This window comes from Phragmites australis, chromosome 10, assembly GCF_958298935.1.
Source record: "Phragmites australis chromosome 10, lpPhrAust1.1, whole genome shotgun sequence".
NCBI lineage: Eukaryota > Viridiplantae > Streptophyta > Magnoliopsida > Poales > Poaceae > Phragmites > Phragmites australis.
Window position 1 is genome coordinate 10,456,108 of NC_084930.1, and position 72,089 is coordinate 10,528,196.

Genomic DNA, 72,089 nt, shown 5'->3' on the forward strand with positions numbered 1-72,089 from the left:
CTTTGTCTCGGCTATCGTAGCTTGTTGATGTATTGCATCCATGAGACCTACTAACATATATTCTCGACAAACATGTTAGTTCCAATAACTATGTTGTCATTAATCACTAAAATCACAATCATATCCTAATAGGGCCATTTTCACTACAATCTCCCTCCTTCTGGTGATTGATGACAACACAACTAAAGCAAGTGGCAAATAATAAATGATACCAATCGTAAAGAGCAGAAAGCCTTACCACATTGCTTGGATGCATGCTCTTACCATTTAGCCTCCGTTTGTTGTGGCTTCCCCTTTCTCCATTGTCACTATCTCCCTTGATAGACCTATGCAAGAGCTTCTCCCTTTTGTTAACCTAGGTGCCTAATGTTGCTTCTTGTATCCTCTTCTTCTCCCCATTTATCAACTTTGGTATTTCTAGACATCTTGTATCTTGCTTCTTGCTTTGGTCATCAAACTTCTCTCCTTTTGTCAACAATCTCAAAAAGGGCTACAAAGATATGTTGAACTCGAGGAAGAGTGTTAGAGCACATAGGAGAGAGCTTGATAAATCATGATGCAATGAAATGATACCAATTGAAAAGATATACCAATTGTAAGGATATGAGGCATTAATATCAATTGAAAAAGACATACAAGGATCATAATTCATGAAACTCATATGATATAACCTAAACTCCCCCTTTATATGTGTAGACATATAATGAGACCCACTTGTGAATACCACTTGTAGGAATGTAGCAATATATGCACTTCTAGATAATAAGTAGAGGTAGGAAGTTTAAGTCATATCATACATGGAGGCAGCTTCAATGTAGAAATGAATTGATAATGATACCAACTGAAGCATTTAAGCATTGCATACCTCCGGGAACGTGTTGATTTCTCCATGCGACTATAAAAGATACATCTAGCAATACATGTTAGTCTCAAAATCACAATCCATAGGATATACTCCATCTAAATATGTACATACAAGTGTTGAATACTTGCGAGACATATGAACTTGTTATTAATAACAATGGGAAGGGTACCCTATAGATTGGTTCATGACACATAAAATATACCAATTGTGAAACTAGTGCCATGTAAGGGATCTACAACTAATAAACCATGTAGGTCGCTCATGGGTTAGAGATAAACACAAGCAACCTGTCATATGAAAACTAGGTATTGTAATAAATTTAAATATGCACATTCTATCCTAGACAAGGCAAATGCGCTAGATGCAAAAAGAAATGCATGAACAAAAGTCTAGCTACCATTACCTTTTTTACATTTGGATGGGGATTTGGGTATATGATGATCATGATCTTCATCAAAGTGCCCAATCTTATACACTTGACTTCTTTGCTTAAACTTTCACTTCATTTTGTGAGCCAAGTCTCTAAATCCCCATAGCTGCCTTGAGCTTCAAGTCTTCTTTGGAACCCAAACCAATTGGGGCACCTTCATCTTGGTGATGACTTCCTTGGGTAGCCAAATAGGTTGGTTGAATCCCCAATACTTTTTCCCAATCATATGTGTAACCACCTTGCTATTATTCTTTTTCTTGAGTTTGTAGTGGTTGCTCTTGGTCTTGATCTTGTAGTTAGGCATGGTGTAGAAGTTGGAGGTCTTGTTGGAAAGGTTCATTGCTTTTTTGTTCTCCTTGGTCTCCTTCTTTACTTGCTTGCATTGGAAGGACTTGTTCATTGCTTTTTTTTTCTCCTTGGTCTCCTTCTTTACTTGCTTGCATTGGAAGGACTTGTGGCCTTCTTGATGATATTTGAAGCATGTTACAGTGGACCCCTTAGCAAGATTTTTCACCATAGTTCCACGGTTATCTTGAGTAGGTTGGATATGGTTCTTGCCCTTTAATCTTGCCAAGTACTTCTTGAGTTTTTCAACTTCTTGCTTGAGCTCATTATTTTCTTGCGCAATGAGTTCATTAGATGGGTTCTAAAAGAACATTCTCAACACATATTTTATTGAAAAGGGGTGAGCATGATATATCAATTAAATTATCACAAGAAGTGCAATAATCTACCTTAGGATTAAAATTAAATAGAGAGGTAGATTGCTCCAAAGGGGTCTTAGATTGAGATTCAATGCACTCAAATTTTGCGTTAAGCTCATCATGCTCCTTGTTTAGCAAATTGAATTTTCTCAATAATTGTTCATAATCAGAAACAAAGGAAGCATGAATGTCATTGAGGGCATTGAATTTCTTAAGTTCTTTAGATTATTTCTTAAGGGTCCTTTGTTGCTTATTGATCAAATAAAGGAGTTCATCATAGGTGGGAGAATCCTCATCGGATTCTTCGTCATTTACATTGCTTTCCATACCTTTGGCCATAAGACACTTGTGTGATGATGGCTTGCACGATGACGACCTTGAGGAAGAGCTTCTGTTGGAGGAGTGGGTGGCGAAGCTCTCATCACTTGAGCTTGAATTTTCATCTTCATTCACCCATCTTCCCATGCTAGCAAATTCTTTGACTCTTCCCCTCGTCTCCCTCTTGCTCTTGATTTTCTTCTCCTTCTTGATGTGATCAATTTTTTTGACCAAGTCTTTCATGGAGATTCGGTGATCAATATTGGTATTGTTCTTCATGATGTTCTTCTCCACTTGAGAGATGAGCTTGACGACTTTGGGACCCATTTCTTCATCACTTTATGTGTTTTGCTCATCATTTTCATTGCTCTCTTCATCCTCATCTCATCTTCATCATCTTCGCTTGAGCTTGACCCTTGCTCTTGTCTCCTCATCTTCGCCTTCATGTTGAGAGATGAACTTGACGACTTCGGGACCCATTTCTTCATCACTTGATGTGTTTTGCTCATCATCTTCATTGCTCTCTTCATCCTCATCTCATCTTCATCATCTTTGCTTGAGTTTCACTCTTGCTCTTGTCTCCTCATCTTCGCCTTCATGTGTGGGCATGGTGCTTGATTGCTTGTGAAAGCAAGATTCTTGGTGTCGGATGAGGAAGAAGCTTCAACCCCTATGCTCATGGTCATCTCATGGGCGGTGATCTTACCGAGCACTTGACTTGGAGTCATCTTCTTGATGTCATTGTTGTTATAGATAATGGAGACTATCAACTTGTACTTTAAAAGAAGAGCTTGAAGTATTCTTCTCACCACTTGATTATCGTCAATTTGCGCCAAACCTAGCCCATTTATCTCATTAACAAGAATATTCAAACACGAGTATATGTCATTAGAATTTTCATGGGGTAGTTGTTTAATGCCATTGAGCTTAGTAACAAGCACATGGTATTTCTCATTGCGTACATCCTTTGTGCCTTCATATATTTCAATGAGACAATTCCAAATATCATATCCATTGGTGAGAGAATAAACATGACTAAATGCATCAACATTTAAAGATGATAAAAGAATACTCTTCGCCAATGCATCTAATTGCCTCTTCTTGTTGGTGATGTGGGGTCTCATCTCTTCCTCGATGACTCTTCAAACATCTAAACCATTGGCTTGCAAATAACAAGACATTAGAAATTTTCTATAGGGGAAATTTGTACCACAAAAAGTGGAGAACTATGGGTATCCATCCTAACCCTGGACGTTACAACTATAGGATGTTAAGCCTATCAAGAGCATGAGGCTCTGATACCAATTATGAGGAACAGTGACGTCCTAAGAGGTGGGGGGGATAAATTAGAAAACTTAGAAACCTAAAAAAATTGGCTCTAAAAACTTCACAAGATAAACCTATATCAATTTCTATCTAAATATGCTCTAGGTTTATCTAATGTGTCTACTCTACCACTCAAGAGGATTGCAACCTACTCTAACAAGGTAAATTGCAAGTATGTAAATTCGGAAACGTAAATAAGGTAGAGAGACAAACTCGACACAAGGGATTTTTATCCCGTGGTATTTATGGCATGAATGGTACCCCTAATCCACGTTGGAGATTTACAAAGTATATGCTCCCAGCCGCTAAGTCTCATCCAGTCACGGCTCTTGAGATACCAAGTCACCAAGATAAGGTTTCAAGCACGATAAGCCACCAAGCCACCAAGGCAAGGTTTCACCATTAGCCTCTCTTTTGGTCACTTGCCATTGTGATCACTTTGGAGCTTGAGCCACCAAGGCAAGGGTCTCCGCGTCCCCGTTCATGTGTCTTGCCACTGCTCCACACTAAGTCGGAGGGTCAACAAGCTTGAGCCACCAAGGCCCAAGATGCCGTTGAGTCACCAAGACTCCAAGGCACCAATATAACACTCGTACAAATTAGGATCACTCCTTGATCCCTTCTTCAAGCTACAACACCTAGCTACAACTTACTCTAGGTCTATAAGCACTAAGAACTCTCTAATCTTGTGCTTAATCGCTTTGGATGATCACTTTAAGTACTTTGGTGGCTTGGATGTCTTCTCAAGTGTGTATGAGCTTCCTCTAGACTCCAGTAGCATTCCACACGTCAAATGACTAAGTGGAGGGGTATTTATAGCCTCAAATCCGTCAACTAGCCATTTCCCAACGGTTCAGAAAAGCTGTTAACACCGGATGATCCGATGAGAACAGTAGTACTAACACTGAATCATCCGGTGAGTACAAACTCAGAAGCTAGCCATTGGAACTCCACTTACAGCCTCTGTGAACATCGAACAGTCTGGTGTGCCTTCAAATCCATCACCGGACCTTCCGGTGAGTTTTCTTGAGCCATCCGAGCCTTTCTAGCCTCTCTGTGTAAAATGCTCTGGTGCATTTATCCGGTGTTCATTCTATTCACACTAGATCATCTGGTGAGTTGAATATTCTCTTCTTTTCCCTAGAAATGCTTCGGTGCAACTATCTCTATGATCATCGGACTATCCAGTGAGTTAAACTTCATTCTTCAGCAATTACAGTCGCCTCTGCAAGAAATGTGCTGGTGCATTTATCCGGTGTTAATTCTATTCACACTGGATCATCTGGTGAGTTGAATATTCTCTTCTTTTCCCTAGAAATGCTTTGGTGCAACTATCTCTATGATCATCGGACTATCCAGTGAGTTAAACTTCATTCTTCAGCAATTATAGTCACCTCTGCAAGAAATGCTCTGGTGTCATACTCCGGTGTGCACAAACCAAGTACCAGACCTTCCGATGGGTTAATCTTTAGTTTTCTGCACTTGCATTCTTCTCTGCAAGAAATTCTTCGGTGTTATCCAGTGCAGATCACCGGACTATCTGATGAGGTCATCAGCCTACTCCCCCTTTGTTAGAAATACTCCAGTGAGTTCAACACACATATCATTGGACTATCCGGTGATTCTATTAGCCTCTGTGTATAATGCTCTGGTGAGTGTAAACTCCTCTGCACCGGACCTTTCAGTGAGTTTAATTCTCCTAGGACTTCTCCAATTCAATCAAACTTTATCCCGACTGTGGTGGCTTCTTGATGTATTGCATTCATGAGACTTAACATATATTCTTGACAAATATGTTAGTCTGAATGACTATGTTGCCATTAATCACCAAAATCACAATCATGATCTAATAGGGCCATTTTCACTACATGCGGATTTGCACCCGTCTTAAGTCAAAAGGTAAGACGTCTTAGACATTCCATACCTCGCCTTTTATGGCGAGGCTTCGGCCCGCATCTTCTCATTGATTGGTGTGCTTCCTTCTACTGAAGGCCTGTATCACTTCGACGATGAATTATGCATAGATTCTAGATGTACTAACTTTCTTGGGGTGACTACATATATATTAAACAGGGTTTACAAAGGTTGCTGTCTCATTAAAAACATCACACCCTGACGAAGGGTTTCTCATATGAGGAAAAGAGTACAATACCTGCACATTGTTTGGATTGAAATGTAGAATTTAAAATTACATAAATCTAAAACTTCCATAGGTGCTTCGCCCATTAATACGAAGGGACCCCTTTGATCTTCACTACACATAAAATTTGCGAAGGTTATCCGCATTCCAAGTGCACAGAAGCTCTTCCCCTTCGACAGTAGCTAGGTGATAGGACCTAGGCCTAACCAAACTTTTTACAAAGAAAGGTCCATCCCACTTGCTTTGCAACTTTCCCAAAGTTGAAGCATTTGGGAGCCTTCGCAGTGCCAGGTCTCCAGGAATGAACTCCTTTGGGGATATTTTCTTGTCCCTCCATCTTTTAGTTCCTTCTTGATATTTTGTCAAGCTTTTGACTGCCTGCATTCTAATCTCCTCTAGTGCATCCTTGTATATTAAGTCTTCACTATGAGCTGACTCAGCCGTGACTCTAAATGATTTAATTTACATTCTTTTGGGGTCATTGCCTCTTCTCTGAAGAGAAAACGAAATAGCGTGGACCCTGTTGGTCTCATTGCTATTGTCCTTACTGACCATAAGACCTTCAGTAATTCTTTGAACCATTTTCCTTTTAGCAGGCCTTGTAGATGCCTTGCAACACCAGTTAGGACGATGCCATTCACCCTCTCCACAGCTTCATTCGACTATGGGTGATACACTGACGCGAACTGGACTTTGATTCCCATGTCTTCACAGAATTGCTTGAACCCTTCGCTGTCAAATTGTGTGCCATTATCAACCGTCACTTCGCGAGGGACGCCGAAGTAGCAAATGATGTTTTTCCATAATAACTTCTGTACATTTCTTGATGTTATGTTCACCAACGGCATTGCCTCCATCCATTTGGAGAAGTACTCTACTGCGATGACAGCATAGCGCAAATTTCCTGGGGCAGTTGGTACCTGTCCAATGATGTCAATCCCCCATCGCATTAAGGGCTAGACCGATGGAATAAGTTGTGTCTCTGTCGAAGGCCAGTTCGAGCCCTTGGCCGAATATTGGCACTTCATGCAGCTTCGAACTATAGACTCCGCATCAGAGATGGCCTTCGGCCAAAATAACCCTTATCTGAATGCTTTCCCGACAAGTGCTCGAGTGCCGATATGTGAGCCACACAGTCCTTTGTGTATTTGTCTCAGCAATTCTTGCCCCCTGCTTGGGATATGCACCGAAGCATTGGTGCATAAACTCCCATCTTTTACAAATTAGGCCCCACAATTTTATAGTTTCTGGCTCTTTGCACCATACGCTTTGCCTCCACATGATCTTCTGGCTCGTAGTGACCCCGAAGGTAGGCCATTATAGGGGAGCACCAATCTTTGCTCTCAATAACAGTGACACTATGTGTTGCATGCGGTGGGGCCTCGGCAGTTGGCACCTTCAAGTTCTAATAAAATACATCCAGCGGGATTGATAGATGTTGCGTCATAGCCTTGGTGAGGTCGTAGGCCTCAAAGTTCTCATTTCTTGATATGCTTTTGATTGTGAACCCCAAGAAAGTTGTCATTTCTTGATATGATTCCCACTATTTCCATATACTTAACTAGCTCTGGCTCCTTCACCTAGAATGTCTTGTCAATCTGACTTGCAACCACCTTAGAATCTGCCTTGACCAGTACCCTTTGGGCCCTAAGCATCCTTGCCTTATGAAGCCCAAGGAGAACTGCTTTGTATTTTGCGACGTTGTTTGTTGATCAAAAATCAAGCCTGGCGGCGTATCATAGCTTCACGCCTGAGGGTGAAGATACAACTGTTACCGTGCCAGCACTCGAAGCCCCCTAGGCTCCGTCATAATACACTATCCATACTGGGTCTAAAGGGATTTCCTCTGGCCATTTGGCCTGCGACGTCCACTCTGCCAAAAACTCCAGTAAAGCCTGGGATTTTATCACCGTTCTTGTGACGAAGGACAATGTAAATGGTGCAATCTCTGTGGCCCATTTTCCAATTCTTCCTATGGCTTCGCGATTTTCAAACATGTCGTGAAGGGGTAAGGAGGTAGGTACTGTTATCTTGTGAGTTGTGAAATAATGGCAAAGCTTCTGCGATGCCATCACCATCGCATAAGCCATTTTCTCCATCTCAGAATAGAACCTCTTTGGGCCTACCAAGGCTTCTGAAACATAGTATATCAGAAATTGCTGCGACTTGTCATTTACTTGCATTCTTACACAAGTACAACACTTACTGCTGAAGGAGATACCGCTGTGTACAACAACAATCCAGCCCTCAGATCTGGGCTGGTTAGAGTTGTGAGCTTCATCAAGTATTTCTTTAACTCATCAAAGGCATCCTGCTGCTCCACACCCCACTTCAAAGGGTTAGAGCCCTTAATGTTTTTGAAGAAAGGGAGGCTTTGCTCGGTGGATCTGGCACTAAATCAGCTTAGAGCTGCTAATCTTTCAGCTAAGCGTTGCGCTTTTCTCTTACTCTGGAGAGGCCTCATGTCAAGTATTGCTTGTATTTTATAGGGATCTACTTCGGTGCCCCTTTTTGACACCAAGAAGCCCAGCAATCTTCCGGATCGCACACCAAATGCAGATTTTTCTAGGTTTAACTTTAGCCCTGCACTTTGCAGATTATCAAAGGTTTCCCGAAGGTCATCACGGTGTTTGTCTTCCCTAATGCTTTTGACTACTACGTCATCAACATACGCAAAGACATATCAGCCCAACTACGACTTCATCACTATTTGGGCAAGTCTAGCGAAGGTGGCACCAGTATTCCGAAGAACAAAGGCCATCCTTAAAAAACAATATATGCTGAAGGAGGTTTTGAAACTTGTTTTTTTCTCATCATCCTTCAACATCCAAACCTAATGGTACCTAGAATATGCATCAAGGAAGCTCAACATTTCACAGCCAGTAGCGAAGTCCGCTAACTGATCAATACGTGGCAAAGGGAAGTCATCCTTCGGACATGCTCTATTGAGGTCTATGAAATCTACACACATTCTCCATTTTCCATTACTTTCTTTACTTGCACCGGGTTGGCCAGCCACTTAGAATTCAACGCTTCACGTACTACACTGGTGTCAAGCAGCTTCTGCACCTCAACTTTCATTGTGTCTTCCCTCTCCTTTGAAAGCTATTGCTTCTTTGGCTTCGCATTTGGGTCCACATTTAGAGTATGCTAGATGATTTCTCTATTTATTCCTTCCAAATCCTTCGGCGACCAAGCGAAGACATCTTCATTGTTGCGAAGGAACTGTATCATCCTTTGCTCGGCCTCCTCTATCATCTTAGTTCCAATGACAACTGCTCTGTCTGGCCTGTCTTGATATAGCAACACCTTCTTGGTCTGGCCTTCGAGTGTAGCCTTCGTCACTTGTTGTGTCTGTAGCTGTTCTTCGCACTCCTTAGGTTTCATCGGAGGCTCTACCACTGCATGAACATTTCAGCTGCCTGGACTATTTCCCTCTTCAATCCTACATGCCACTTGTTGATCTCCAAATACTACTATGACACCTTCGGGATCGGGCATTTTCATGCACAAGTAAACATGGTGTGGAATTGCTCCGAATTTGTTTAGGATTCACCGTCCGAAAATTGCATTATAAGGATAAGTTATATCAACCACATTAAAGGTTATATCTTCCGTCTGAAATTTAGACCCTTTGCCAAAAGAAACCAGGATCTCTATTTTTCCCAAAGTGTTAATTGCTTTTCCCTTTGCCAAAATGATGTCTGCCGAATTCCCAGCATCTATGAGGATTCTGTGCACTTCGTCACCTAAAATATTTGTTGTGATGATGAAGGCATTCGTATGCAGGTAATTTAGAACCCTTATGTCTTCCTATGAGAAGGTGATCGACACATGAGACCACTTCGAATGGACATAAGTAAGGCCTACACCAATATGGTTAACCCTTCGCTCATACTCTTTTTACTGTCTCTTTGATTTAGTTTCTTGACTGGATCCTCCAGTGATTGCCAGCACAACATTGAATCCCTAGGCTACTGTGTTCACGAATCTGCGAGATTCTGGGGGGGGGGGGCTTCGATTGCTGGGCTTGGCGGAGGGGGTGGGAGTGCTGTTTGAGAAGCTGTTGACCGACCAAGGGTCTGGTCTAGTGGAGCCGAAGGTGTATGAACATATTGTTGTGCCACAGCCATCGGTCACCACTAAGTAACAAATGCCGAGGGGTTTAGGCCGTAGCTCTGATTGGATTCCAATGCATCGTCATGCCTAAAATGTGTGGCGTGATGCATGAATCTTGTAGGATCGAAGGTCTGCTTCCTTAAGTTTTCTTTCATGGCTATAACTTGTAGGTACTACTTAGTCTTATGACCGGCACCTTCACCATGCAACTCACAGTATAATGCACTTAATCCCGTGGAGCCCATCTGCCCTGACCACCTCATCCTCCACGACCTCTGCCACTTCGAATGCGTCGAACTCCCCCACCTTGTGTTTCGATGACCTCTTGCATGACCTCATGTGGTCCAAAGTCTATTTTGTTGACTTCTTTTTTTTTTATGTGTACTTGAATGCTACTGTTTTCTTCACACGCTTCGGCTTTTCCCTCGACTAGCCACCGTTTAGGTCTCTGCTTGAGTTTGACTTCGACATTTTAAACACTGCCAGCTCATTCTTCCGTCGAAGATGGTCCATCTCAGACCTTGAATACTCCTCCATCTTGTTGAAGAGCCCCTGCACACTCTTCGACCTCTTGCGTGTAAGCTTTCCTATAAAAAGTCCTCCTCTAATGCCCTGGATAGCGGCATCGATGATGGTATCTTTGCTCAAGCCCTTCGCCTAGCAGCGAACATGCACAAAGCGACACATATAGTTCTGCAGTGTCTCTGTTGGCTATTGTCTGACTGCAAAGAGGTCATCGGCGATAACTTTCTCTGCTCGATTGCCTTGGAAATTACTATAAAGGGAATTACGCAATTGCTCCCATGAGTAAATGGATCTTAGAGGCAAACCGGAGTACCACGACCTCGCTATCCCCTTGACTGCCAAAATAAAGGCCTTCGCTAGTGTTGTGTCATCTCCCCTAGCGGATTCAACTGCTGCCTCAAAATTCATAACGAACTCCTTTGGATTTGACTCACCATCAAACATTAGCACCCTCGGCATGTTGAAGCCTTAAGGCCGAGGCTGGTTCTGCAAGCCGACAAAGAGTGTCCTATGTCGAAGGTCCTATACTGGCCGTGCTGCAAATGCTAACGGAAGTGTTATCATGTGGCGGCTTATTTAAATTTAATATCTATAGCATGTTTGCTTCCTTTGATCTAACATATAGAGTAAGCCTCTCTTAAAAGCTCGTAATGGCTAAATGTGCATATTGACTTCAATTGGTATCTAATTTATATTCATATGCACCGTTTATGATAGAGTTTACTCTATGTGTTGAGGTTTTTCTAACTTTTATGGACCCAATGATTTCGGGGACCAAATTGTACTTAATAAGTTTTAGGTGCAATGGAGATGTAATGGATGCTAGGCTAATTCATTGACATAGTCTTTTCAAAAGAAAGACCATTTCAATTGGAAATCACAAAGAAGGTCTTCTTCTTTCAATTGGTATTCATAAAGATCTTCTCCTTCAACTTTAATTTCATTAGAATCGTAAAGAAGGATTATGTCAAAGTGAAGCCAAACAAGGATGAGCAAAAATCTACTACATCAATAAAATACGTTTAGGTAACTTGTTCTTAATTCATGCATTCAAAGTCGAAGATTCAATCTTGTGTAAGTTGCATCATAGCATGAAAGTAACTTGCGAAAATTTGTTTTTTTGCAAGTGCCTAAAAACTTCCTTATTACAAATATTAGCAACTTGAAGTAGCATATTTTTATGGGAACTCTATAACCATATTTATGATTCATCCAATCCCAAATATGCAAGAATTCATATCAAATTCTTTAGTTGCTCTTATATGCAATATTGATGAAAATTGCAAAATTTATCCTTTTGCTTGAGGTTTATTAGCTTTTGTTAGAAACATCTCAACTTTTGCTTTCTAAGTTGGGTTGTGTTGAACATCTTGGTCCACTATGAATGGCCTTATTGAAGATATAAGCTCATAAGATGTTGACACTTTGTGATAAAAATGAAATACTCGTTATAATGTCAACAATTTTGCTATATTCAATTTGAGCATAGTCCATCTCACTTGTGTTTTGGATATTTTTTTCGAACTCATGCTTAACTTTCTTCCAATTGAATTTCTTTCAATTGGCATATGTTTCAATTGCCATGCCTTGGATTTTCAATTAGCATCTCTTTACACCCCTTGAGTCCATTGAACAGTGTGGTCTCTTTAAATTATTTGTAATTAGATAAGTATATTTGATTTCACTCAATTTATAAGAAATGCACAATTTTTTGGGGAGCTCGTACTATAAGTGGTGGTGTATTAGCTTTTGATGATTCCTTCGTGGGATATGACTAATGAGCTTTGGGGAGCATTTGTTTTTGAGAAAGTTCTCTAAAATTCTTATACTTTTGCATTGATGTCAATCAACAAACAATTTGTAGATGTTATATTTGCAAGAGGGGCTTTGCTAATGGGGGAGTTTTGAATGTTATGTCTTTAAGGAGGAAAGGCTTATGCATGTATGTGTTGCATGGTTAAATCGCATGCATATTTATTTGTGATATGCATAAGAATGTTTTTATGGTTGTCATATATAAAGAAAACTCCGTCCAAAATTTGAGATAGACAATATATGCAATGATATTCAATATTCATTCACAAATGCATAAATTTTGGGAGAGTTTGCGATATACATATGCTTAGTTCTAGTAACATCAAAATCTTAGTGGTCTTTGATGCTAGAGTTTTGGTAATCTCAAACAACTTAGTGGTGTTTAATGCTACCAAAACTTGATCTTAATATACAATGTATCTTCGAATCAGATGTATACTAAGAACTTCATTTTCCAAATATAACCATTTATTGAGATTGTCATCAGTTACCAAAATGGGGGAGATTGAACGTGCATCTAGCACCTAAATGTGGTTTTGATAATTAATGACAATACTTATGGACTAACAATTATGTTGAGAATAGTTAGGAGGTTGTTCTATAGGACATGCCTAAGTGATAAAGTATGGATTCGTTGAGGAATGCCATGAGATCAAAAGATGTGCATCGAGGTCATTGAGCTCTAAGTGATGCTCATGTGATTAAGAAGAAGCTAGAGAGGAAGAGACCTCCGAGTTTGAGGATTGTCTTAAGAATATTAACAATAAGCGTGAAGATCAAAGTTACTTGTGTAGATCATGTAACTAAAGGTATAGAATTATCAATTGAGTTTTATGGGCTAACCTATGTACTATGTGCTTGAGAGTAAGTTGAGGTTATGTTCCATATGAAGGTAAATATTGAATTGAGACATTCAATGTGCCGAGTAGGAAGAGCAAGATCAAGACAAGTTTAGTGGACAACTTGTGTGCTTGATGCTTGTGGTTCATACCTCGATGGTGAACCAGATGAAAATAATGTGAAAAGAAAAATCTTCCATGCTTAGTGCATGGGAAGCAATCAAGTGAACTTCATCAAGCTTCTGGAAGATCAAGAGAGGATCGAGATGGGAAATGAGGATGAACATCGTCATCAAGCATAAGTGAAAAGTTGATGATGATAAGCTTAAAAGAAGCATCAGGACTTGGATGATGTGTTTGTCATGTCCAAAGGGACGGCTAGCTCAAGGCAAAGGTATAAAATATAGGGCATTTTCTTTTACCGATCAATGGTGCTTTGAGAAGAGATGTGACCGGATTGATAGAATAAATGCCATAATATTAAGAGGGGTCTACCAAGTCTTGTTCCAATAGCTCGTAGCTTCGCTTCTACCACTGTTAGATTTTGCAACTGCCTTTGCAGCCTTGCATATAACTGCAGCTATGATTTAAGTACTTTCCATTAACAAAACGGCTTCCTTCTCCTGATCAGGATTTTTACCAAATTTTTCATTGGTTGCACTACCTTTAAGATTTCCTATCAATCGATATCCTCTATTGATCCAGATACTCTTCATGATTACTTGCCTTTTGCAAGTAACTTGCATGACTCCACCTTGAAGTGATAGCTCACAACCTTGGAGTTTTAGCAACCTCACATATATTAGATTTTTCTTCAAGCCTGGGATACCAAACTCCCGTCAGTGTGTGATGTGCTCCATTATGCATTTCCAATGTAGTTGTTCCCACCTTAGTGACTACATACTCCTTGCAATCCACTGAGTGAATAATTCCATTCGTCGGGCATAGAGATCATTTGTCAAACATCTCCCTCACTGAACATATATGGAAGAAACTACCTAGATCTAATATCCACTCAAGAACAATACCTGGTTGACGGATGATAAGTACGTTCGTACTATCCTCCTCCCGCACCATTGAGCATACACCTCTCATCGTCTTCAAACTTGACAATCCTTTATCATGTGACCCTCCTCATCAAATAGATAGCATGTTCTGTACTTGATCTTACATTTCTTCTTCCAATGATTCCTACATTTGCTCGAACCACCTAAAACAACCAATGCTTGATCACCCAACGATGAAAAATCCTATGGCTTCTTCAAGGACTCCTCCAATAGACATGCAACTACCTGGTTGAAGTTGAGAGTGGTTTTTTCAATGAGAATATTCATCACCAATTGCTCCCATGATGGTGGTAGAGATGAACCAGTATGATGATCTTATCATTCTCCTCAATTTTCTCATCCATACTAATCCGCTACGTGACAAGCTTGTTGAAGATGTTTAGATGGTCAACAAATAGTGTGCCTTCCTCTACAATTCACTGTATACAATTCTTTGAAGATCTCCCATAATTTCTTCGGTGAATTCTCCTTGATTACTAAGTACTTTACCTTGTCAGAGAGACATAGACGGATTGTATTGGTAGCCTTCTACTCCATCAGCTTTCACTCGTCAGCAGATGTCTTCTCCGGTTTGCACCACTCAAGAGCATCAATTAATCCCTATTGGACAAGCACATCCTTTACCATGCTTTGCCACATGCTAAAATTCTCTTTGCCATTAAATTTCTCTACTTTATTCCACATCGCTGACATCATCTTGATTTTGTGCCCATAACTCTTTGCCTCACACAAAATCAGATCAATCTGCCCTTGGATCTGATACCATTGGTTAGACTCTAATATCCTTGATTATGCATAGCAGCTCCCGGATTCAGATATGATATTGCGAGTATGGCACAAGCGCACACAGTATCAAAAATGATGTAGATAAATCTCGTAGAAGAACCTAAATAACGGCGTTGAATCAACCACGACAAGAGGACAAGATTTTTGTAAAGCTGACTGCAAATTCTTTAATCACAGCTCCAAAAGTGTACAAGTGACTTGTCGCTCTCACAAGCCTGGACCCTTTAGGATATTCGGATTTTTGCCCTATACAAGAATCTACTGCTAAAGAAATACCTGGCCTAATACTTTTAAACGCTCCTAAATATCCCTACTAGCCTTAGATAAGATCTTGTGTTAGCTTGAATTGATTTGATATCTCCTATGGCCTCCAACCCTTTATTTATATAGTATCCTCTAAAGCGTTCCTCTTGCAAGTAGGAGTCCTACTCCTTGTAGGATTTGGTATCCACCATCTCCTAGAATTATAAATTGTAATAGCGTCTCTCAAGAATTCTAGTCCGAGTAGGATTTGAGTCACAATACTACAACAATTTCTTGATCACCTACAGATATGTAAGGCTACAAAAGTACGAGAGCGTGATAATTACCTTGTGGGCACGTACTTTTCATTTTAGTACGTGTTGGCTGGCTCCGTATCTTCTGTACTTTTAAATAATTATCCGAAGCCCTCGAAAAGATCTAAACATCATATATCTCTTAAAGGCCTACAACTAAAAATGCAATTGTATTTGCCATACAATTCAATACAAATGGCTGGAAATTATAGCTGTGTCTGTTTACAATTGTAACAACTCTAATTTATCTAGGTTGTTATAATTCGTTAGATCGATTAACACATCCACCAACAATTGTGACCACTCTAATTTATCTTGAAGTTTTCCCTTTTTTTCTCCCAAGTCTTTTTATCTTTTATAGGTTTAGGTGGTAAGATTTGTTTACATTCACAAGAGTATTTCACTATCAAATGGATCGGATGAATGTTACAAGACTAAGGGCATGTTTGGTTAGAGTTAGGTTTTTTAAAAACTGCTTTTAAAATCTGTAGTTGAAAAGTTATTTTTGAATTAACTTTTATGCGGAGGAAATATATAATACCTCTTGGAACAATATTTCTCAGAAGTTACAAAAGTCCTCCAGACCACCTTCTGGTTTTTAGTAATAATAACAGCTTTTGCTTTTCAGAAGCTATTTACAGAAACTAACTGTTTAATTCGATTTTCTATTTCTAAGTAGAAAAAGCTGAATCAAATAAAACCTAAGTTCATGTGGCTAAACGTGATTACCTGCCACCACCCATACTGTAGTGGTTAAGACTATCCTTTCGGCCTTCCCGTTGCGAGTGTTATTGCTTCAGTACTATAAGAGGGCGTGCCAGCGCCACTGATCGTCCTGAAATCGATCTCAATTTGCATCAATGATCCAAAAGCTTAGATTCTATATAATATCGTCATGACCTGAACAAGATCTCTCACCAACCAAAGGCTCTCGACAGATCATTACTAGCCACACCCACAAGTACTGCACCGACAACAATGCTAAGCTAGGAGGTTAGGGAAAAGAAGAGGAGCAATTAGTAGATGCCATAAATTCCATTGCAGGACATGCCATCCAATCAAAACGAAACACTCAATGGCCTGACCAGTACAGCATTGCATTAGCACATCAGCATGCAACAACCAAATACAGGGATGACAATGGGTCTGACCTGTCAGGTTTTGTTGGAACGGATCCGATTTAAAATCTGAAATCAATACCAGGTGTAAAACCACTTCTACCTCTGGCCCCGACGGGGACAGAAACTCGACAAGGCAACCTGAAATCCGACCAGTGGGAGGGCGGAGGACGGCACGGGTGGTCGTGGAAGGGTGTGGAGCTACGAAGGGCGAGGGCGGCCGACAGTTGGGGAAGGGAGCTCGGATGCTGGGCAGGCAGGTCGTTCCCTGCGGAGGCGTGGATGGATGGGCCGAAGGGGTCACGAGCGCGGACGGGCGGACGGGGTCACGGGAGTGGACTGAGTGAGCGACAGACAGGTTTTGGGTTTCGGGTGACACCCACGAGTGAAAAAATATATGTAAACCCAGACCTAGGTCGGGTCAGGACCTTGATCCGATGGTCTCACGGGGCTATTTTTCACTCGAACCCGCTCCTATCGGGTCTAAAACCTGTGGGGACCCGACTCAATCCGACAGAGAAATTGCCATCCTTAACCTAACAAAAAGATCAATTCTGTTACTAGATAGGCAGCTAATAAAATGAATACATGGTTTTGCAATAGGCATAAATTGTAGGTTGCAAGAGGCAGAATCTCCGGTTGAGAGGTCATCCACCTAAGTGCTCACAGGCAGGAGAAAATTTTGACTGAAAACTGATGATCAATCCGATTTATTGGGTCTATTGGTGGTCCCCATTAGAAAAAATTTACCATATTTATCGGTATTCTATTTGAATTTTATTTAAATTTTATTTAAATTTATTTGAATTTTATTCGGTATATCTGATAAATCTTGTTTACCTGTACATCCAAATTTACGGGTAAAAAAACCTACCTCTCTAAAGGGTTTAGCACTCTCCTCTCTTACGAAAAAGGCAAGGGACATTTTCTCCATGTGGCTGAGTTTTTTAGTCGCAAGTTTGCAACGGTGCAACAGAGTTGTCTTCAAAACATAAAACACTAGCAACAGTGGACACTTATAAGTGTCCACATGTGACTGTGTGATCAGACTATTTCTTTTCTAGAAGGGAAATGTATCACGTAATAACTATTTGTGCGCAACTCTGTTGCCTCTTCTCAGAAACATATACCAGAGGATCTCCTCATAGTAATTTGAGATGGATTCGTATCAACGACTGATACATAAATTATGTATTTGCGAGTTGCGATGCTATCGTTCCATGGATAAGTAAAAGTAAACATTTAAGTGCGTCGCCAACCATTAGATAATGAGACGGAGTTTCTCGTCAGAAGAAAACAGAGACAACGAGACGACATGGCAACTGCATTATATTCGTTAGAGGAAAATTCAGATACAAAGAAAGCTGTATTATTAGGGGCAGTGGATCATGACAATACTGTCACTACCACAGAACCGGCTATATATTTCGGTACATTACTGTCGATATCTAATAGGACGATAATAATAGGACATCACTGTCAGTTTAAAAACCGTGCATAAAGAATAAACCAATATAGTTTTATAAACCGATAGTGATAAAAAGCATCACTGCTGGCTGAAGGCTTGAGCCGGCAGTGATGCTTCATTGTCGGATGAAATCATCGATCGACAGTGGTATGTGAACTATCACTATCGATTTTAGCCACAGACTGGTAACGATAGTTTATCAAGTATCACTGCCGGCTCAAGTTATGAATCGACAGTGATAATCCGTATCACTGTCGGCTCATGTTATGAACCGATAGTGATAATAGATGATAGTTTATCTTAACAAATTTATAACTTTTTTATACGAAGTTGGATGAGGAAAACTTTACATGAAAATTGTATCTCTCGACGGGATCTACAACTTTGTAGTTGATTTTTTTTTTAATTTGAGATCATTTAAATACCCAAATAATCTTAACAATGTTTAGCCATGGTCGCTGAAAGCTCATTTTAAAAAATTCATAACTTTTTCATATATAATTGGATAGAGACAAACTTTACATGAACATTGTAGAACTCGACGAGATCTATAACTTTGTGGTTGATAACTTTTTCATTTAAAATTATTTAGATGTCCAAATAGCCGTTCAAACATTTAATCAGAAGAGGTCAAAAGGATTGATTTTGCTATTGTACTCAAGGACGAATGAGAGGTGAGATGGTTAGAGGGGTCACGCGCGCGGAGCTTCTGAGGTGAGAGCGTGAGTTCGAGTCCTAGAACTCACACAATAGAAAAAGTCAGTGAGCAATGACTGATCAAGGGCGGGTGAGCAGTGACTGGTCGGTCACAAAAAAATTATTTTTTCTCTTTTTGTCCCAAAAATGTTGAATCGGGGCCAACTATCACTGCCAGCTGAAGTCTTCAACCGACAGTGATAACCGATTATCACTATCAGCTGAAGGCTTCAGTCGGTAGTGATAACTCCTTCATTGCCCGTTGCCCACTATCGACTCCAAAATTGGCAGTGAAGGCCACTTTAGAACCGGCAGCAAAGCCACTTTCTGTAGTAGTGTGTCCTCGACTTGGTGTAGTTATCCATATAAAATAATAAAAGATGAACCAATAAGATGTGCCCATGCATCACACAATCACACCCCAAAATCTAGAAATGGAAATGGGACCAGATTAGGTTGATGATATAACAATAGATAAAAAAGGTTGGGGTCTATCACAACCACAACAAAAATTCGAAGTACTCTGACTTCATCATTGTCATAGTCGGTTTTAAAGGGATAACTAGGTGCATTCCACATGTCTACTTAGTATCAAGTTTCTATATATGTGCTGACTTCATTAGTGAATCATTACAGTACCATAAGTAAAACGATAAATCTTTGTTACATAAGGATATGTACGTCTAAAGAAAAGATACACTAAACTAGACATTCAGCGAAGGCGGTCTTCCATAATCTATAAGCGTTGTTCAGTGGAGCGCCAACCTAGTAGGGAGCATCCGGTTCAAAGTCGTCATTGTCAAAGAACTCCACCTCATCTCCAACATCTAAACAACAGTTGATCGAAAAAGGGAGAAGTAGGAGGGTAAGTACATAAAGTATTCAACAAGTGTAGGAAAATATGATACAAGAGCTTATGATAAGAAAGGCTTGACTTAGGTTTACTGTATCTGTCATAATTACCTAGGACTCAAAGAAAGTTACAACATCCTATTTACAATGTGTGATAACACTAACATTAAGTGAAACAGCTCATCGGATTCTATCCAACTACAAGACTCTCAAGACATCCCACTACCTGGTTACCAACTCATCATCAGGTTCTCACCACCCGACTATCAAAACTAATCAACCATGATCCTCCACTAATCATGAAGAAGTTCAAGCTCGTTCTTGATCGTGGGCACAACTGATATATCAGTTTTACACTTTGTAGAGGTTACATACTTTACTCACAAGTCATGATTCCTGTGTTGCTTCACACTTCTAGGGTGTGGAGCCAGGGTCTCACTACAAGGCCTTTCAGAAGCATCTCCCAGCATGCATTTGCCCACTAAAGTTCCATCGTCGTATATAAGGGGAGCAAACTCCACCTGTAGGATCGAATATGTGCAAAATACCCAATCAGAGGGGGGCATGAATGATTGCAGAAACAAAATTCAAAGATTAACTCACCCAAATAAAAAATCAATTTAAACTCGGTATTTCACTCAAAACAGATTGTACACGCTCTAATAAAAACAAAGCAGAGAAACATCCGTTGGTTTGACTGCTCTCAAATTTGGACAGCATAAACTATATTCAAATATTAAACTATTCCAAAATGTATCGAGTCAATCGGATATGTGGATCAAGAATTATGCCTAGTCAAAGCAGATTGTATCAACCAGAATTGAGTAGATTAAAACCTAGTCGAATTGACCAAAAAGCTACTCAAGATCAAACAAAAGCCACTCAAAATTTTCTCAGATCAAACACTAGATATTATAGCAAGGTTTTGGATGCATTAAAACAAGATGAAACTCGCTAAAAATATGAAATTAATCGAAAACCAAAACCAAGCACACAGAATATAGAACAGAGAGAAAATTCTGAATCATCAACTCATTAACTTACGAAACTTGATTTTCATTGCATAGATGAGTTTACAAGATGCCTCTCCAAAGCATCCAACTAGAGTGTTCACGATATCCTTAAAAAAAACCCTATCCACGGTTTCTTTATTATTTCTGCTGTGTTGTCTACATAATATAACAGAACTCTCTATTTATTAGATAGCCACACACACAAATGTGACCGAATCAAACTACAACTCAATTCATTTTCAACCTAGTCTCTATCCTCTTTTAATCATAAGAGGACAAACAACTTGCATAAATTAAGCTAATTAGCCAACAACTCTCACATAATCATGCATGTAACATCTCCTATGCATACATGCATGTACGTAACCAACTCAGAGTCCGTCTCTAACATTAACTCTTGTCTTAAGTCTAGCCACCACATGACTCCCTCATGCCTGCTCAGACTCAAACATAAATTAGTCTTCACGTCCTCTCACGATCAGATCGCCTCCTGCATCCATCACGAAACCTTATCTCCATAAGCATTGTTCTCTCAGCTCGAACGTCCCGCATAACATCCTCGATCACCATAACCTCAGTTTCTCCTTAACCTAGTCATCGAACCTCAGTTCCTCCCTAAACCTAGTTCGCTGATCTGTCATCGACTATGTTCACCTTCGAGCAACACCTGCATATAAATTAAACGAGTATGAGCACAAGTCCTTCCTGACTTGACTCAAGATCAGTTCACACAACACTACCCACATGAGTATATTGCATCACCAGCGTATAAGCATATCTAAGCATCATCTTAGCAACTTATGAACATTATCCTAATGTCATTATGCTAATTTACTTTGCACTGCCAATTTCATCATTCAAACTAAATTTTCATCACATGATCTCACAACACCCCAGAGGCCCCCTCTTGTGCCTATAGGTAAAAGGGAAGTCCACACAGGCTCCTTCCATGGAAGTCCACACATGCCCCTTCTACACCCTGCACCACCATATGGCCCATATAGTACTGGGAGAACATTTAATTACTTTGCCAGGCCATACCAATTTTTCATCACATGATCTCAGAATCTCCCCCTTGATGAAAATATTGGCAACCTCATGTGAACATTGGCAACCTCTTAACATACATGATTTTATTTTAAAATCAAATGCAAAGTGAAACCAAAAGACCAAAAAAAATTCCATCACAGAAAATCTCTCCCTTTGGGAAGAAACAAAAATAATTTATCTCGAAATAAGCAACTCTCTCCCCCTTTGGCAATGATTTCATCAAAAATTCAAAAGAGAAAATCAAATTTTGTTGTTTTTGTCATAACGAGCATCGTAGATTAGCCATATATATAACATATACTCGACCAAGCCACACTGTCAAAAATATCGACATCAACCCGTCTACACATGCAAAAATATAGTGTGAGCATAACTTATCTAGTATAATTAATGATTTATTTGCAAGACATGGTATCGCAATCTCAACTACCTGAATCCTCAATTTATATACTATCAAAACCATGAATACATAAATTATGTCATTGTTTTGATTAAAATCACTTGTATCAAGATACCAATTATGTAGTCAAGAACGTCTCATATTCTTTTGCAATGAATTATTTGCACCATCATCCTTATTTTATCCAACCATACCAAGCCTATGTCAAAAAGATAATCAGAAGCTTAAGACAATGGTTACGTCATACACGATTTCTTCCAAGTTCATATCAAAGTGCAATGATAAGTAGTCTCGTAAAGAAGAAGTGCGAAAGTACATACTTCTTTGATCTTTTTCCTATCAACTATTATTCAACTCTTTTTTATTTCTTTGAGTCTTTCACATATTGCATTTTTATCAAAGATTAAAGCAATCAAGAGAGTCTAACCATGATAAGATTTAATTCAAGTTTTCATTCAATTTAGAAAGTCATGACAAAATCTACATCCTACATATATAGATATGAAGGTGCAAAAACTCACATGTAGCATAAGCATTAGCTTTAAAAGTCACATATGTATTAGATATGATGCTTATCATATTTCATTATTTTCTCATTTTTAAACTCCGATAAGCTCCAAGATATAAGAACTCCCCCTCAAAACAATCACATTGGATGAATAACACCAAGTTCTTCCCAAAGAAAAATAAAACGAGAAGAATCCAAAGGTTTTATGAAAATATCTACCAATTGGTGTTCAATATCCACATGGAGAAGTTCAATATTCCCTTTTTTCAACATTGTCTCTAAGAAAATGACATCTGATGTCAACGTGTTTAGTCCGAGAATGTTGCACAGGGTTTTTAGCAATACTTATAGCACTAGTGTTATCACATAAAAGTGGAACACTGTATAAATTAAACCTATAATCTTTAAGTGTAGCAACTATCCGAAGATTTTGTGAACAACAACTAGCAGCAGCTACATATTCAGATTCACCAGTAGATTGTGCAACAGATGACTGCTTCCTAGATAACCATGCAACAAGAGACTTACCCAAGAACTGATATGTATCATTTGTACTTTTTCTATCAATTCTATAACCTCTAAAATTAACATCAGAAAAAACTCTTAAGACAATAAATGAAGAAGTAGAAAGTCAAATGCCAAAATCTGAGTGCCATGAAGATACCTAAAAATCTGTTTGACAACTTGTCGATGAGAAGCACGTGGAGAAGCTTGAAATCGTGCACACAAACATATAACAAATTGTATGTCTGGTCTTGAAGTGGTGAGATACAAAAGGGATCCAATCATACTTCTATATTCTTTTTGATCAACTGGCTCACCATCTTCATCAGGATCAAGTGTCGTTGTCGCTCTAATGGGTGCCATGATCGACTTGATGTTTTCCATCTGAAAACGTCGTAGTAGGTCTCGTGTATTCTTACCTTGATGAACAAAATATCTTCTTTGGTTTGTTTTACTTGAATACCCAAAAAGTACGTTAGTTCACCTATCATACTCATCTCAAATTCCTTGCTCATCGTTTCTGAAAACTAAGACACCAAAGCATGAGAAGAACAACCAAATATGATATCATCTGCATAAATATGAATAAATAGTTGATCATTACCATGCTTAAGCACAAACTACATCTTGTCCATTTTCCCATTACAAAACCCTTTTCAAGTAAGAAAGTTTTTAACTTATCGTACCATGCTCTAGGAGCTTGTTCTAAATCATACAAAGCTTTAGATAGCTTATATACATGATCTGGATATTTAGGATTTTCAAAACTAGGTGGTTCCTTAATATAAATCTCTTCATTAATATAGTCATTCAGAGAAGCACTTTTAACATTCATTTGATATAATCTAAAGCCTTTAGATGTAGCAAAATCTAAAAAAATTCTAATGACTTCTAGTCTAGCAACTAAAGCAAAAGTTTCTCAAAATCTAGCCACCTATGTAAAACACTGAGCTACAAGTCTAGCTTTATTTCTAACAACAACACCATCCTCACTTTGTTTATTTTTGAAAATACATATAGTACCGATAAGGGTTTGACCCGGAGAAGGTGCGACTAGCTTTCAGACTTTGTTGTGTTCAAAATTTTGATGTTTCTCATGCATGGTATTGATACAAGATTCGTTAGTTAATTCATGTGAAACATCTTTGGGTTCAAAAGAAGCAACAAAAGCTGGATTAGTATGAGAATTAGAATCAATAAACCTGTACCGTGTGACTCGTTCATGCAAATCTCAAATTATTTGATCAAGTGAATGACTCCGCTGAATGTGTAAAGGAACATTGACTCCAGAAGCAATATCTTCTTCTCCTTCAACATGTACAGATGATGTAGTAGCTTGAGAATGTTCAACTGTAGCTGATGTAGTTGAAGGTGCCAAGGGATCTACACTTGATTGTGTAATTGGAATTAAAGTCTCATCCTCATCCTCCTCCTCGTCATCCACAAAAATGCTCTTAGACTCCCTCTGAATATGTGTATCTATACCTATATCATTTGGTCTAGTTCAAGAACTAGCCTCATCAAAAGCACATGTTTCAATAAATTTGTTAGTCTCCAAAACAAGCACACGATAGCCACGGGTATGAGCGGGATATCAAAAAAATACCATCAGTTGATCTGGACTTAAACTTATCCAAAATTCTAGATTCCAGCACAAAACACTTACAGCTAAAAACTCTAAAGAGAGATACATTAGGCCTATGTCCAAACCGCGGCTCATATGAAGTTTTAGCTGATTTAGATCTCGAGAAAACACGGTTTGAAACATAACAAGCAGTAGATATAGCTTTAGCCCAAAATTTTCTAGAGTAGAAAATTCATCTAACATAGTTCTAGCCATCTCAACCAAAGTTCTATTTTTCTTTTCAATTACACCATTTTATTGAGGTACTCTAAGTGATGAAAATTGATCAATTCCTTTTTCAACACAAAAGTGACAAAAAATAGAATTCTTAAATTCAGTTCCATTTTCACTTCTAATCGTTCGCAAGGATCCTAGGTGATCAACAAACAATCTAAGAACTAAACTTCTAAATTAACCAAAAGCTTCATCCTTAGACGCGATAAAGTTAACCCAAAAATATCTAGAGTGATCATCAACAATAACAAGCACATACCATTTATCTCTAAAAGATTGAACTCTAGGAGGTCCAACAGTATCAAGGTGTAAAAGTTGACCTAGCGCATTTGTCATAACCATGATAATAGGTGGATATGAACCTGAATGTATTTTACCATATCTACAAGAAGAGCAAAATAACTCGCTATCACCCTTAAGCTTAGGCAAGCCACAAATAAGATCTAAACAACTAACTCGAGTGAGATAATCTAGACCAATATGACCAAGTCTACTATGCCAAAAGAATAAATCTTTAGAAACATTAGAAACAAGACATCTAAGCTTAGAAAAAGGTGATGCATCAAAACTAGCTTCAAAAACTCTTAAAAAATATGAGATTCTAAAAACTAGATCACCTGAAGCATCTAATACTTTGCATTCATTTTTCTTAAAGTATACCTCAAGGTCTTCATCAATCATTTGTGAGATAGAAAGTAAGTTAAATTTTAAGTTCTCAACTAGAGCAATATCCTTGAACATAAATTTATTATTTACCTGCACTGTACTTTTTGCAACAAAAGATGTAGAAGAAGCATCTCCAAAAGTAACACTTTCAGCACGAGATGCATGTGCAATAGAGGAGAACCAATTCTTATCACCGAACATGTGGCATGAGCATCCAGAATCGACTAGTCAAATGTTCTTCTTTCTTGCTCGAGAAGCCTACAAAGCAATAGAAAATGTTGAGGTCTCAGTACTAGGGTTAGTAATAAAGTATTTAGGGATCCAGTACTGAGTAACTCGAATAGAAATGTGAGTAAGCAAAATACAAGTAACCTGAGTAGACTCAACTCAAGAAGCTTGAGTAGATTCAACTCGAGAAGCACTAGCAGCCCGAGCAATCTCAACTCGAGAAGACCGAGTAGACTCATGACGAGTTACACGAGCACCGAAAGGTGATGACTCTTTCACCAGAGGCACAAAGTGAGGTGCCACAAACTCATAAGGCATAACTTGTGCCTTTCAAAAATTAGACATGGCTTTAAACTTTTCTTTCCTTTGTTGTTTAGCTATTCTAAAGCAAAAATCTACTAAATGTCCATCTCTACCACAATGAGTGTAAGTTTACTTAACCCGATGTGTGCATTTAGAAGAAAAAAAACATTTGCATTCATTGTAGAAAATAAAAATCCAGCAGATTTAAAAACAACCTTCTTAGGTTCAAATTCAGCAAATATTTCAAAAATTGCCACTACCAATAGCTCTAACAATAGTGGGTGCATTTATCTTAGAATGAGCATAGGGATCAAAACCCAAATATTGTATATATGTGCTTGACTTAGATGAATCGAAAATTAGGTTCAAAATTTTCTTTTCCTTAGAAAAATGTTGTAAAGTTACTTTTAGGTAATCAACCTGCTTAGAAAGAGTTGTGCACTTATCACAAGTAACATTCATAGGTTTCTTTTGTTTGCAACAATTGAGCATGAAAGAACCTCATGAGTAATCATGTTATTAGCTATCTGAGGAGCTATAGCATTAGCATCATGCAACTTTAATTCAAGAATTGTGCAATTAGAACACAAAGTTGAAATGAGCAAATCAGACGTTGGAATACTAGCATTTTTAACAAGTTTGTAATTCAACACAGAAGTTTCTCATTCTTCTCAATTTCTTCTCTGAGTTTCTCAAGAGTAGAAGCATGAACATCTTTAAGAGAAGTGATCTCAGAATAAATTAAGTCACATGACTTGCAAGAATCATCATGAAGAATTAGAGTCTTAAGTCTTGCAATTTCAAATTAAGTGATTCAATTAAAACATCATATTTCTTAATTTTCCTGTTACGTTTCTTTAAGAGTGTACTAAGACGAACAACATCATTAGATATATTATCATAAGTTGGTAATGCCTCATTTAAATCGTTCTCAAGTTCATCTTCAGTGCAGCTTTCTTTGTTGCTAGCCATGGGACACAACCCAGTCAAACACTACGTCAGGATAGGGATATAGTAACACACATATGTGCTACTATATATATCAATAAATGTGTTACTGAGGTTTGTAGTAACATATTTGATATGTGTCCTTGTTTCCTATGTTACTATGGTAGGATCTATTCTCATACATAATAGTTATTACTATACATAATAAAAGGTGTTACAACTAAGCTATAGTAACATGTATGATATATATTATTATAGGCAGTAGTAACATATTTTTCATAACTATAGTAACATCATTTGTAAAATCTTTTATTAGTTGTAATCACACATCTAGTAACATATTTTTGAAATATTGCAACACAGTTCTTGATGATTGGCAACACGTAGTAACACCTTTCACTCACTATAGCAACACAATTAGTAACATCATTCTATAATTATAGCAACACGGTAATGTGATAATTGGTTACACCATTGTTTCATCAATGATAGAGAAAATGTAACAATGATACACGATAACACAAATCACCATGATTATCATAACATTCAAACCATGAACATATATATAGAAAATAATAAAAAATAGCATGTTGCATGATAACACACATCACCATGATTATGATCATAACATCCGTCAAAACAATAAATATGGGTGTTGTTGGCATAATTCCACAGCATCCATAGCATTAACCAAAGACTAACACCCTTTTCCTTCTCAGCTGGCTCCGGTAACTTTGTGCAGCGTTTTGAAGACAGCGATAAACACCCACTATTTCCCATACCAGCCCTTGGTTCTACAAATTTGTCGTCATCGCATAGGATCTTTAAGTTGCCAGAATTTGATTTTTTTTCATTCAGGACTTGCAGCTGAATCACTGAAACTTTGCCTTGTATCATAGAAATGCTAGTCATCTTCATCTGAAAATTCATCTAACTCTTGTCGCCCAACATCATCAGAAGATTCTATGTTGCTCCTCTCTGATGAAAAGTTAACAGTAAGCACACATATTAAAGCTTATGGGAAAAGAAAACCTTGACAAAACAAATCAGAAAAAAACAAAGAGCAGCGACCATGCATATTTTGGAGACGGAGTTAATTTTAATTTTAAGCGCACATGTTATTCAGCATTTATGCTCAGCTGAAACATATGGCACATGGCATTTTGGCAGGATAGTATAGGGGGAAAATATGCATCATGAACGAAAAAGGGATAATAAAGCAAGCATAACCAATAAAGGAAAGCAGAGAAGTAAAAAAAATCAAGCACCACTACATTTTCCAGGTTCAGAGTAGGAATACTCAGGTTTCATCAAGTGCAGATGAGGCTTTTTGACATTAGCAGTATCATCTGCATTAAGTGCCTGAAAAACAGTATATCAGCATGAAGCCATAAAGATAAATTGTGACATAGTCAACAAGGTGAATGTGTACAAGATAGATTTCCACAGCAGTCAGTTTCAAGTTGGTTGATAGGGCATAAATATATGTTCTACGATGAGACCATGGCCAAAAGAAAATAAATATAGATGTGTTACTGAAGATCCTTAATAGAAATCAAAGGGTCTGTATACTGCTTAATAATAAGTCAGTAGATATCTTGCACAGATAGAAACTTGAAAGTAGTTCCCTTTTTTTTTTGCTAGACATGTGATACCATTCAAGGAACGCGGGGATCTACCATTCTAAATGGATCTACCATTAGTTTGTGTAGTTAGGAAATGGCACCATAAGTACCAAAGGGTGAGGGGGCAACATAGAAATTTAAACGAAACTTTAAAGTGGTAAATTAGGCATCAAGATCCTTTTGCAGTCCACATTAATCCAACAGTTGATAGATTATGAAAAGAGTGGGGGTAACATGACTTTACTAAAACCAGTGGGCATATCTTGCTAGAAAGTTACCTCATGCTGTCGTCAAAGACTGCCGAGAAAGCTCAAATATTCTTCACAGTGTTATTTCATCTGTGCATAATACTGAGAGAATTCTAAATGGACAATCTATTCAGAGTCTGGGTCGAGCTTCCTCACCAAGGCCTTCTACGTGCAAACAATTCCTTAGCCTCACTGTAGAAAATGATGCATCATTCTGGTCTAATAAACCCCCATTAGGAGAAGATCTAGCTCGGGCAGATACCAGGGCTTCAATCCAAGCCACTCGGTCGTTAGCAGAGTCCGTTCTCAGCTGCAGCGTCTTGGTCGGAGTACTTATGTAGAGCTGCCTATCATCTGACTTACTTTCACTCAGAACAAAGAAAAGAAATGATCCAAATTGGAGAGTATTTTGAGGTGAGAAATGATCCAAATTGGAGAGTATTTTGAGGTGAGAAATGATCCAAATAGGAATCGTCCTCACCTTCTCAATCTTGTGGAGTGCCGAGGGAAGGCGGAATGATTTGGTAGAGTGGCGGGGGCAGAGGGGGTCAGATCTGCCCGGTCCTGGCCGCTCCCTCCTGGACCGCGCAGGGCGGCTCCGGCCCTTCTCTTGTGGAGGCGTAAGGCTGTAAAATGCGGCCAGCGCAGTGCACATCGGCCGGCGGCGCCGAGCACGATGTAAGGAGGAGCGAGGGGTGGCTCGCGGGGGAGAGATGGGGTGCTGCGCCGGGGAAGGTGGCGACGGGCACTGCCGTTGGGAGATGCGGAGGCCAGCGGCCTGAGCGAGGAGCAGGACGCGACGTCGGAAGAGGAGAGGTGGACGGAAGGTGGAGGCGGTGGGGTGGGATCCAGAGAGTTCGAGCAACGGAGAGGAAAGGAAGGAGGGGAGAACGTTGCATGGTAGAGATCCGACAGACGAAAATCGCGTCGGATCTGTTAACGCCGGATTCAGCTATCCAGGTCGCGACACGTGGATCAATCACAAACTGAGAAAGCCACGGTATATATATATATATATAGTCTGATTGCTACGCGCTCGTTTTTATTTTAAGCATGACAAAAGAAGACTAAAAAAATTAGTCCACAAATTTGTACATTTCAATATTTATTTATGAAATTATTAATGTTAAACACATTCAATTAATTATAGAGAAAACAATAGTACTTTTATGCATGCACATAGTTTTAACATGTAGGTGGAAGTAATACTAACTAAAAAAAATTATTTCATATTTTTTTGAGTTTTAGATATTTTTCTTTGCATTTTAGTTTTTTAGCTGATTTATTTATATAACTAATACTAATTTCGACATTTTTCTAGGATTTTCTAAAAACAATTACATATATATGTATACGTATATATATACCGTATATACATATACATATACGTATATACATATATACGTATATATACATGTACATACACAGGGCCACTGCTACAGTGCTTACAGTAGCTGGCATGAGAATTCAGGGATTTCATGCATTTTAGTATATAGTAGTTGATAAGATAAGACGTGTTACTGCATATATTTGTGTTCCTATAGAACGTTTTTGTGTGACACGTTAGCACTTGATGGAGTATGTGTTACTGGCTAACTTTGTAACACATATGACGCGTTACTGTAGTATTTCGCAGCAACACATTTTTTAATGTGTTACAAGAATATGTTACAAAAGCCGCGTCTTGTAGTAGTGAAATCACACAATATCTTGCTTTTGGATGTTGTGTCATCCGTGTCGCTCTCTGAATCAATGTCACTTAAGTTGACTTGTTCGAGCGCTGAAAGAACTTGATGCACAACCTTACTGTTGAGAAAGCTCATTTTCTTTTTGTCATTGAAAGGATGCTTCTTTTTCTCCTTCTCCTCCTTTGATGCTTTAACTGCAAGCTTAGGACAATTGAAACGAATATGGTTGAGATCACCACATTCATAGCATCTTTGAGAACCTCCACTCGAAAGCATGAAGCAATTATTAAGTGAATGTAACCTAAACGACCCAATAAATATCACTCAAGACTACCCACCTTGCAAACCATAACTATATCATATCACCAGACTGTAACTATAACCATTCCATAACCATAACCACAACTAACTAATCATGTGAGGAACCAAGTCTCTCATGACCGTGAGCATGACTGATATATCAGATTTACACTCTGCAGAGGTTATACAACTTTCTCATGAGTCGTGATTTCATCACCTGCAAGTAGGTGATGGAAGTCTCTATGGTATAGTGCCGACCAAGCACTATACACACTGCCTAAGGTGTGTTGCCAGGAGATCACTATGAAGCCTTTACAAAGAATCATCCCAGTATGTGTCACCATCACTCCAGATTTCACTGCTAGGGTTTACGAAATTCTCTTCCAACCCAGATGCCCCCTCTTGTGCCTTGCTATTCCTAAGGTACACAACCTTCAGTATACAGTGCCTCCAACTGGCCCACATAGTACTGAAAAAACTCTAAGTAATCAGCTAAGCCTACCCATATCGGTCTCGTGATCGTACGGAACTTCTTCGGTTGTCGCTCTACGAACCGGTTCTTACTTAGGTTACTTCAATAACCACTAAATCAACAACATAATCATGACATACTATAAATACCCCTTTGCTCAAGGCCTAAGGTTCCATGTTGCTACCTCAAGTTCATTATCATAGTTGCATATGTTTATTTATCAAGAATAAGACAATTCCCATCATTTTCGACAACATGGCTAAGCACTTCTACCCACACTAGACACCTACCCATAAACCACTTAGGCTTCAAGGAATGATAAGGAAATATCTAGTTAAACCCTAACATAGGTGACTACTCATCAAGTTGATACTGCATGCAATTTTGTAAAACAAAACAATTTAAAACATAGGTTCAAGATGATCAAGAAGTACACTTGCCTTTTACCCAATAGTGCTCAGTGTTGTCAAAGCCTTGATTTTGAAGTTCCTTGAACGATTCGAGAAAGCTATCAACTAATCATAGGAACTACTGACAAACAACACAATGGAAACACTAAGAACAACATACCAAACATCATCAAAACACTTTAAAAACACTATGGTCAGATAATTTATGATTTTAGAAAAAATTAGACGCAAGAGTCGCCTAAATCAGAGTTAAGGTGAAAGAGAGTGAGGGCTTTCGAGAAATGAATTAGGCTAAAAAGGAAAGGCTGGTTTACCGGAATTAACATCCTATGGGAAAAGACTTTATTGCGTAATCATTGTGTCAGGCTTGACAACATCATTGCACAAGGTTCAAGAAGTGTAGGGAAGACCAGACTTTGCTGACTAGGTTAAGGAGAAAGATATAGTGCTGACTTGACGGCATACCATGCAAATATCAACTTCGATTAAAGACGGGATACATTGAGATCCAGTCTCGAACCCATGATGGATCAAATGGCCAGAGATTGCACTTCTGGGTTAAGTATACTAGCGGTGACTCTGCATAGAGGTGACAGCTCGGGTTTTGTCGGAGATGGCGATCGGGCACGTGGCCGCTGACATCGACATTGGGCTTTGGTGATGTTTCAGCGAAACGAGGGAAGCATGGTGTAGAATGCAGAAAGGCTAACTCAGTATTATGGTTGGTTTTGAAAGGGATACTCTGAGGTAGCGACAAAACAGCGACGACTGCTCTCAAGTTCAACCATGGCCGTGTCTAGATGCAACAATGAATATACATGCGTTCCCAGAGGTTGGCAATGAAATTTGAGAAATCATCTAAACAAAGACATTCATATTTCCCAAGAACACAATGCCATAACATGGGTTTGGGCAGATCATCCCGTGAGAGGAAGAACAATCAGCGGAGATAAGATGGGTGACGCCTGCGTGCGGTTAGCAACCATGTTTTAGTCGTGTCACTGCACAACCGGTGAAGTACTCATAGAGTCACATAGAAGACTCCATGAGACACACTGTGACGCGGATGACACATCCATATGGCTTTTGGATTGATAGGGAAGCAAATCTGGTGCACGCGCAGAACGTGTCCAGACTAGGGTAGCAGGCACGAAGATCGTGTTCCCGGTGGTATTGGCACTCTAATAGCCTATCTGGTTGGTGAGGGCATGGATAACATCTTGGGACACGTGCTGGACAAAGGGTATGCTGATTCAACCTCTGGTCAGCTGGGAACACAAATGCCAATCGGTGGCCACGCGGCTGTCCACAGCAGTGATGACCGTGGTAGAACAAATTAGGCTTTGGCCGCAACTAGGGCTTGGCTAGGGACTTAGTATGATGGTAAAACAGGAGTAAGGGAGGAGAAGGAGGGGTCCTCACCTTGCTTCGATGGTTGAGGAAGGAGAATTCATAGAGACACCGACATAGCACATCACAAGCGGCGGTAGCACCGGTGAATGGCGAGTTACGAGCATGGAAGCAGCGGAGACTAGGGCTTGGGGTATGGAATAGGGACGGGTGAGGACGTGCAACTCCTATTTATAGGGCTGAGGGCGGCTGGCCGAGGTGGAGTCCAAGCCGGACACGACTCGGGTTTAAGTTTGAGTCGGTTATGATTTCCTTTTTCACAGCCCTCAATTCTGAGGACAATATCTCCACCGCCTAGACTTAAAATTGGACGTTTCTAGACTCTATCTTATAGTACTCAAAAAGATTTACAACTTTGGTATTGATTGGAACTTCTAAAAATGTCATTGATTTCCAAAAATGTGTTACAAGATAAACTATTTGAACTCAGACACATCTGTTCAGTACTGATTTTGGGGGCCATAACTCCTTGGTCCTTTATCCAAAAGGGGACTTCCATAGATATAAATTGAAGCCCTCAACAAGACCTACAACTTTGGTATTGTCAATATTTGCATTTTTGACAGTTTCATACACTGAAATATGAGAAGATGAGGCTATCCAGGACTCTGTGAATATTTACAGATTTCGTGGATCCTTTTGGTAGGGCTTCTAGAGGACTTGTGTGCTGCCGAAGAGCTTGAGCTTTGGTAGGATTTCAATGACACTTTAGGCATATCTAGGGTTTTAGAATAGAAACATTTGTAGAGAAATTTGAACAAGGTTTGAATTTAAATTTGGATTTGGATAGGATTTGAGGAAAAGAAAAGATTGACTTTCAACAAGGATTTGGATAAGATTTGAATTAAACTCGAGAAGGATCAGGTATGATCAAGAATTGAATAAATGATGAATTCAAGGATTTTGAATCCCCATCCATTAAGGTCCTTAACTTATTCACTATTGAGTTTTGTAAAAACCTTTTTCACTTAAAACACCAAAGAGAAAGAAAAATAAAAAGAACTCTAATGCATTTACCTGGCTCCTAGCAACACTTAGCATGCAATGCACAAAAAATAATAACCTATATTGATAGATTATTCATGAAAATAGGTTTTAAACCTATTCTACTAGCAAAGCTATTCAATAATCTTGAAATTTTTTAATAAGTTGCAAATTCTAGAAACCATGGTGTCACATAAATCTTCTTCAGGAATCAACTTAAGCTGATAATCATTTAGTGAAGATATAGAAGACAAAGAAAAGCTTGATGAAGAAGATTCAATAGAGACATACAAGGTTGAGAGACTAAAGCAATTGATTTATTAGCATTCTTCCCATCAAGAGACTCACCGTGTTTCATCTCAAATTTCATGCGTTCTTTCTTATATAAATCTTGATGTACCTCTTTAATGATAGATGAACCTTCATGGTAATCACAGAGTGCTTTCCATACCTCGTACATTGATTTGAGATGTATCACTCGATCGAAGTTACTCCTTCCCAAGGCTTGGATGATCAAGTTCCTTGCTTTGCTATTTGGCTCAACGGTTGACATATTCTGTACCATCACTTCATTATTCTCTGGAACCACATATGATTTGTAGACCTTTTCCTAAATTTCAAATCCCTATGCTTAGATGTAGGCCTCCATCTTCGCTTTCTAGAACTAAAAATCAACTCCATCGAAAACATAAGGTTTTGTGGAATACCTATCTGAAGCCATATTTTTAATTACCAATTAAAATCAATTAGAAAGGATTAAGGCTATGATACCAATTGTAGGATATAATATGCTCAAAATACCCAACTAGAGGGGGTGAATTATTGCGGAAACAAAATTCAAAGATTAACTCACCTAAATTGAAAATCAAATTAGACTCGGTATTCCACTCAAATTATATTGTACACGCTCTAATAAAAATAATGTAGAGCAAAATTCGTTGGTCTGATTGCCCTCAAATTTTGACAGCATAAACTATATCCAAATACGAAACAATTCCAACAATAATCAAGTCAATGGGATATGTGCATCCAGAATTATGCCTAGTCAAAGCAAACTATATCAACTAGAATTGAGTAGATTAAAACCTAGTCGAGTTGACCAAAAAGTAACTCGAGATCAAATGAAAGCCACTCGAAATTTTCTCATATCAAACACTAGATATTCTAGCAAGGTTTTAGATGGATGAAAACAAGATGAAACTCGCTAAAAATATAAAATTAACCGAAAACCAAAACCAAGAATACAGAATATAGAACAGAGAAAAATTCTGAATCAGCAACTCATAAACTTACGAAACTTGATTTTTATTGCATAGATGAGTTTATAAGATGCCTCTTCAAAGCATCCAACAAGAATTTTCACGAAATCCCAAAACAACCCTCTCTACAGTTTCTCTATTTTTGTCTACTGTATTGTCTATCCAATACAACAGACCTCTTTATTTACTTGATAGACACACGCACAAATGTGACCAAATCAAACTAAAACTCCAAGTCATATTTAACCTGGTTTCTATCCTCCTCTAATCACAAGAGGACAAGCAACTTTTGCTAATTAATCTAATTAGCCAACAACTCTCGCCTAATCATGCATGCAACATCTCCCATGCATACATGCATGTACGTAGCCAACTCAGACTCTATCTCTGACACTAACTCTTGTCTCAAGTCCAGCCACCACATGACTCCCTCATGCCTGCTCTGACTCATACACGAATTAGTCTTCACATCCTCTCACGATCAGATCACCTCCTACATCCATTGCGAAACCTTATCTCCATATGCATTATTCTCTTAGCTCAAACATCTCGCATAACATCCTCGATCACCATGATCTCAGTTCCTCCTAAACCTAGTCACCGAACCTCAGTTCCTCCCTGAGCCTAGTTCGCCAATCCGTCATCGACCACGTTCGCCTTTGAGCAATACATGCACATGAATCAAACAAGTATATTGCATCACCAGCGTATAAGCATATCTAAGCAGCATCTTAGCAACTTATGAACATTATCCTAAATCACTTTGATATACCAATTTTATTATTCAAACTAATTTTTCATCACATGATCTCACACCACCCCAGAGGCCCCCTCTTGTGCCTGTAGGTAAAAGGGAAGTCCACACAGGCTCCTTCCATGGAAGTTCACACATGCCCCTTCTACACCCTACACCACCATATGGCCCATGTAGTACTGGGAGAACATCTAAGTACTTTGCCAGGCCGTACCCATATAAATCTCGTTGTTCCGCTGAAGTGCCGAGTTACATGTCCATGAACTGGTCCTTAGCCATCAACTTGGGCAAGACTACCACTAACCATAGGGGTAAACTAACCATGATCAATACCAGAATAACTGATACCTCTTGGAGCACATCCACAGGTCAACTAGAGATAACCATAACATCACAACCACCTGCGGTCCACTTGCCCAAGTCCCTAGGTATCCATGTTGCTACAAAAATTACCAAACCAATTCAAGTTATAGACCATTAAACAGATTAACATTTAAGCCACCCAACTCGATAGCATGACTAAGCATTTCTACCCACGACACCCAAACTACAACACAGGTGACAAGGATAATCATGGAAAAATCTAGTAAACCCTAGCCATGGGATTCATATTGACAAGCATGCACTAAAAGTAAACGACACACTTTCCTACAATGGGGTCAATGTGATCAAGGACACTTGCCTTCAGCAGTGGGTTGCTCAAACTCCTCAAAGGTCTGATCCTATAGGTTCTCATACTATTCACCTCCTAATTCAACTACGATAATCAAAACAAGCAAGCACAAACATCTTAGAATAGTACATCAAACAGTAGCAAATCTCTATAAAAGCCTACTAACAGAACGTACTCATCACTACAATTGTGTGAGTGTAAGAATCATCTAAAATAGAGCTATAAAAAAAGTTATAAATGTTCGAAGTTACAGGGGTCTTTTTAAAAAGAGCCAAGGGCTATTTAGTAAAAATAGGAAGGTCTAGGGGCTTATTTATAAAATTCCAAGGACTTATATATAAAAAGGTAAAATTTTAGGAGCTTATTTGTAAAATGTAAAAGTTCAAGGCATATATGTAAATAAATATAACTGCAAGGGGCTAAATATAAAATAATAGGAGCTAATATGTGCCTTTTTTGAAAACAAAAAGTCTAGGGGTTAAACTGTAAAAAGACATAATTTTGAAGAATAAATGAATTTTTTTACTAGAAAACCGAATTATTGCATGAGCATGTCATAAACAGAATAAAGGATTTTAAATAAAAAGGAACGATGACTATGTAAAATAGGCTTATGTAGCACCTACGTGGCAGCTGAGGTGGTGGACATGTGGATGCCACGTGTGCGCTGACATGGATCATATAAACCTAGTCATCAAAGTGGACAAATAGTGTGGTCCTATTGGTTAGCGAAGAGGTACGCCCTGGGTCTAATCGTGGCCTCACACTACAGATCCGATGGCTAGGGCAATTGAGGGTGGTGATGGCAACCGGCGGTGACTGGAGCGAGGCGGTGCCACCGCCACCATGGCCGGAGCTTGCTGGAAAAATGTGTTACCACACTGCGGTGCACTAGGCTCTATGGTGAGTGGCAGAAAATGAAGAGGGCCGCACGGGGATCTCACCTTGGTGGTCGCGCATGCCGGAGAGAGATTGGAGACAGTGGGCGACGACGAGATGGTGGCGGCGGGGTTGGAGCTCGACGGGAACGGTCGTGTGGAGATGGAGAGATGAATCCGAGGGTCGCGAAGCCTCCTTGTGCTCCTGCGAAGCTGACGGCGGGCTCAAGGTCGTCTTGGGGAGGGCTCGAACACGGTGGACAAAGCGCGACGGAGATTCGGGGGAGGCAATGACGGTGGTGAGCTCGGAGGTAGCGGGGTTGAGGGGAAAAGGGAGGGTGGCGAGGTCGAGGCGGTCTTTATAGGCGTGAGAGGGTCGTAGGGTGGTTGCGGGGAGGGCATGCGCACACCGAGACGTGGGGAGCGATGTGTGCTAGTGGTTTCGGGTGAGCAGTTATGGCACGACGACAGGGATGACAAGCGGCCCCAGTGCATCAGTGAGAGGAAGAGGGAGGGGGGAGGTAGGCTCGCGTCAGCCCAAGAACGAGGGGCGCATGGGGAAAGGATGGGCCAGCCCAATGGGAAAATTGGGGTGTTACAATCATATATATACATGTTGTAGCTAATGACTATATATGTTACTTTTCTTTTAAAGAAAAATGAATACGGAGCCAATAAAAACTCCTAAGCCAATAAAAAAACAACCCAAATTGTCTCTCTTATATAACAACGAGAAACAATCACCATTATATTGAGCCATCATGTCTTTAGATATCATGTACATAACCATTTTCTTTTTTTGAGGTGCTCAGCATGTCGCATTTGTCGCTAATCCAATCTACACTGATAGAGTATCACACAAAAGGCGAAAACAGAAAATAATGTTACCTAAAAATGAGAAAGACGTACATGGGAGATGTGGGCATGTGTTGTAGCAAGAGTGCAAGACTGGATCCAATGTCATTCATGTGGGAACCAAAAATAGTTAGCTACAATAACGAGAAATTCTTAAACTATCTGGATTGGATATTATATATACATGATTCATATGTAAATATAAACTGCGCCAACAAAAATGAGAAATACCTAATAGAGGTGTCATGTGCTACCTATTCAAGATTGGATCAAGTATCGAGTATGTGGATACAAGAGAACCTTATACTCAGGAGATTTACAGCACATGCCGCGTCAAGTTTGGATGAAATATTGTGTAAGTGGGAATCGATAAACATTTTCTCCAAAAATGTGGAATGCTCATCAGATGTACAGCAGTAACAGCACATGCCGTATCTAATATTGTGGAAGCAATACCATGTGCATGAACCATTTTTCTCTTGTAATTCCCTCATGCATCTCTCAACGGTCAACACAATACTTTCATGTGCAGCCAAGCTGGTTTCATGTGGGGTTACAACTTCCAAGCTGCCTTGTTTGGAAATTGGCTAGGACACAAAGACAGCCAATACCAGCATAGCAAGTGACAACCATGAGATCTCGCAGTTTGGCCGTATGCGCCTAGGCCAACAACTCGTACTCATAACTTGTCACCTGTGTATGTTTGCATTGTGGTTGGATCTCAGCTAATCCATCCATAGTGACAGTGCCTGTACAGATAATCAGCTGATCATCACATAGAACCATACTTTTTTCTCATGTTTACCCTATGTTTCTTTCATGCATGATGTAGAAAATTAGGCTCAAGATATGAAGGATAACCGTTCTGAAAGAAAACAGCTAAAGGATTGCCCAAGAGAACGTGGCTCACCGGTAAGACGCAAGGGCATGTCTTCACCGATCTGGGGTTCTAACCTCAGGTTTGCACCCCATTAAAAGGTCTCCACCGGAGCAGGGGATCCGGTGCTAAAAAAAAGAGAGGAAGTAACCTGAAATTAGGCTAAAGATATGAATGAATTGATGAACCGGCCGCTGAAAGTAGCGAAATGAACGCTTGAAATGCAAGCCAGCCATCCAGAGGCATGGCCGCATGGGGCCACAAATATGTGCATGATGTGGATATGATGTGCATCCTTTCTTTCCCCTACATAAAAATGGAAGTCATATCCAATATATCATGTCCCTAACCTCAAGCAATAACAGAAAAGGTAAGCATATCTACACACTATGGAGATCTAAATATATACTAAAACAATTTTCAAAACTGGCATTCACATTCTTGTAAGAAATATTTGCAATGAGAAATTCTCGTGAAGTTATTGAACAGCAATGCTACTGATTCAATTCAACAATTGATTAAAATCCAATATGTGCTGCTCTTTGTATCCAAGTATGGATCAAACTGTTAATTCAGGGCTTGGGCAGTTGGTTGGATAGGATTGTGAGAGACACATCGACTTCTTCGGATTGACAACTCAAGTGACAGATGTTGTTTGACAGCTTGAGGTCATGAGTTAGGCAACCAAAAGTCTAAGTCTCTTGCTTGATCAAGAAGCACATATCCATGCCTATATGATCACTCATCAGCCTGCCTGTTTGAGAGTTTAATTAGCCCATCATCAATCATAAACAGACCATCAGATTTGTTTTTAGAAAAAAGTAATACAAGTACTGAAATTGCCAAAAATAAATATAAGGCTTTCTTTTGAAAAACTTAAATTTGAGATCTTCTAACAGTGCCATTTTTCTCACAAATTAATTAAGCAACGTGAAGTTAAGAAATTTCTAGGCCCTTCATAGTACCTTTCCTTCCCACTGGTAAGTGCCTTAGAGACAAAATAGACCGGTACCTGCCAAAGGCTCCCTTCGCTTTTCTACTCCTGAACCAAAAAGGCACTCACTGTTGTGGGCAATGCAGCCACATATAACAACAGTTCAATACTAGGCCCCGGGTTGGCCATAGTGGTCAGCCTCGACAGGTGGCTCTTCAGAGCTTCGAAGGCTGCCTGCTGCTCATCATGTTTGACCCTGGGAGGACCCAGAGAAATGGCATGCTCTTCTCCGCAAATTGGACGATGAAGCGATTTAGTGAGGTCACTCGTCCAATTAGGCGTTGCATGCCCTTGATGGACCTTGGCAGCTTCATATCGACGATGGCTTGTATCTTCCCTGGGTTTACCTCAATGCCTCTCGAGACACCAAACATCTCAGTAGTTGGCCCAAGCAAATGCCGAAAATGCACTTCTCTGGATTCAACCACAGACTTGCCCTCCACAGATTGGCAAATGTTTCCTTTAGGTCAAGTCCATGGTCCCCTTCGCATAGGCTCTAGACCACGAAGTCATCCACATACGTGGCCACATTACGGTCCAGCTCAGTGTGAAGGACCTTGCTCACTAACCTTGCGAAGGTGACCCCAACATTGCGCATACCAGATGGCGTTTGGACATAGCAATAGGTTCCAAAGGTGTGATGAAGCTAATCTTTGCCTTAACAGCTTTACAGACTACATAATTAAAACCTTAAGGATGCAATTGACATGTAAAATCTGAAGATATTGAGCGTGATCATGAAATATGCAGTGAACTACTACCACTGCCAATAACTGGGCCACATCTTCGGCTGATCACATAGCAGTGATATAAATTGCATGAACAGGAAGCTTCGGTTGTCTGCCGGCAAAATTCCCTGTATGCCATTGAATTTTATACCGATTCCTATATGCCATCAAAAATTTAGTGTTCCCTTCAATGCCACTACTTTAATTTTTTGTTCCTCTATATGCCATTAATGTGGATTTCGTTACTCCAAGTCAATGTTAGAGCTAGTTGCATGTTAGTTTTATTGAAAAATGGCCAAAGTGCCCCTGAACATTTCTTCTCTCACATCATCTGTCTCCCATTCCCTAACCGAGCAGCTGTTGTAGCAACAAATCCATTCGCCGAACTCCTTTCCACCGTCGCTCTGCCACTTGAAGCTCGCGGAAGAACCACCGGGACCTCTTACATCCAATGTAATCCCACTGCCAATTCTTCCCCTCCCATCGTGTGGGCCGCGCGCAAGGTCGTCTTCGCCCATGCCGACAGCCACGACAAATTCTGCCTCACCGTCGAATTCATGACGCATGGTGAGCCCAGCCTCTATTATTGCTTCCATCCATGGCTTCATCCTCATCCTTGTGCATCATCTCAACCACTTCTTGGTGTGGATCTGTGAATGGACAGGGCCTTCACGCCGTTTTCCCCACTATCGCGAAGCTCCTCACCACTGATCGAGCACAAGGAAAAACTTATCGATAAAAAAAAATATCGGAGGTTAGCGGTAAACAGGATTATCGGATTTATTCTATCGGCAATAGACAAAATTTTTTGGACAAAATTTGAAAGAAATGGCTCAATTTTTCTAAAAAATCACATATATTGTATCCAAACTATTTGACATAGAAAATAACGCTTAATAATATATAAATGAGATAATATCACACTTCCATATCACACATTCAATATGTTACATTTGATAAGTGCACAAAACATCATATAAGATCATGTACTTCCACATGCATAGTCCATTAGATAGATTTAAACATAACAACTGACATAGTCTCAAATACAATATGTTTGGAAAAAAGTAGGAAACATTAGCATCAATCCATAGTCTGTGGATTGCAAGTGACACTTGCGCAGTCCCAAATATTACAAGTTTGAACAAAAATGCACAGCATAAATATCAGTTCGTAGTCTCAAATATTACAAGCATATAAACCAAAACAGGACCACATAGGCTCAATATCTTCTCACTAAATCAGCCATTACTCCATAGTCCCACATATTACAAGCACATAAACCAAAAGGACAACATGGTGACATACTCAGAGCTGATCACTAACTTCGTCCATACTCCTTGGTGGCTTGGATCACTACAAATAGTGACATATACTCAAATTTGGAAGGAAACGATTCAAAAGAAAATAGAAATTCAATGTGTAGATACGAGGGCAAGAGGTTTGTCAAACCTTTTTAAGATAGAGGCCCTTGATAGAGAGTTTCTTTTGCCTTGTTGATCTTGGACGGATAGGGATTGGTTGCTCACGTGTAGCACCTACAAATTTAAATATAAGTAACATAGGTATCAATTTGAATTTAAATGTGACATATGCAATTGAGTTATCATTTGTACCACAACCTACATCATCATTTGAACTGTTATCCCCTGATTCAGCATAAGTTGGGATACCTTGTGAAGAATCCGACTCAAAACCGTCCGCAATACCTTCTTCATCTTCCTCCAATCCTACCTTCCCTTTCTTCTTACCACCCTTTTTACCAAAATCAAGCTTCCTCTTAAATATGGCCACTTCTTCTTCATCCATTCCTAACTCTTCTGTAAGAAATCTACTTGGGCTTGGGATTCAGGCTCGTTGTCAACATATTCATCAAGAATAGGCACAGACTCACTCCTAGAGTTGCACAACCAATCCATGATTGGATTGCCTTCATCATACATGGCAACATCCATCATGATGCTACAAGGATCGGACTCCCTTTCTTTAGAGCCTTGCATTTCTTGGAGGCTTTGCATGTCAGTTTCGAAATGTTGGATGCGCAACTTCAAATTGTAGTGGACATAAACCAACTTATGGAGCTTATCGTAACCCAACCGATTTCTCAACTTGGTATGAACCATAGCAAATGTGCTCCAGTTTCGCTCACACCCACTGGAGGACATGCATAGTGAAACAATACGCCGTGCAAGCTTTTGTAGTTCTTTGTGCTCTCCTCCATATGAATCCCACCAATCAGCTACAATAAATGACAAACAATTATCACAACAAGAGAAGTAATAAAAAAAACTTGCAATGACACCATTAAAAAGCTGCAAACGAAACAAAACCTGCACTCATACGACCATTAAGTGCTGATCATCGAAAGCAAATTGATCAATTGCAATAGATGCCTTCGAAGATGAGCTTGCAATCTTCTTGAGGGCTAGTGTGACGGTGTGTCTGGAAGATGATTTTTTCACAAGCTTTGACCTATATAATGCTTCGGGATCAAGTGCAGCAGCTAGAAAAAGAAACAACTTCAGCAATATTCAAGTTGAGCAATATTGTAGCTTTGACCAATATAATGCATGAATAAATTTTATTTTAGACCTTACCTGCAGCCATGAGCGTTTCATTGAGAAGATATCGAAGTCTTGTGTTGATTACTTCCATTATCCTATCATGGAGATCTTCCTTATTGCTTAATGTAGCACGTATGTCATCTATGACTTTCAACATCTTTGGAAGGAATCCAGATATAGATGCACTTTTCTGCTGATCAGCAAAGCGAAGTACAGAGTATATTGGTGTGACAGCTTTCAACACCAATTCCATGTCACTCCACCATCTTCTATTTGTCAAATAATCATATGTGAATTCATGGTCCTCTTCATCCCTCCACGTACTGTTGGTCCACTCATCAGACACCATCCATACTTTAAACTTATCTTGCCTGTCCCAGAAAACTTTCAAGGAAGATGAAAACTGTACCAAACCTGGTGGCATTCCACCGAACTAACTCTCCACCAATCTGCTCCCTCATCATAGCATGCAGCCTAAAAACGAAAAACCAAAGTAAACACACAAGTACAATTGTATTCAACACCAATTTCTCAAGTATACAAGTATTTACCTGTTATGGTTATAAAAGAATCTACAAATTCACTTTGCACTGTCCACGACTTTCGTGACCTCTGGAAAACGTCCTATGTCCTTCAACATCAAATTGATAGTATGAGCTGCACATGGCTGCCAAGTAATATGTGAATACTGAGCAATGAGCTGCCGACATGCTTTCTTGTAGTTGGAGCCATTATCTGTGACAATCTGAACAACAACCTTAGCCCCAATCTCCTCAACAACCACCTCTCTAAGGCAATCATAAATAAAATCTACATTCTGGATAGAACCAGTTGCATTTATAGACTTGTGGAAAAACATACGTCTATTGCAAAAGATCATAAAATTAATAATGCACATCATGGTAGGACCTGTACAATCATGCAAAAAAACAAAAGTGCATAAATACAATTGCATTCAATTTTATTTCCTCAATTATACAAGTATATACCTGTCCATGAATCACACATGATGGTAACTCCATAGTCATCCCATTCATCCTTGAATTCAGCCATGTGAGCCTCCATGTCTTCATAGTTCATATCGAAAAATGGGCCATCAATTTCTCTTCCATTAGGAATGTGCAGTCCTTTTCCAGGTTGTTGGGCTAATTTAATAGATGATCGAAAGTATGGACAGACTGCTTTCCATCCTGGAATATCATTGGCATGAAACCACTTGGCCAAAGCTTTCCCAAGCTTCTCTTTGCCATCCCCCATGAGCATAATGTCCACCTGAGGCTGCGCTTGTGCCCTACTGCGTGCCAAATCTATGTCAAAGGGAGCTTGTGAAACACTTTGACTTCGGTAGAACCTGTACAATCATGCAAAAAAAACAAAAGTAAATACACTAGTACTATTGCATTCAACATCAATTTCTCAATTATACAAGCCTTTACCTGTCAAGTGTACTTTGTTGATTAGCTGAACAACTAGCAGACCCACTTCCAGTAGTCTTACCAAAAGGCGAAGTGTTGGCATGTTCCCTCAATGACTCTCCCACCGCCATCTCAATCTGCCCAGCTTCATCAGGAGGAATTCTTGCCCTACCAAAAGTACCAAAATCTCTGTTTGCTTGCATAACCTCCTTTTCAACATAGAGACGAAGGTCCTTGTTTCGTTTCCTCCTTACTCTCCGGATTGCCACTTCATCCGTCATTAATGCCTTAACATTAAGAGGCACATTTTTGCAGGACACCACATTCCCAGACAATCCACCCAAATGCTCCCTGAGACGGCTCACACCTCCACCCTTAATGCGAGCAGGGCAATAATTACAGCTAAAGCCATTGACAAGAGGCTCACCATGGCTCCAAGGGTTCTCAATGGTTTCCATTAATTTCACTCGTCTCCCTACAGTACCATACAAGAATAGGAACATATGTGTAAAAGATAATATAGCCGCTAACAAATATGATGATATGCACATAAAAGAGATAATATAGCCACTAACAAATATGATGATATGCACATAAAATAGGAACATAGTTACCAAACAAATGTGAATGGTTATATCTTTCTACCTTTGTCATCCTTATATCCATCAAATGATCAATGAGCCAAAACATATTTAAGTGCTTGTTGTTCATGAATACAATCAATACATTGCAAGTGCTAATAACAGGTTACTACCTCCTTGAGTGACCACCTCAACAACGTTGTCTATTGCCATCCTCCTACCAGCAGCGCCACTGGTGGATGATGCGTCGACGGCACCCTTGCCTTGATCCATCCCTCCCTCACCTTCTATGACCATCGCAACACACTAGAGACTCCTCTGACGGCCGAGTGCAGCAGAGCAACGCACAGGAGAGAGCAGAGGAGCTCAGCAGTGAGCAGAGACCAGACAGCATGTCACCGGTGCACGGGCTTGGCGCTGAGCAGAGAGCGTTAGGTGCTGTTGCACTGAGAAGAGAGCGCTGAGCGCTGGCCGCTGAGTAGTGAGCAGCGCAGCCCCACGCCCGCCCTGCCTACTCGCCGTCTCGCCAGTCGCCACCAGTGCCGCCCCGCCCGAGCTTGCCGTCTCGCCAGCAGCGCCGAGTCGCCGTCTTGCTCGTAGTCACCGCCGCGCGCCGGTCGCCGTCCCACTCGCAGCGGCGCTAGCTCGGCGCCGACTCGCCCAGAGCTCACCTTCGCTCGCCGCTCGGGCGTCGGGCGCAGGGGCGCTCGGCCTCGACCACGCACGGCGCGCCGCACGCGCCGCAGAAGCCGGCAAGCCGCCTGCGAGCTCGCGAATGGGACGAGGATGACGGATTGATGGCCGGCGGCCAGGCAACCAAGGCAAAAGCTGAGCGGCGGCACCGGCGGCACCGGCGGCCGGTCTAACAGAGCCGGGTGGAGAACTGGAGATTGGGGAATTGGGGATTGAGAGAGCTAGGGTTGGTGGAGAGTGGAGTGGAGGCGTGTTGTGGGCCGGGCTGAAATTGTAGGCGCGGTGTGAGCCGGTGACAATTCAAAAAATCCAAAAATTTTGGTTGGTATAAAAAAAAATCGGGCCCCACCGGTAAACGGGAAAATCGGGTTTATCAGCATCTCTATCAGCGATAATTTTTTCCCTGATCGAGCAAACCATGTTGTTCCCATCTAATCCCGAAACACGGTGAGCTTCCATGAGCCGCACTTAAGCTCACCGGCCCATATCCCTCACTCCCTGTGTTCTCTTTCGCTCTTTGTGCCAGAGACCGAGCCGCCGCGTAGCTTCTCCTCACCACCTAGATGCTTCCGGTCGCTGCCATCATCAACATGTACCCCAAAAGAGTTTCCCGCATCGTGCTAGTGGCATAGGTGCAAGCCTCCGCCACCACCGGGCATCACCGTGCTAGCATGTGCCGGTGATGGGGAGGAAGAATAAAAAGACATGGGTATAGATGTCATTTTGCATATTAGTTAATAACAAATATTTGACGAGAATGGCAAGAAGGAGAACACAAAACTAAAATAGTGACGCTGAAAGGAATAAATTTTTGATGTCATATATATAAGAGATCGGTATAAGATTCAATAGCATAAAGGGAATTTTCTCCATTAACAAACAGAATAAGAGAGCTGGCAGATACCCTACAACAGCACACTGTACTGACTCTCAGTCTGCTTTTGTTTATTTATGTGAAAGCATCTTGCATATATCTACCAAATACCAACTAACCTTGATGACCTTGGTCGAGTCTTGACAACAATTTCAATTCAATCATATCATCCTTTGTGAAATGCACAAAACTACATAAGTATTGTGTACTAATTTCACACAAAACCTAATTTTAATTAGATTTATCTAAAAAATAGTCTTATGTTTCTCCAAAAATCCTAAACAATTTGTACGTATTCTATAATTCATGTTCAACCTATTTTAATTGGATTCGCCAAAAAGCCTATGTAGAATTTAAACTAAAATTCTAAAAAAATTACTTTTATAACTCCTAACAATTTTTAGGGTCTCAAATAAAATCCCAAAAATATGGAAAATTTCACTAATATTCTTTTTATGTGATGAACTAATTTCTAAAATTATTTGCAGTCCTAAGTTATATGTTGAAAAAGTGAGTTCAATTTATATACTTATAAATGAACTCACTTTTTCACCATATAACCTGGACTAGAAATAATTTTAAAAATTATTCCATTATATAAGAAGAATATTAATGATTTTTTCTAGATTTTTGGAATTTTATTTGAGGCCTTAAGAATTATTATGCTTTATAAAAGTAGCCTTTTTTGGAGAATTTTATTTTCAACTCTATACAGTCTTTTTTAGGTGAATCCAATGAAAATGGGTTTCACATGAATTATTGAACATGTACAAAAATTTCTAGGATTTTTGGAGAAATATAAGATCACTTTTTGGATGAACTCAATTAAATCGGATTTTTATGTGAAATTAGTGTATAATACTTATTTTGTGTTACTAGTCACACTAGTTTTAGTTTTGTGTTATAAATGGCACAATATTTATAGTTTTTTACAATTCACTCTATATTTTATCATCCTTAGTTGGCCACCGATCTAGGTAACAGGGAACACTGATCTAGGTAACTGGGAAATAACTTATAAACTTTTGACCTTGTACACGTTATAACATAATTCTTCAAACTGTTCTACCAAAGGACTGTCCAAATTTATCTATCCAAGTAGCGCATGTTCTACCAAAGGAAAACAAAATGATCAAAAGGATATATTCTTTCTTTTCTCTTGTTCATATCCGCCTACAGCATGGTGCAAGGTGCCTAGATGCAGTGTCCAATGGACTATCAAGAAGACTGAAGAAAGGCAGAAAAGGTCGAAGGGTCCAAAAAATATCAACCTCAAGTAGCCAAAAAAAGAAGTAGAAGCCTACAATAGACCAACACTAACAAACAAATAAAAAGATCCGGAAAGCATGAAATTTTCAGATTCTTCATTTTATCTGAAGAATAGAATATAATCTGATGTTTCTCTCTTTCCATACTTTCTCACTGCAAGATGCCAAACACGCAGAAAGTGGTGGTGAAAAGTAGTAACCAAGATGCAGCTATAAAATGTCACCATCCATATTGATGCAAATACTGTTTTATGTGCCTTCCATCGATGACACCTACAGCGAATCATGCGGCTTACAACCGCGGTGACCCAATCCAAATCTAATATGTTTATCATCTCTAGTTCTTAGGGCCAGGAGGAGTTCAGATTCAGAACGATTCTTCAAGACAGGTACACATCATATAACCATATATATAAAATGCAGGAACCAAAAGAAAAGGTAGAAAACTGCAGACCTTATCAAAATTCACTATAAATTCAGCTCCTCACTAAAATATCAAATTAAAAATATAGCAACATTTACCAAGAGAACTCAATGCAACATATTTATACATTGTGAAAACAAAAGAAAGGCATGTTTAATTAATATACAACTAGCATAAGGGTTTGAGCTGCCACATACAGCTTAATGTAATCACTCAGTGAGGCGAAATCACCTTTCCTTTATTGCCCAATCAGCCCAAAGGGGAAAACTTTTTGCTTGCCAGAATGCTACCTCGCTGCGTGCAAGCTATAAGTTTATTCCTCTTTCCTCCTTCCTTGATGTCACCCTCTTGTACACTGTTCTGCTAACCTCCTCTTACAAGGAAAAAGGATGTACTTCCAGGTCCCAGGTGCCGTAACAGCTACAACACTGACCTGACGACCCCAACCCAATCCAGCCATAGAAATCTTGCTTGATGTGTAGCAAATAAAGCACCATATACTCAATACAATATGGACAACAGATCATTTTCTACGCAATAGATTATGATCTGCTTTAGAATGCTCTGGCGACAAATTTCAATGCCTAAGACCTTTTATCCCATCCCACAGGATTCAACAACTGCAGCCATTATTTAATACAGAAGCACATGTGAAGAACCATGTGGCATATGTTCAGTAATCTGCCATGGTTCAGTAGTTGTGATGAGTAATTGACTTATGTTCAGTAGTCTACTCTGCTGTATTCGGTAGTGTGGTGGGTTGTGCTCAATATTTACTTCGGATTTGGAGGTTGAATTTGTGGGCTTTTGGGATCACATAAACATGGTTACTTCTTGCAATGCATTGGAGATTATATTATGCTAACCGGAGTTAGTGGAGAAGTTGAAAGTTATTTGTGGAGGTAGAAGTATGTTTCTTGTCTCACGATGTATGGGTCAATGGAGTCAACATGGCAGTCAATGGCGAGGAGGATCGAGGCTAAGAGGGGATTCTTAGGGCCGGACGACTGAGATACCAGGTGAAATCATAGGTGATCTACACCGTACACATAGAGAGGTCAAGAAGCACCAGATGGTTGATAAAGACGGTGTGTTGACCAAGTCAAAATGAGTAGGATGTTGGTGCAAGTGATAAGGCAGCCCGAGGAGCAGGAGTGGGAAAGATTTGCTGGCGATTATGATCATAGGACGATGTGACACACATCGACATCGAAAGACTTGCTGAGGATGTAAGCGATGGGAAGTCACACTTTGAGAAGAGTGCAAGGCGGCTTCACGGTTTGGCCTCAAAACCATGGAAAGAATGGAGGTGCACGTGGCACCATCGCGAAGCTTGTGTTGAGACGAAACTAAGTCATGAAGGGCCTAATGACGTTCGGGCGAAGGAGAAATGTTTGGATAAAAATACCCTCGATGGCAAGTAGGGTGTATTGGAGAAGAGGTGCATTTTGAGAAATGTTACAAGATGGCCTATATATATATATATATATGGCTAGTTGTGGAGGCCTCTTGAGCTTTTAGAGAGCTTTAGAGATCAGTTTGGAGAGAGTCCTAGAGATAGGAGAGGACGTGAAGAGAGAAAAGAGAGGAAGACATGAGAGTTTGAGAGAAATCTTATATAACAAAACAATAGAGGGAGGGTGTTGGCCTCTATCTTTTGGCTGTAATTTCTCTCATATTAATGGAAGAGCTTGCTCCAAATCTCTTGTGCCTCCCTTTCTAGATTACTTTTCTATTGGCTCCCTTGCAACTTTACTTGTTTTTCTCGGATTTCATGTTTTTGATGAGTTCTTTTATTGAGCAAGGATGTAGGGATTGATCTTGGTATGATCTGAATGGAATCCTATGAGCTCATGTGAAGGATTTGAAGGAATTGCCCAATTTTGCCTGTTTTTGGTGTTTTGGGGGGACATTTCGTTTTACTTCAAATCTAAGGTTTTGGGGACAGATTTGTGGTGTTTCTGAGAGCTATGACATGTGAGAACATTTCCAAAAGACTTGGTATCAAGATCTCTCACGAGCTCATTAAAATCCACTTTTCTCGGTTTTGTTGTTTTTCCTTCCCCTTCTCCAAGTTTTCGAAAAAGTTCCAAACTTTCTTGCGTTCTTGGTTCGATTTCTATTGGAAATGGTTCACTATGGTCATATCTATCTTCCCACCAAGTTTTGTGAGTTTTGGACTTCATTTGAATTGATCTGGAGATTTTTACAAAAAGTTTGAGGGCTATTTTTCAGGTTGACTTTGTTCAGTAGTCTGCCTGGAATCGTTCAGTAGTTCTATTTTTCAGCAGTTCTCTTTTGTAGTTTGCTCTGAATTACTAAATATATTTCTGAGGTACTGACTGATTATGTAACTACTGAAGATATCTATAGCCTTACTGAATCTCATTCATTTTGTCTGAATTCTTTAATCGGTAGTTCACAAGTGTTCCTTCAGGAACTCTTCCTTGGGTTTCAACTACTGATAGTCTGAGCATTGTATTTTTGAGGTACTGACTGACTGTGTAACTACTGAGGATATCCATAGCCTTGCTGAATCTCATTTAGTATGTCAGAAGTCTTTACTCAGTAGTTCTCAAGAGTTCCTTCGGTAACTCTTCTTTGGGTTTTCAACTACTGACAGTCTGAGTTTTCTTTTGAGCATCTACTGAGAGATAAATAGTATCGATGATTGGTGAATCGTCGATCTTATGAATTTGTATGAAGGATGGGGGATGCATCTTGTAGCCGAATCGTACATCAAAACATAGAGATTTATATAAGTTCAGACCTCCCTCGCGATAATAGCCCTACGTCATATTTGTCTTGTATTGATCTTCGAGACTGTTTACAAATGGGGTCTTGGCAAGCCTATATAGATCTAAACCTAGTCGAGTGCTCCTTGCTAGTAGTATCGGCAAATTATTGATGAAGATGGGAAGTACAGAAGGCTCAAGAGCTTGAAACTTCTATAGGCTTCAATACATCTCCCTTCCGCACGGTCCCCTATATATATACATACATGCATGCATTCATACATACATATACATACATATATATATATATATGTGTGTGTGTGTGTGTGTGTGTGTGTGTGTGTGTGTGTGTGTGTGTGTGTGTGTGTGTGTGTGTGTGTGTGTGTGTGTGTGTGTGTGTGTGTGTGTGTGTGTGTGTGTGTGTGTGTGTGTGTATATATATACATATATATATAGGGGTTGCCATGTAGCATATGGACTCCTCTCCGAGTAGGATTCTATCATCCTTAAATCTAGGGATAAACTTCCTCATTTAAGAGATATTCTAGAACCTGTGGGCAATTTCCTTACATCCAGGGACTCCTTTCCTCCAAGAATTTAGGAAACCCTAGGGTATTCATATAGGTTTAGGATATTTGTACACGGTAGTTCTATACTACTCATCGTCGAGCCCCATATCAGTACATGAAATGAGGCTATGACAGATCAAGAATCTTAGCCCAGTCGAGAAAGACATCTCGACAGGTTGCCTCTCCGAGTGATAACTCGGGCTTCCAGGTAGGATGCACGTCTATTCGGGTTCTTGGTTGTTATCAAGTCATCTAGTCGAGATATTAGGCCTTCTCCAGGTAGCTTTGTGAGCCTTCGGGTAGGAACCTTGTCTGAGTAGGAAATCTGGGTCAACCGATAAGCATCATCCCAACTTCTCGGGATTTTGAGAAGGTTGGGGAAAATCTAGCTCTCTATCTGGTGGGTTTTTCAAAAGTTGAACCATTGCATCAGAGATTTTGCGTGGTGGTGAAAGCATCTTTCCTCCTTTTCTAGCAAAAGATCATGATGTCATTTGGAAACTGAGTGCATTTGTTGGTGTAGTGCGCCAGCTCTCCTGGTATTTTGTACCAAAATCCCCCACATGCATCAGAAGAGATCCCAAATAGGAAATGTGATGGGACCCTGGCACAGAAGATCATAGCTCTGAGTAGCACTTGGAACTGCCACGGTGGCTAGTCGGAGAATCGTCGAGTCCGCTTAGGCTTTCTTCTATATCATGTGCTTGTAAGTAGAAACTTATTCTTTTGTTAGTAAAAAACAAAAAAAGAATGTAAATAAAAGCAGTGGAACTTCTTCGGAACTCGATATCGAGGAAATACCGACAACCTAACATGCTTAGTGCTACTCTCTTCCTCCTCCGGCTACGGTAGGATGACTTTGTTACTAATCGGGGAGCTTAATCGGGTCAGCCCTAGGTCTAACATGAGTGGGAGGCATCATAGCCCCCATGCACTCGAGGACGTGATAAGGAGCCTTTGTCACATCCCGTGAGTTTGCAACTTAGAACATCGTATCCACACGAAGGAAGTCCATGTGGCACAAGCATAATATGTTGTCGTTTGCTCTTGGTGTATTGTATTCATCTAGCCCTGACTAGTTATCTGGGAAGAAAACTCAGATATGTAGTCAAAGATAAAAAAAAACTACCGATCGGCCATTATAAATTAGCTGACTGGAGTAAGAAAAAAGAATTGTATGCTCATACTTCCCCTCTAGTCATAGAAACTCTTGTTTCCTAAAGTCAATTCCCGTGTGACCTTGTCCGGGCTTATCCGAGTGTGCGCGATAGGTAAAGGTACCTGTATTGCGGCTTACCGCCGGTGTACTTGTCTTACGGGTGCCAGATGTTTAGTTTAGGGAAGATAAAAAAGAACACAAAGAGATTCAAGCAACCTTACAGGAAATATGAACATTTACTAGTGTAAACTTACTCTTAGTACTTACACATAAGACTTTTGGAGTTGGTCCACGTTTCAAGAACTATTGAAGACTCATCCATCCTCCATTGCTAAGGGGCCCAGGATGAGTAGACTCAACCACCATGTAGGAACCCTCCCACTTCGAGGATAGCTTGTTGCTTGGCTCCAAACAGGTGGTAGAACCAGGTTCCAGGCTTGGAGGGTTCATTATCTAACGTCTTGGTCGTAGTAAATTCGGAGGGATTTGATATTCATTTGATCATATCAGCACTTGAGTCCTCTCTTGGTAGAGATACCGAAGGAGATGAAAAGGAACTTGAAGCCCTCGGGCGCTGCCAGGAAGGGACCCTAATATATCTAGACCCCAAGTTGGGAAAGGCCACGACAAGGGGATCGTCTGTAGAGCTTGAGCAGGTTGATGGACACGCCTTCTGTGGAACTTGCACTTGGTGCATTTGTTTTACCATCTCGCTCACATCATGGAGAACTGTAGGCCAATAGAAACCTTGTATGAAAGCCTTTCCGATCAGGGTTCAGAAGGAAGAGTGAGCTTTGTACACCCCCTCCATAGATTTCTTCGAGTGGTTCTCTACCATGCTTTCGATAGATGCACTTCATGAGCACTTCGTTGGTGCCTCTTCGATAGAGGACACTGTCCACCAAGGTATACATCTTGGATCGACAGAAAATTTTCTCTAATAGTGCCTCATCCTCAGGTATGACTTGATCCTGAAGAAACTTGTGGATTTGATCCATCCATGCATACTCATATTTGAGTGGAGCCACGAGTTCCCCCTCGACTCCTTTTGGGGCGTCGATTCCTAGTGAGCCCCTGAGTTGGTTATAGGTCACATAGACCACCACTTCTTTGGCTATGCCATCAGTTGATTTTGAGAGTCTTTCTGTAAAGATCTCGGTTGTCCTGGAGATCGTGAGGTGGTTAGTCGGGCAAGACTGGCAAGCTATGAATCTCAATTCATAAAGAGGCAGTGGATGCTGAGTGCAGGAGCTACTCGAAGATTGGCGAGCAAGCCTTTGTACTCGGCCATGTTGTTCATGACTGGAAAGTCAATCTGCAAAACATTTAGCAGACATTCTCTGCTTGGGGAGAGGAGGGTTGCCCTAGCCCCCGAGCTATTGAGCATTAGCAATACATCAAAGTACAATTTTGTACCTTGGGCGGCGAAGAATCGACATCTTTGGTCATGATCCCCACGGACGGTGCCAGCTGTCGACGATTGGTGAACCGCTAATCTTACGAATTTATATGAAGGATGGGGGATGCTTCCCATAGCTGAACCCTACTCCAAAACATAGAGATTTATAAAGGTTTAGGCCTCCCTCAGGATAATAGCCATACGTCTTGTTTGTCTTGTATTGATATTCGAAACTGAAATTGATCTCCCCGCGCAGGGACCCCTGGCTCCATATATATATATATATATATATATATATATATATATATATATATATATATATATATATATATATATATATATATATATATATATATATATATATATATCTAGACTCTTCGAGTAGAATTCTGTCATCCTTAGACCTTAAACCTAAGGATAAACTTCCTCCTTTAAGGGATATTCTGGAACCTGCAGGTAGTTTCCTTACATGCAGGGACTCCTTTCCCGGATACAGTTATGACAGGGAAACCCTAGGGGACTCATATACATATAGAATATTTGTATACTATAGTTCTGTACTACTCATCTCAAATAGCAATACTGAATCTTAGTCGGTATGTCTGAACTTTTGTCTTAGTAGCTCATAGCTTTCCTTCAGTAGTTCTGCTGCTTTTATCCATTCCTCTTTTGTGTTGCTTCCGCATTGTCTCGAGATCTTCCTAACTTGATTCCTAGGGTTAGTATGTGATCTTGGTCATCTAGAAGAGAGGTGCGTTGGGTGAAAACTTAGGATACACCATCTAAGAAATTAGTGAGGCTCCTATTTAACCCTCCTCTAGTCACCTTTTGTTAGTCCTTCAACAATCAACATGCCCAAACAAAAGGATAGGGGTAGGCAAAGAATAATAGAATATAAACATATGAAAGTGTTGATCTTGGATAAGGCATATGCTTCATGCAACTGCACCGGCTTGCTAGCAGCTTGCCTCACGCATCAATACTATCTACTAACGATGGAAGAATTCTCAAGCTCTTCATTCACATCCCTGCCCCGATGTCGAAGTTTGTGTTGAACGCCGAGCAGTCATCTTGTCAGATAAGATTGCCCAAAATTCAGGACAAGATTTCAGTAACCCTTTTTGTGTCCTTGTCACCAATCAAAGCTCAGTGTATGGTTACATCTTCTTCAAGTGTTTGGATACCTGATGACGAAAGGGAAGATAGGCTCCAGATATCTGAAAACTGCGTAGCATAACAAAAACTGCCATCCCCGAACTTGACCGTGGCAAAATGACGCCGTGAAACATAAAAAGTGCTGGGTGTTGACAACAGCATCGGTCAATGCTAGGTCTAAGGTTAAAGATAGTAAAAGGAACGAGAAGTTGACTTTGGAAAGTTCTGTTGCTCTAACTGTCAAAAGCTTGTCTATGATCAAAATCAAAGCTCTTCACAAAGCCTGTCATTCTCCTGCATCACTCATCGATCTAACCCCTCCACTGAACCCTCTATCCCTAAGCACATGTTCAATCTGATGCGCAAGGAGAGACTACATATTACTGCTATAACTGACAGTCCAACAATTTTGCAATTTAGCTATACCTTAAAACAACCATGAAAATTGATACACATCGGCGCAAAATCACTCTAGAAAACTGGGAATGCAAACAAAGTTATCGAGAAATTTGGGTTCAGTTGGTTACACTATGTTTTCCAAATACAGGAATGCTGCACATTATCATAAAAAACAGGTACATTCAGAGTGTTGAATCCACCACAGCACATGAGCCCTTATCAAATCAGTTTGGCCGTGATCAACATGAATGGGATGAATACACTGGATTCTTAAATGATTGGACCACGCAGTTGATTTCTCGGTGGTGCGACTTGCTAGAAAAAACCGATCGGTACGGCGGATGGATCGACGTGTCGACGATGGCGTTGGGCTCCGGCAGCGCTGGTAGAGCAGCCCGTTAATTTTGGGCCCAGATTGAAGAGATCCACAAAAGAACAAGAAGGCCTCCAAAAGATAAGGGTAAACAACAACACTATTATATGTTTGTTCAGGCTTCTACAATAGGTGATTTCTTCTAGCTTCTAAGTGCATGTATACTTAGTAAAGACTAGTTTTATTTCTCAGAAATTATAGACATAAGTATAAAAATAAATTATTTGTTTCAGTTTTTGATTTTGAGAAACAGAAACCACCCGAAGCCAAGAAATATACTTAGTAGTACCGAGAGAAAATAAGCCCATAAAGAATAGATGAAGAGGCATGTGGAGCAAGGCCATATAACCCCGTATGGCGGTCCTGCACGAGAGTTTTTTATTTTTATATTTTTCTATTAAATATTTAAATAAATAGATTTTTATGACAAGATTTATAGAAATAGATATCTATCAGTCCTTTTAGAGGGCGGTAAGGATGGCCACGGTGGCAATGCCACTTCTTACCGCACTCTCAGATGATGGATGGGGCTAACCACCCTCTTAGAGGGCGGGTAGGGAGTAACCCCGCGGTCGTCACCCTTGCCGCCCTCTAAGAAAGCAATTAGGCTCCTTGCCGCCCTTTTAGGGGTGGTTAGGGGGCCTCCCCCGCCCCCCTCTTCTATATAAACCGCAACAATGAGGAAAAATACTCATTTTAATCTGAAAAAGAGAAAGGAAGAAGAGAGAAGAGGAGGGGAGAGGAGACGAGATGAGGAGAGGAAAGGGAGGCGGCACGCCGAAGCCCTACTGTTTTTGATCTGCAGATTTTGGATCGTGTTTTCAGGTTATTTTTTTATACTTATGTTTTTATTAGTAATTAAAGTACCACTAGATCTAGGGTTTAGCGGTATAACAATAGCTATATTAGATACGACCTAGGGTTTAGAAATGTAGAAAATATTATATTTTATAGTATATTGTAAATATTAATCACGATATGGAAAGATAGCCATCAGATACATAGTAGTATTTATAGTATGGTAGTTTTGAATATCTAGATTTTACAGAATAATGATGTAAGTAATAATTATAGCTAATTAGAAACTTTATTAAATAGACAAAGGGTTAATTAGTTTAATTTGGTTAGTTTGCTTAGGGGCAATATTAAAGAAACCTATTGTTAGGCGATCATCGGTGTCGGTAATTTTGTTAGAGTTTTGATAATCAGAAATATAGTGTTCCTGTATTAACATGGGATATATTTTCAGATGTTTTTAGGGATGTCAGATAAATTATATTTTTAGATATATTATGGTGAAGGTCAAATTAGTTATGGTCCTAGCGGTGTAAATTTCTCTGGGTTTCAGCATGTCGTTAAGGGACTTAGTAGAGCCAATGAGAGGACCATAGTGGGCGTGTGCAAGTGGCTGATGCGTCATTTTCAACTAGATCCCCAACAACATGATCTTAAGCTGAGAGCTGTGCTAAGCCGTGCTAATCAGAGCTACTTTGGGGAGCTCGTCCCGATCAATGCGACATCTACTTGAAGATAGTATGTAGATATATCATGTGACTGTGGTCTCCCTCTAGTTTTATTAGCTGAGACGTACTAGAAGGATCCAACAGATAAACTCTGCGGAAACAGTAACAAGAACAAGTCAGACAGTGGTAGATGAATCAGACCCGGCAAATGTTGGGGACAAGCAAGATGTTGGGGATATGCGTGAGATGCAACCGAAGGGTGTAGCCGATGAGGGAGAGCACATCCCTAGCATAATTGAAGAGATGGAGATGAGGATCAAGAGCTGGAGGAAGCCATTGCTGATGAGGATTCATCCGACGAGAAGGGAAATGCTCCTGTTCCTGCAAAGTGGAGAAATCAGGAATTTTTGAAGCTAGTGGTTAGTGAGGCTCATCAGACACCGTGGGAATATCATGAGAACGAGGTGTCCCAAGGTGTTATGTACCCTAGTAAGGAGTATGTTATTGATGCAGTTAAATTCTGGTCGCTGTCTCTTCGGATGCAGTTCAAGGTTGTGAAGTCGAGTAAAAGGGAGTACGACGTCAAGTGTTTGGTGCCATATTGTCCTTGGTGGGTGCACGCATTCAGAGGGAAGTGGGTTGACTACTAGGAGTGCTTAATAGTCAGGGAGTATAATTGTCACATTGAGGAAATAGAGTTCTTCCACCGAAATCTGTCATCTGCTTTTGTTGCTAATGTTATGTATGGGGAGATTGTGGACAACCTGAAGTATGAGCCACGATCAATAATTTGTTCTATAGAGGAAATATTCCAGTATACAATAAACTACGCCAAGGCATAGAGGGCGAAACAAAAGGCTATTGAGATGAGGTTTGGGACATATGAAGATTCATATCACAATCTACCGCGTCAATTAGCCACAATATGTGCAAGAAACCCTAGAAGTTACTATGACATCAAGCATTACCCCTCGACAGATGTGAAGTACAGCGGGAAGCGAGTATTGCAGGGTTCTTTCTTTGCATTTGCGGCAACCATCAAAGCATTTAGGCATTGTCGACCCATCATTTGCTTGGACGGGACGTTCCTTACTGGGAACTATAAAGAACAGATATTGTCTGCAATTGGGGTCGACGGGAACAACCAAGTCCTGCCACTGGGATTTGCCTTCGTGGAGAGTGAGAAAAGGGATAGCCGGCATTGGTTCCTTGAGTGGGTGAAGCATGCTATTGTTCTGGAAAGGCCAGATATTTGTTTGATTCATCATAGACATGCGGGGTTGTTGCGCTTTGCTAGATATGCAATATGGGAGTGTTCGACGGCGTGTTACAGCAAAGTGGCCCGACTTGAAGAATAGGTGGTGCATGCGACATATGGGTGCAAACTTTTACAGACAATTCAAAAATAAGGACTCGATGAAGCTTTTCAAGAAATTGTGCAGCTAGAACCAACAAAGAAAGTTCAATACCCTATGGGCAAGACTACATGAACTAACCATGAAGCAGACAGCTGAGCTAGCAGCTACAGGTGATGAACTGATTGCTCTTGGACATCTCCCAATAGATACTCCTCAGATAGTAAGGAGGTCAGGGTCAGCTATCAGGAACTTTTCGTAGTGGATACAAAATGAGCCAAAAAAATTGATTTTGATGTAGGACAATGGTGGGGCAAGGTATAGGATAATGACAACTAATCTTGCTGAAGTCTATAACTGGGTCATGCAGGGTATGAGGTCCCTCTCACTTATTGGAATTGTAGAAAGTATTATGCATAGGACTTGCAGATATTTTATTGATCGCTACGCAGCTGCTTCGAAGGTAATGGAAGATAACAGTATGCTGTATGGATCAATGCTATGTGAGTACATGGAGAAGGCCACAAAGAAGGCACATATGCACCGCGCCAATCAGGTGGGAACTGCAGAGCACAGGTTCAGTGTCCTGTGCCGTGATAAGGGTCGTAGGGGTGACAGACGTGAGCCATGTGCAAGAGTACGTGCTTAGGATTGGAACATGCATCTGTATGTGCTAGAAGCCACAATTGCTACACAGGCCGTGTACACACGGCATAGCTACATGTGCGGAGTACAATATGCTTCCCAGATAATATGTTTCTAATTTATGAAGGATCAGATACTTAACATATGAAACCATGAGCTGTATGGCTATAACATTGTTAATACATTTACAAGTAATTCAAGTCCCTCACGAATCTATGTGCCAGACTTCGAAAGGATGAAGAACATACCGGGACATCAACAAACTCGCCAGATTCAAAACAATATGGATGAATTCGAGGTTGGTCCAAGGGTGAAGTGATGCAGCAAGTGCAATAAAACATGTCACACATACAAGTACTGTTCGAAAAATATACTTGTTGTGTAGGTGGGAGCATGACCGTGGTTAAGTGTGAATGCATTTAACGTATCTCGCTGTTATATTTGTAAGATATTAGCCTTAGTTATCTACGTTGCATTTGGACCTTATATTTGTACCTGATTGTGTACCTACATGTTGCAATATATTCATGTAACTTTTTGTACGTGTATGTTATATGTTGTTCACGTAACTATGTGTATATTTTCACGTAATATACTGTATATATTATTCATGTATATGTAGTTGCAATATATATTTGGTTTCAATATATATTCTTCTTGTCTACATGTTGTAATACATTCATGTATATTTTGTTTCAATTCAGATATGGCGCACCCACTGACCCCCGAGCTTCTTGACCCTGCAGTGGACAAGAAGCACAACAGCTTCTTGTCTGCAATTCACCAGACGGAGTTAGGGGTTTTTCGACCTCGTGGCCCTGGGGAGCTACCTACGATCGACAATCGTTGGAAGCACCGTATGTCGCTAATTAGCTATGTATGTGCCAAATTTTTTTTTTATTGCATGCCCCACATTCACGTTCAATTCCCAATGGTGCAGGTTGGTAGCATCTGGACTCCTACCGCTATGTCATTTGGTGGAGGCCTGAGCGACAGAGAACCCTAAGGCAGCGACAAGACGATTCTATTTCTACCGTTCACTGATTGCTGCACTGGTTGACCGATGGAGGCCTGAGACCCATACTTTCCACCTCCCCTATGACGAGATGGCTCTAACATTGCAGGACGTAGCCTACCTGTTAGGCTTACCTTGCTCCAAAGCTACCGTTGGAGTCATCGACATAGATCCAGACTAGATGAACGTCATGCATCAGCGGTTCTCCCATGTTCAGCGGACTGATGATGCACCCGCCTACGTGCTTGAGTTCTTGTCGGATCCGCGAGGGCCCACGAAGAAGTGGATCCTACAGTTCCCGGTACCTTCCAATTTATCTTCCCAATTACTTTACGATTTTTCAGATATTTTACTCAGCATCATTTGCATTACTTGTAGCTTACATACATGCACCCAAAGGCTGGCTTGTACTCGGTCTCGAGGCACTTGGAAGCCTGCCTGCTTTGGTAGTTTGGCTGGGTTATGTTCACAGGCATCCAAGGCTATCTAGTGTCGAGGACCCTTGTTCTGTACGGGAGGTGGATAGCAGATGCAGAACCTGATGATGTCTCACGGTTGAGCTGGGCCTGTGCTGTCCTTGCTGCGACGTATCGGGTGTTGTGCGACGCATGCACGAAGAAGGAGCCACTATCCACATTTGTTGGGTGCCCACTACTGCTGTAGTTGTGGTCTTACGAGTGGTTCACGATAGGCCAGCCTATTGTGGACCAGTCCCTGTACCCTGAGGAATGGTATGGCGAGCCCGAGGAGAACGGGCCCACCATGGCCTTGCTGTGGTGTCGACGTCGAGTACATACGCAATATTTTAATGCTTTACTTGTCACATATTTTTGTTCTGGATTCTTACTATGTTTCTCCACAGCCGCATTGGGCTCATGAGCAGGCCCATAGCACGTACGAGCTTTTTAGGTCGTAGTTCGACCGTCTTCGTCCAGACGACATGGTCTGGACCCCCTACAACTATTTCTTCATCCAAGCCCGTGCGTCTTTGGATCTATCTCCGTTGTGTAGCCGTGACGAGGAGTACTGGCTTACAAAGAAGCCACTCATCTTCGACATCTACGTCGATGAGTACTCACCCCACCGCGTCATGAGGCAATTCGGACGCTTCCAGACTTTCCCCCTTGTCAACGTTCGCATGATTCTAGGCCATGTCCACAAGTAACTAAAATGAAGTAAATAATCCATAGCATTCGTCTCATTGATAGTCTATTTAATGTGGTTGACTTGCAGGTGAACATGAAAGGGACAGCTGGGTGGCAACCTCTGAGCAAATCGCTTGGCACCGTACATCTCAGCATGGTCCCATGCCTTTGAGGAGGTTGTGGAGGAGGCTCGTCCGTTCGACGAGTCGAGCTTCGAGGATTACCTACGGTGGTACGTGCCACATATACGTACACGGGTCACCTACACCCCAGAGACTCTCCGGCACCATGTCGCGTCGACTACGGAGGCTGACTCGGGCCATTGAGACGAGGACGATGCATTTATGTGTAATTAACATCTCATTTATTTATCATATAATCCCATAAAATGACTATAAACTGAAATTCTCATTTTTTGTTTATTTCCACAGGCCGATATCATTTATGATATCCATAGGGACACGGTTGGAACCACGGACCGCCTCAGGCAAGGGGTGCAGCTCAGTGCGGCGGGTGTAGCGGGGTTTGTCAAGCGGGTTTTCGACACGACCGCGCGGGCTCTGAAGCTTACCTCTTGCCGATCCATCGCAGACATCACCAGTGCTCCTGCCAGGTCAAGTGGGGTCCACGTAGAGTCATCCAGGAGGTCTGATGTGCAACACCGTCCACCAGGACCGGCACCCACACAGCCACCTGGACAACGCCCTACATGCTCGAACACAATAGGGATGGATATTGCATACTCACGGTGTTTAGAGATATTCTTTTTGTTACTGATGCATTAATTTCAAACAAATATTATATGCACCTACACACATCTCGACGCTGCCACCTAGACCAAGCCCATGCTGATACCCTCACCACTTGCAGGCCTCTCAGGTAATGGACGACACTACATTACTATATTCAATATATTCAATAGTATATCTAATATTTTCCGCAGGTTACTATGGTGATGAGGCCGGTCCGTCTTCAGCTGCACCTCGACCGGTCGCACCTCCACCGTTCGCCCCTTACTACCTCACGCACACCTGGCCATCTACTGCTGCACCTGCATACCACACAGGTACAATATTGCATTTTATACAAATACTTTCATTCCACATTTTCCGTATCTAATAAATTCATCTATTCGTAAGCCCCTCCAGTCAGTACACATGGATGACGGCGGAACCTTCGCAGTCGTCATACCTGAGTCAGGAGGATGAGCCTGGGCTAGACCCCCCGTTCGACCTCGTGAGGGACTTCTTCGGGGACACAACGAACTACAATGTTGTCGCGCAGTCCCAGCTACCCAATGCTCCACTTCGGACACAACACACCCAAAGGAGGCCTCGACACCTTTGATCCCTACTAGGTCTACTAGGCAGGTTGGTCCACCTGATGCCCTGACCTACTCTAGGGGGCACGTGAGGGCGAACCAGAGGCAGCGGCTCTGGGACCATGATGGTGGGACCGGCCGACGGCAGTGGGGGATACAGCAGTAGGATTGTACCTTTGCTTTTGTAACGTACATGTCTGTTTCATGATGCATCTTCGATTAGCGAACTATTCTTACATATTCAAACGTGTCTACTCTTTATGGTCTACATACCATGTCATAGCTACATTTCTTATTCCAACATGACCGCACACTAGTTGCATTTCTTAATCCAACGTGACCACTCGCTACTTTCTATTGTCCTTGGCTTTGTATGAACCATTCACGACAGACCTAGAAAAGCATTTCTTACAAAGCTACTTATACACGAAGTGACCACTCAAAACCTCTGTCAGGAGTCTAGCTTTAGACACGAAGTGACCACACGATTTAGCTTTAACTTTGAAATGACAACACCTCTGTCCTAACGTAATCTGTAGACATGAAGTGACCGCACGACTCAACTTTAACCATGAAATGACAACACCTCTGTCCTGGCACAGGCTGTAGACAAGAAATGACCACACGGGAGAGATTTAACCATAAATTAAATGACAACACATGTATCTTGATACATGGAAACTCTGCCCAGCATCAATGCCACAATTTTTCCGTTCTTGAACAGGGAATACAATGCTCCAGCCCCCCGCCAAGCCCATACACTCACTCCACGCACCTGCCCTTCGCCACCATAAATAACCCCACTTTCAATCATGAATACGCCACTCATTTCTCAGCTCTCTCAACTACAATGTCTTCCTCAGCTCCACCAAGCCCACCCAAGAAATATTGGGGGATTTTCATCCCCCAGGGGGTCAAACTACTGATGTGTTTCTGTAGTGACCTTTGTAGGCTTCGCGAGTACTAGAAAATCTCCTACACTTATGGCCTACGCTTCTTCATGTGTGCCAACTACCAATACGACAAGCCTCAATATGGACCGTACGAGTACCCACCGGTATAGCGACATAGATCAGTCATGTGGTACTTTCCACATCTTGTTCCCGATTTCACGCACTATTTTACTAGTCTCTCATCTTGTTATTTGTCCAGTCTCCTCCACCTATTTGTGACTTTATTGAATGGCTCAACATTGAGCAAAATGAAGACCAGAAGTTATGGGTCGACATGAGCATGCGGTGGAGAAGGGAAGCTTACGCACGCCGGGAGTACGAGTAACAGCAGGAGGAACTACGGCTGAAGCGGCAGGAAGAGGAACGCATGAGGAAGGTAGCGCATGACCATACCGCGGCTCAAAGCCCGTGAAGCTGTGAAGGCAAGGAAGTGGGAGAGGGCCCGTCGCACTAAGGCAACTGGTCCTGATGCCCTGAGAAAGAGCAAATATCCTAGGTGCACTCAGTAAAGAGCATCTAATATAACCCGGCATGTTTTCACTCCCTAAGGCATGTTAGGATTAGCAGCGGCACGCTATTAGGTAGGTCTTTATACGTACCATACATGCCACCATTTTTTGTCATTGTGTCTTCGTGGTTAGGGTCCCATGTAATGTTTGCCACCGTATGTCCCATGTACTGTTTATCGCCGTTTGTAACCTCCGTGCCGGATAATATGCTAAGAGTACTTCACATCTATAATTTATTCACAAAATTAGATTCTGTATCCTCCCAACAATACATCACTAAAAAATTATTGTTATAATTTTACATCAAATACATAAACAAATATCGACAAATTTACAACAATCCACAATTTCTAAAATATCACTACTCCATGATGTCGTATTGGCCACTTTTTGACCATTTTGATCCAAAATTTGCAACATATCAATTTCAAATATTTTTCACCAAACGAATGTGCACTATTTTTCAGATTGAGCTGTACACACGTAATTTCACCAAATCTGGGTCTACCCACCCTCTCAGAGGGCGGTTACTCCCTACCCACCCTCTGAGAGGACGGTTAGCCCCACCCGCCCTCTGAGAGGGCGGTAAGGGCGTCGCTTTGCCACCATGGCCATCCTTACCACCCTTTGAACAGAGGCGGTAGGCGCCTATTCTGCAAATCTTGCCATCAGGAGTCTATTTATTTTGCAGATCTATAGCCTGTAATGCATCCCAGCGTCATGCCACACATGCCTATGACCCATTGGGCCGAATGTGGTGCCAGCAGCTTCTGGGCCTCGTCTCCCGCTGTGGTGGGGGCATCATCTGTTGTGGCTGCCATCCGCGAGTGGGCCCTACTGCTGTGCGCCCAACTACGTTAGCCAAGGGCGTAGGCATAAAGCCATCTACAACAGAGACATTTTTTTGAGTGCTACAGTACCGATGAGGCCTATGTGCGCCTAAAGAACGCTCGAGTAGAGTCGTTTTCTAGTGCTACTACAGTGCTGTGGAGAGAGAATGTACTATAGTGCTATGGGGAGAGAATGTTGTACTCTAAATTTTTGGATTCCCTCTCCTGTCTACATCACTGTTTACAAAAGGATAATTGTAGGTAAAAAAATGATAAGAGTAATGAAAGATAGGAAATATGGTAGCTCCTGGAGATGAAAAACAGAGAATGATGTAATAATATTAGAAGATGCTATAATAGTATTGTATGAGATAAATTTTCAGAGTATCTGCTGAAGATGACATAAGCGATAATGCTAGACGACGCGGCACACGCTCATCTATGGAGGACCCGAATCCTCCGCAGTAGTGAAGATCATGCAAAGGACAGTAGCCATCACAACAGTGATATGCAGTGACAATATAGTGAATTACTGCAGGAACATTTATTTGTTTACTGTAGTATCTCTTTTCTACTGTTCATCATTTATTGTAGCGTATGTTCTAATCCGTTGAATTTTGATCTGACGGTTGTAAATGGATACTAATATAAATCTCTATTCATCATATGCAGTGAAAAGAAATCTGAAAAAAATTACAATATAGTTAAGAGAATCAAACGGATAAATTAGTATTAGGTAGAAGATATGGACCATCAATATAAATCATGTGTACACAAAGATATACAAAATTATATTTGGGCAGATTTCCCACATGGGTTGGAACACGTGAAAGAACCACCTCCAGCTTGCGTGCTGAGGCCAACTCCAGTGGAGTCACTATGCGACCCCAGACTGACATCCACATTGGATAGCCTGCAAAAGAGCTCTAGTGAAGTTTGTTTTGACGGCTATAGTATTGCAGAGAGAAAAAAGTACTATATATTCACAGAAGATGACTATGAGACTTAAGTAAGATAAAAAGTAATAGAAGATATGTAACTGTTAAGATAAAAAAAATATAAAATATTATAATAATATTAGATTATACTATAATAATATTATAAGAAACAAAATTTTAAAGTATTTACTGAAGAGGCCAGGAACATGTTGAATATCGTATCGACTGATCCGTGTTGTGCTGATCCTGAGTAGATATCTATCCTGCGCCAGAACTAAACAATGCTTGTCGATTTGGCGATCCGATTACCGTGGCACAAAACCCGTCCTCACTGCAGGTGCAGGCGGCTACCATCTTCCACAAGCAAAGCACCTTTCCCCACCTGCAAAGCAGCGAGCTTTCGTCACGAAAGAAACCAAGACAAACGAAACCCAACTCAGAGTCTCAGGCTCACTAGCTCACACTCCCTCGCAGCCGCAGCCGCAGCCGCCGACGCGCGCGACCTCCAACCGATCCCGTGGCGGCCATGGCGGTGAGCAACAACATCACGGCGTGCCTCAACTTCCTGATCCTCCTGTGCACCATCCCCGTCGCCGCCACGGGCATCTGGCTTGCCTCCAAACAGGGCGAGGACTGCGCCCGCCTGGCCCGCTGGCCCGTCGCCATCCTGGGCGCGCTCCTCCTCCTCGTCGCGCTGGCCGGCTTCGCGGGCGCGTACTGGAACCGGAAGGGCCTCCTGGCCTGCTACCTCTTCGCCATGGCCGCGCTCATCACGCTGCTCCTGGCCCTCCTCGTCTTCGCCTTCGCCGTCGCGCACGGCTCGGGTGGGTACCCGGCCCCCGGCCGCGCGTACGAGGATTACCGCCTGGACGGGTACTCCAGTTGGCTGCGCAGGTACGTCACCGGCGACCCCCGGCAGTGGGAGGGGATCAGGGCCTGCATCGCCGCGTCGCACACGTGCAGGAAGCTTGCCATGGACAGCGCGTCGTTCATCACGCCCGAGCAGTTCTACATGTCGCACCTCTCGCCCATCCAGGTAATTGAAATACTCCATTGATTGTGCATTGGTTTAGCACTTCGATAAGCTTGTAGGAGTACATTGGTTACTTGATGAACAATGTGATTAGTTTCAGTCCAAGATGAACAATGTGTGCGGAGTCCAGTGTAAAGTGGCTGGTAGTTTCATTTCTACTTTCTATTGGTAGAAAGTGGCTGGCAGGTTCGAGTAGCACTGGGGCAAGAGGAATCAAGGAACAATCTTGTGGGGTCTAAAGAAGAAAGTGGACTTAAAATATCCTCCACAGTCACAGGCCTTGCATCAGTCCACTGCATCGTCGTGCAAGTGGGTCCATCCATGATACAGTACGATTTTGGTACGACAAATCTACAATGCAAACACTTTCATAGATGGGGAAGATGATTGCGATCACTCCTTGGGGGGAGGGGTGATCTGTAAATGTTCTCATCATGCTCTAGGTGCCAGAGCATACATGTGCCTTGTGGCCCGGCGCATGGAAGCATGTAGATGTAGCTACTGATTTTCTTAAGAATCTTCTGCAGTTCTGTCCTGTAGGAAACCTCTGTGTTTTGTTCTTTACCAGTTTTCGTTTGTTTGGTTCATGGCTAGTTAACTGCACTTACTGCGTTCTGCAAGGATGGTTTCAGTACTTCAATCAATGTGCTCGTCAGCTCATCTGCAGTTCTGCACATATGCGTGCTGCAGTGCAAGTGTTTTAACTGCTCGCCTGTGCTGTGCAGTCCGGGTGCTGCAAGCCGCCTACAGTGTGCGGGTACGCGTACGTGAGCCCGACGGTGTGGACGAGCCCGGCGAACCCAGCGGCGGACCCAGACTGCGCGGCGTGGAGCAACGACCAGGGCCAGCTCTGCTACGGCTGCGGCTCCTGCAAGGCTGGCGTGCTAGGGGGCCTGCGCGAGCAGTGGCGCAAGGCCAACGTGATCCTGCTCGTCGCCACCGTAGCGCTCATCTTCGTCTACGTCATCGGCTGCAGTGCCTTCCGGAACGCGCAGACCGAGGACCTCTTCCGGCGCTACAAGTGGGGCAACATCTGATCTAGCTCCTGAGCCTAATCAGTCTAGTGTTGTCATCGGTGTAAATTGTGCCATACCCGTGTCCTGCACTACTACTGCTCAGGCGAGTTGTGTTTGCCGGACTTGTACAGTAGAGTGTAGATCGAGTACCTGTTATTTGTGTAATTTCTGAAGCTCGTAAGATCTGTTGACGCCGCTGGTTTGCGCCGGGTTTTCGACGAAATGCGCAGTTGTTCTGTAGAATTTGCGCTGCGACAACGCGTTCTGCTTATTTCTTCCATTCTGCCCTACCACTCTACCAGGGTCCAGGGTGTGATGAATCTCTGATTAGAGAAACTTTGAAGCGATCGGCGAGTCTCCTTTTGTCTTGTTCTAGTCATCAGTCATGTTGTTTCATGTGCATGCTACTGAGACACATAAGTTGGGAAGAGCTTTGGGTATCATTCGTATCCTTTTGCTGGGGTTGGCTGTCAAATTTGTCATGGTGTTACCAATCCATTCGTACATTATTGAGGCACTTGCTACTTAAAGCATCTCCAGCAGCTATGCTTTCCTGCTCGCCATCGCCAGATTTGGCAGCAACTCGAGAAAACAAAGGTCCAACGGCGTCACCAAAAGCATCGCCATCGCACGAGAGTGGCTCGGAAAAGGTAGCGGGCAGTCTTGCCTCGCTATCCCAAGCTCCAACTACCCCGCGTCTGTTCCGTGGTTGGACTCCCCGTTCCGGCAGGTGAGGAGCTTGCATTTTGCTTCAAAACTCTATTATTTCTCTCTTCTTTCATAAATTTAAAAAATAACTTTATAAATCTCTTAAAATCATGCCAATTTTTATATTAATAGAATAAATAACAGAGAACCCATTTTAACTACTTCCAACTAAAAATCTCTTACAAAATTTAAATGAAAATTCCTCAAATTTGATTGGTTTTGTACTTTGCTTGTATTTTGTGGGCATAAATTTAATCCCCAAAATCAAGGAAAATTCATAAATATTAATCTAAACTAATGTACTAATTTATAAAAATATTGACAATCCTAAGTATGAGAAATTTTAGTGTTTAGTGTGTGCTGCTACTGCTTGCACTTTACTTGTTTGATGATATGCTAGTTAGGGTTGGAATTTTAACCATTGAAATTATAATCGTTGCAAAGAAAAAATAGTCGTTTGAAAAAACTAGCTGCTATGAATAAAATATAGGTAACTAAGATATGGAGAGCGGTATTTGGCTAGTTTGCTAGAGTGTGCAGAAATATATAAAGAGAGATTTTTTAAAGGATAGCCAAATGAAGATATGGAGGGTGAGATTTGGCTAGTTTGCTGGAGGTGCTCTTATGAGCTCACAATGACACATGTTTCGGTAACTGCTATTCTGGTTCGCTGCATCAAGGGCATGTTTATTGTAGGGAACACTGTCATAGAACATGTTGCCTACGGTTAGGACCTCCCTCTCCGGCTCTCCCGATGAACACAACACAATCACAGATCCAATCAAGGACACATGATATATGGTGTATCTCCCTTCTTTATTCCTTTTCTTGTTATTCATTATACAATGGGATAACTCCCTTCATATATACAGGGGTGGATGATGCCCATATTTGGGGGACAAGTTTGGTAAAGATCCCACATCGGGAGAGACACGGAAGAGGGGGCACCAGATGGGCCCCACCCCTTGCTACGCCTAGCTCAACTCAACCTCCTTGGTCATGTCGGTACCTTACACACTTCCGAGGTGTGCGCCGAAAGATCACTACAAGTACGTTACAAAGCTCCCGCCGACCCGTAAGTACTCACTGAGGTTTCACCACTAACAGTGATTCCATCACTGCAGAAGCCCCTCTTATGCCACTCAACCATCCATTGGTGCTCACAGAACCGGAGGAGTGCCTAATTAATTGGCCAGGCCGTACCCATAAAAGCCTCGTGGTTGCGTTGTTTAGCCAGGTTACATTCTTAAAGAACCGGTCCTTAGGATCCCACACAGGAACTACCACAAACCAACTGTGCATTTTCCACACATGTGTATTTTCATACCATCATCACACAACCATCCTGTTAGGATCCGTATACCATGTTGCTACAAAATTATCATACCCGATTCTTGTTGCATAATCATTAGTCAAGTTTAACATTTACCCCAACCATAATAGCAACTAGCATATCTACCCTTCATTTCCCATGACTCATCAATGGTGACAAGGATAACCATATAAAATCTAGTAAACCCTAATCATAGGCTTTTATTTCAGACAAGCATGCAAAGATGGATAAATAACTACATATAAAACCTAAAATAGGAGCAAGATGTTCAAGAAAAGAACTTGCCTTCAGCTTAGGGTTGCTTAAAGTCTTCAAAAGTTTGGTCTTGCAGGTGCACGAATTGCTCACTTCCTAATCGGCACACCGGAAAAACATACAAGAAAAACTACTAAGAATAGTACACCAAATAGTACTAAAACTAAGCAAAAACCCTATAAAAGGATTCTACACGACGCTACAAGAATTCGAACACGTAAATCATCCAAATTGGAGCTACGAGCAAAAAGATATAAGGTTTTGAAGGTAAAAGAGCTTATTTGAAAATAAATTAAACTACAGGGGCTAAACTAAAGAAAAACAGGGGCTAAAACTTATTTATAAAAGGTCCAGGGGGTTTTTCTATAAAAAGATAGGACCTAAACCTAATAACAAAAAATTCTATGGTGTCTTCTGCAAAAAGGATAGGACTAGAAAAAGGCTAGGGGCTTAGATTCAAAAACTAGAGGGCTTAAACATAAATAAAATGATTTCTAAGGGTTTATGTGCAAAATCGAGGTTGACTAGGCTCGGTTGGTTGAGATGGCAGGTGATCTAGCACCATGTGGTGCCACCTAGGATGCTGACTTGGATTATGAAGGTGGTGACTCAGCGGAACGAAAGGGTATGCAACCTTCTAATCCTAACTGCACATCATAGAACGGACGGCCAAAGATCAATCAGGAGATTTTGAACTCAGCCGG

The 72,089-nt window shown here is 41.1% G+C and overlaps 2 protein-coding genes and 1 pseudogene across 2 annotated transcripts; 1 reads left to right on the top strand and 2 right to left on the bottom strand.

Moving 5' to 3' along the window:
• Nucleotides 1-42,359: 42,359 nt before the first annotated feature.
• On the bottom strand, nt 42,360-44,292 carry LOC133883457 (uncharacterized; annotated as a pseudogene).
• Nucleotides 44,293-44,402: 110 nt separating this feature from the next.
• Nucleotides 44,403-46,115, bottom strand: LOC133930088 (uncharacterized). Its single transcript, XM_062376792.1, has 4 exons — nt 45,992-46,115; nt 45,259-45,712; nt 44,812-45,173; nt 44,403-44,731 (listed from the first exon to the last, which is right to left on the bottom strand). Exons 1-4 carry the CDS (start codon nt 46,113-46,115, stop codon nt 44,403-44,405), a joined length of 1,269 nt encoding a protein of 422 aa, XP_062232776.1.
• A 21,212-nt stretch (nt 46,116-67,327) lies between these two features.
• LOC133930486 (tetraspanin-2-like) lies at nt 67,328-69,502 on the top strand. Its single transcript, XM_062377140.1, has 2 exons — nt 67,328-68,076; nt 68,799-69,502. Exons 1-2 carry the CDS (start codon nt 67,567-67,569, stop codon nt 69,108-69,110), a joined length of 822 nt encoding a protein of 273 aa, XP_062233124.1. The 5' UTR covers nt 67,328-67,566; the 3' UTR covers nt 69,111-69,502.
• The last annotated feature ends 2,587 nt before the right edge of the window (nt 69,503-72,089 follow it).

What these genes read in the sequence shown, in the direction of transcription:
- LOC133930088 (XM_062376792.1), bottom strand. Translation starts at nt 46,115, where the DNA reads ATGGTCATAGAAGGTGAGGGAGGGATGGATCAAGGCAAGGGTGCCGTC. An exon ending in CAACAAAGTACACTTGACAG is followed by an intron (nt 45,174 to 45,258) that starts GTAAAGGCTTGT and finishes ATGATTGTACAG; the next exon opens with GTTCTACCGAAGTCAAAGTG. An exon ending in CATGTGTGATTCATGGACAG is followed by an intron (nt 44,732 to 44,811) that starts GTATATACTTGT and finishes ATGATTGTACAG; the next exon opens with GTCCTACCATGATGTGCATT.
- LOC133930486 (XM_062377140.1), top strand. Translation starts at nt 67,567, where the DNA reads ATGGCGGTGAGCAACAACATCACGGCGTGCCTCAACTTCCTGATCCTC. An exon ending in CGCACCTCTCGCCCATCCAG is followed by an intron (nt 68,077 to 68,798) that starts GTAATTGAAATA and finishes TGTGCTGTGCAG; the next exon opens with TCCGGGTGCTGCAAGCCGCC.